Genomic DNA, 72,089 nt, shown 5'->3' with positions numbered 1-72,089 from the left:
GATCTTGCCATAAGGTAGTCACTACACCATACCCTTCCGAGCACTTCCACATCCTTCACGACGCCATGGTTGTCGCATAATTTGAAGTCTATATTATTTTTATTCTACCCATACGGGCTCCTCCACGTCCACTTCAGGCTCTCCCGTTTGCAGAAGAAGGTATTATTAGGTGGTCTTGTAACAGTATTCATTATGCGTAGGTTATTCCGTTCTGCGACCTCGACTAGTAGGTCCCCCCTGCTATTTCTACAGCCCAGACCATAGTTCCCAACTGCCTTGACTCCAGCCTGATGCTTCCCTACCTTAGCATTGAAGTCTCCCATAACTACGGTATACTGTGTTTTTACTTTAGCCATTGCCAATTCCACATCTCCATAGAAGCAGACAACTAGCTGGTCGTCGTGGCTGGATGTAGGGACGCAGCCCTGTACCACCTTGACTTTGTACCTGTTATTAAGCCTAATTACAAGACCAGCTACCCTTTAGTTATTATGCTCATGTTGCCAGCTATGCTTTTATTGACTAGAACTCCCACTCCCAGTTCTCTTCTGTCCACTGGACCACGGTAACAAAGGACGTGTGCATTTTTCAGCACCGCAGGGGCCTCACCTGTCCTCCTAACCTCACTAAGCCTTATTACATCACATTTATGCCCTCTAGCTCCTCGAACAACACCTCTAGATTCGATTCCCTAGATTAATATCGCGCGCTAAACGTTGCCAGGTTCAGGTTCCAACAGCGGCCCGTACGGCTCGAGGGATTCTTAGCACTCTGCTGCGTCACAGGTCTGACCACCGCCGTGGTCAGTTGCTTCACAGCCACTGCAGACTAAGGGGCGTGGGTTAATTGGCGTATTCATCGGAGGTGTTCTATCCTTTCCTTATTAATTACAGTTGAATTTATAGTTGGTGTGTTCTCTCTGATGCCCTACCTCAATTTCTAGCCGTCCACTTGTTATCTTTTTAAATTCCCGTTTTTATACACTTTTTTCCCTAAACGAGTACTTTAGCAATCAGTATGTTTCTTTTATTCCAAGCCCAGTTTATGTTTCGCTCAGCGCACAATTCCCAGCCAATTCCCGGGAGTGGGTACCAGTCATTCTCTTGGCACCAACAAACCAATCTAACTTCCTTCTTCGACTCCCTCCTATAACGCACACTATTGTTTTTTGCTCCAAGGCACGTGAAACAGGTACGTTTGGCTTGGATCCCTGGCCATGCGGATATCTGAGGCAACGACTAGCGGACCATTTAGATAATTTAGCTGTCACAGCGCCCCTTCAGGTCGGCGTACCTAATCTAGATCTTTTTTCATCTTCAAGATTAACACCATTTCGGCATTTAGACGCTGCACGTTCTGTTGCACTGCTATGCTTTGAAGAGTATCAACATTTAAATTTAGGTTGGAATGTTCAGTTTTGTGGTTCTCGGCAATGCGAAGTTGCCTTCACCGAGCTGCGCTGCAGAATTCTGAGGATAACTTTCTATCTGTATAGAACAGGGCTTTCACCTATGGAACTATGTGTGCGGTGCCAGATCCCTGAAACAATCGAACATCTCGCCTGGCACCACTTCTCGGCCGCAAGACAACTGCTTTCGAAGGACCCTATTGAGCGCTTGGGGTTGACTCTATCTGTTCCAGTCATATTATCTATTCTAGCAACAAATTTGCGGAACGCAAAAAGGGATACATATAGTTGCATTCAAGCTTTTCTTTTTGCTTCAGGTCGATTGCATTGCTGAAGAATCCTAATTATTGCGTCATTAAGGTTTTAATCATGAAGAACTTTCATTTTACGACCTTTGTATTTCCAGAGATGAAGTAGAGCTTCATGAATTACAGTAATATTTAGCGCTGACCAATCCCTACTGGAGGGAACGTGCCAAAAACATTAAGGGCAATATTATCATCATCATCATAGTCGTCGTCATCGTCGCGGGAGCTGAACTCCTGGGATGTCTCGTCCTGCGGGGCCCCGTACGGCGGCCCCGCCTTTATACGCCCTGCCACCCCAAAATCCCCATGGCCAAGCCTGCGGAAGCGTCGTACCTCCGGCGACAACTTCCCGGCGGCCCTCAGGCGACGCTTTCGCTTCGGCCGCAGATCTTCCAGGGCCTTCACGCGGCGCTGAGGCTGCACGCATGGCACAGCAGGCCCCCTCGCTCGGGCCTCCGGCACCCCAACGCACCGCATCGAGGCGGGACGTGGCGGGAGCAGCGGGATCCAGACGCGGCAGCCACCCTGACGTCGCTCCCATGGCCAGGCCTCGTGTAGGAAGCCGGCGTGAAAAACACCAGCACAGCAGGAGGCCTTCCAACCTGCCTATTCTGAGACTGCCGGAGGTACGACGTGTATTTAACGTGGTACTTCTGCATGCGACACAGAAAATACGCGCAGTAATAAACAAAAGAAGGGACGAGGACAGCACAAGGGCAGGACAGGACGAGGACAAACGATACGAGGACAACAACAACTGAAATTGAAAACAGTGCTGTGTGTCGTCGTTTCTTGTTCCGTCTTGGTGCGCTGTTTTGAATTTCAGCTGTTGTTCAGTTGTTTTAGCCACCGCTCTAACGCCGTTTATGACAAAAACAACCGGCGAGAACAAGTCCTCGCCTCGACCTCTGCTTATTACTGCGCGTGTTTTCAGTGTAGCTATAAACTGACACGTCCAAACCATTTCCCTTCCTGTTTGACTGCGGAACACGCAACAGCTTCTGGCCACTTTTAACGGCATGTTTTCTGAACACACGTTTTGCGCACACGTGCGATGTCTTGTATTGAGGAGATCTTTACTCTATTCTCTTTGTCCTAATTTTGATAGCCGGGCCTTGAGACTGGCACTGATACAGAGGGGGAGGCCCAGGAAGAGGACAACTGCTCCTCTCTCTGCCTCAATGACTCTTCCGCAAACACGCAGAATGGCATCATCGGTGTACGCGCTTGCGTTGGAGTTGCTTACAGCTTCTAGCTCCGTTTTCTATGGGGCTAGTTCAAGGGCAAGATCGGGCAAAATATCTTCTAGTGTGCTCACCGCAAGTGGTAGTTCTGTACTCATCGCCTGTTTTGTGAGGTAGAGAAAGCGATGTTTCTGTAGAAATAAACATTTTCCGGAGCAAGCTTGTGTTCTGAAAAGAATTTAATGACAATACAAGCGGCAAAGAGGCTTCCCACGAAAGAACGTGCACATATGAGATCCGCGAACGCCACGCCGCTGTGTCTGCTTTCAGCCACGTTTCTCGTTTCTAGAAACATCGGATTAGGTCGAGCTCAAGAACACCGTGGCTATAAATACAAAAAACGCAGTCCATGAAAGCGACCGAAAAGCTTCACCCATTTTTGTTCAGGCTTCGCAATACAGCACGGGAAAGAGCTAGGATACGCGCACTTCGTATGATACATAAGATAAAGTAACCGAGCGCGGCCACGTGCTTTTAATTAGGTTAAGCATGCAAATAAGAAGGCAGGCCAGTAATATTCTCACACGTTGGTCTGTATTTTCCAGTTCATGAAATGGTCGCCGCTACGGATCATCGGTCTGCTGCGCCCGAAAGCGTCGCACGCCCGCAAAGAACCTTCGCTGCGGGAGCTCCTGCTCGAGATCCGAAAGCGAGAGCAGGAACAACTGGTTGGCAACTTTGCGCTTTTGTATATTTCGTATGTGCACAGAAATCTGTATTCGAGGCAGTTGCAGGAATGATCGTGTCTTCGTGCATAAAGGCCGTGAAAAAGAGAGATGTATGCCTGCTAGTTTAAAGGGACTCCGGACACTTCCAATAAACGCTTTCACTTTTCCTTCGCGCATGTAAGCACCCCGAAATCTATCATTTCAGCAGCTTGGACCGTCACTACGTGATTTGTCCTTCCTAGCAGATACGCCTTCCGTTTTTGCTTTCCCATAGAGGTTCTTAGTAAGTACTTTGGAGGGGAAACTGCTTTTGGAATCCATGTCGTCGGGAGGTAGAAGGGGTATGGGAAGACCATGGCTTCTGGCTTGAGCTTGGCATGATAATTAGATGCTTAAGTAAGTTTAGGCCCTTGCTTTCTTCGCTATGCATTAATACGTATACGAGCTACAAATTAGCCTTAAAGGGACATTGAAGTGATTTGTAAACAGTGCGGGATTACTAGCGCAAATTGTAGTCCGGAGTCCATAGGCCATCTCTCGACCACTATGAAGGCATTCACGCGAATTTATTTATATATAAAAAATCAATTCGAAAATGCTGTCCTTCTCTCCGCATCCTCGCCCATTTTCTGTGGCGTTTTCGTGTGACGTCAGGAGGTAATGACTGGGCTTGATTGCGCCACGGCACGCCTCGCCGACCTTCCAGCAGAGTCAGTCGGTCCAGCGTTTAGTCCGCCGGCCCCCGACGGGTCGTCGCAATTCGTACGTTCAGTTGAAACGAAGCCATGACACATTTGTGAACGGAATAATGAGCGTTTCGTTAGTTTGTTAGTTTGTACACAGTATCAAGGCCCAAGACACTGTCGCTCCACGCAAGCGCTGCACAAGCGCACATGCGACCCTTCGCTGACTGGTACGCAAGTATGAAAATCTAAGGCCACTTCAAGGCGGGAGAAGAGTCCGCGAAGTCAATATAATTACTAATAAAATAAAGTCAATTGAAACTTTTACCGTACAGCGTAAAACTAGGGAGCAGGAAGCAGGTTTTTGCGCTGGGTGAACACGCACAGCGGTCAGCAGCACGACCAAACATCTGCGAACACTTTTCCGTCTCAGAAATGCTATTGCGAGACGTGAGATATTGTGGAGGTTTGGGAGACGCTTACTGCAGGAGCGCTTTACAACAAATAGTCACCTAAGCTGCTTGAAATGCTAGAACTAAATAAAAGTGTAAATTGGTTATACACCTATATATTGCGAACGACCACAGGCGTCACCTTGTGGCCTTGGCAGCTGTGAAACAATGCAGTTCGCTTACCCATTCATCCCAACAATGCAGGTTAGTAAGCACAGCAGTATCTAGGCGAAAAAATCACGTGATTACTTTCTAGTGCAGCTGCCAGGCCCGCCGTGTCTTGTCGCTATCATTGCCGAGTGTTCCCATGCTGTTTACTCTGTACTACTGTTGTTATCCGGCGATTATGAAACTAACCTTGGTCCGGAAATGGACGAAATCCTCGCAGAACTCGGAAAAATTAGCGCTGGACAAAACAAACTGATATCTGATTTTGAAGAAGTAAAGAACGAGCTCCTAACAACCGACAAAACATTGTCGGATCTGGGGAAGCGAATAACTGAACATTACCAGAATATTTTGCCCCTACGAGCTGATATCGCCGCAATTCAAGCCGACGCTACCACAACCACTCATTTTGTTTCTGAACTTACAAAACGGCTGGATGACGCAGAAAACCGGTCACGCCGCAATAACCTAATTTTCTATAATTTTTCAGATACTAACGCCACAGATACAAATATTGAAACAGAAGAACTTAATATTGTCCACTGTCTTGAACATCTCAAAATAAAAATAGACCCCAAAGAAATAGACAGAGCGCACCGCCTCGGACGCCACACAAATGGTCGCTCCCGCCCGATAATTGTCATGTTTACGTTGTACAAAACCAAAGAAAACGCCATTGCAAATGCCCAAAAGTTGGAGGGAACAGATTTTAGAAGTGGTGAAGATTATTCCCTTTCGGCTCGCACTGCCCGACATTATCTGGTTGCTTTCACCATGCATAAATCAGAAGAGTTCCAGATACACTTCTAAGCTTTGCACATGGTCTACGAACGGTACATTTTTGACCATGCATCACAATCAGTCATAGAAATCGTATAGCGATCACCTCGCCCGCAGACTAAACCGCACCACCGCCAAATCCAATCGCGAAAAGAATTTTCTTTTTCTGTTACCTTTACTAATATTCCTAGCCTCTTACCTAAGCGTGAGCTCGTGCCTAACGTAGTGGCGTCTTCCAACAGCAATATTTTGGTACTAATAGAAACTTGGTGAGCGATGAAGTTACTGACGCCGAAGTGCTCTCAGATTTACCAGATTTTCAGTTATTCCACACCGACCGCAAACGGGGCCGTGGAGGTGGTGTACCAATGGCTGTTGGCCCAGAAATACCCTGCTCTGTTGTCGACGTTAAATCTGACCTTGAAATTTTATGGCTGGCTGATTTACCACGCTTCCCCTCAAACATTCCTACTCGGGTAATCTAAAGGCCACCGAACACCAATACAGATTTTTTACAGTATTTAAAGTATATGATTAGCACACTCAAGACCGCCTACCCTAACGCTCACATGTTACTTCTTGGTGACTTTAATTATCCAAAAATAGATTGGCATAACCCAACAGTCTCGTCGGCATACAATGTTGAAACGAGATGTTTTATAGACGCTTGTTTGAATTTTAACTTAGCTCATCTAGTGTCAAAGCCAACGCGCATAGCAGGCGGTTGTGCTAACATCCTAGATTTAATACTATCCGACCATCCGGATTCCCTATCGTCAATTTCATACCTAGCCGAAATTAGTGCCCACAAAGTAATACATGCAGATTTTTCCTTCCCTCTTGAGCGACGCGACAAAATCAAGAAAACAATTACGTTATACGATAGAGGTAATTATGAAACCATAAACAACGAGCTCGAAAACTTATTTCCAGTGTTCAAAAAAAGCTTTAATACCCGGTCTCTGCATAATAACTGGGAGATTTTTAAAGGTAAGATGAAGGAATTAACTGGTGAATTGGTCCCCACAGTATCATTGCGTAGTACACCGCAGAAATCACGGTTTACAAACAAAGTAAAGAGATTAGCGAACAGAAAAAAAAAACGCCATTTTCGCGAAGCGAAAGCAAAAGAAAGACCTGAAGCTTGGGCGAAATACCAGACAACCAAGGAGCAAGAATTATTGATGAGGCGCAACAGTGCTTGCTCCGGTGGCGCGATAAAGTCTCGGCGCCGGGGACGGCACCGCCGCTCCGTCTGTCGCGAGGCGCCAAAGGAAAAAGGCACGCCGGTTCAAGGTCAGTCAGATTCAGTGCATAGCCGGCTGCCGCCGTGGGCAGACGACGCCGACGAATCTCTCACACGACTGGACTTTCATTGGAGTTCAGTCGCGGCGGAAGAAATCATCGCGCTTCAAAGATTTCTCGCGGAACGAAGGGGCTTTGACGTTTTGAGAACGCGAAACCTACAATAAAAAAAACATGTGGTTGAGAATCTACGTATGATTAGTTCAAGTGAATGATGGTTCTTATCCTCTGTGCCATTAGTTCATATTATCTACAGTTCTAACTTCGCCGCTCTGCCTGTGCAACACCAAAAGCACACGAAAATCTCAGAAGCCGCCCGCGAGAGGCGAGAGCGGCGAGAGTGAACCAACCACTCCTGGCGGGAAGGCGGCGTCGGCATACGTCTGCTCCGGGATTCCTTCAGTGCTTCGTTTCAAGCGCGGTACGGCTTGTAACTAGGGCAGTTTTATTATTAACTGCCGTCAAAATGTCCAGCACGTATATTTATTTCTTTTACAGAATAAAGTTTGGCAATTTTCACAATATACTCGATGATTTTACGATTTTTGCGCGTCGCGACCGTAGAAGAACATGTAAACTCTGGCAACGCGCTTGACGCGCCATCTTTTGTGCTGCTCCGAAAGCTGCATTTCCTCCTCGAAAGACAGTGACATTAACGCGGAGAACCGCCCGCGCTGTCTCAGCCCAGCATGTTCCCCTCCTCTAACAATTCTTTCTCCGTGAGCACAGCTGAAAAAGAATATACCACCGCTATTTGTAAAGCGAAATACACGTTTTTGATTAAGTATCTGCAGGCATGCTAACCGGTAGCACTCTCGAAAATTCTGGCAAATCCTTAACCCTCGCTTTACCAGTGCCATCCACCTTACTAATTAATCCGGTCACGTGCTTTTAGATAATGTGCCGATGATTTTAACTCCCTGTTCTAATCGGTATTTACTAACGAATCTGGCGTACCTTCCCATCCTCCCGCGTTCTGTTGTCATCCAGTATGTGTTCAATTGATTTTTTTTCGGAGACGATAAAAAATGTGCTATTCAAAATAAGAAATTCTACTCGTCAGGTGGCGTCGATGATAATAAGTCAAAAGTGTTAAAAACTTCCATGACCCCATCGCTCCATTTCTGTGCTCGGTGTATTCGCAGTCATCTCTACAGGCATTCTTCCGGATGACTGGAAAAGGGGCAAGGTCGCTTCAATTTAGAAATCAGGTGACAAAAATTGTCCATTCAACTACCGTCCCATTTCTTTAACAAGCGTCCCGTGCAAAATCATGGAACCGGTCATCTACACTCAGATTGGTAACTTCCTAGATATAACAACTTTAACCCCAGCCAGCATGGTTTTAGGAAAGGACTCTCCTGCGAAAAACAACTAGCAATATTTCTTCATGACTTGCGTGCTAACCTTGAAAATAGCTTACAAACTGACGGAATCTTTCTAGATTACGCAAAGGCATGCGACACAGTACCCCACCAAATACTAATGCTAAAATTATTCCAGTTAAACTTAGATCCAAATGTACTCAATTGGATCGAACTATTTCTAACTAACCATTCTTAATTCCTGCATGTCAATAACAAACCTTCCGAGTATCTCAAAGTAATATCAGGTGTACCTCAAGGATCAGTGCCTGGCCCCCTCGTATTTCTAATATATAATAATGAATTACCCCTCAGCGTATCCTGCAAAATAACCATCTTTGCAGATGACTGTGTAATCTATCGAACAGTTACTAACAATCATGACCAAACTCTTCCCCAGAAATACCTTAACCACATTCGAGAATGGTGAGATAATTGGCTTTTGTCTCTTCACCCTAACAAATGCCAACTTGTTTTATTTACCCGCCGCAAAATCCTTTCGTTTCTCCATATCATATCGGGAACTTGCCTGTACAGTCACAATCATCCTTCAATTATCTAGGTGTCACATTGTCTTGCGATCTTACTTGGAATGCTCATATCAATAACGTCATTTCATTTGCAAATAAAACACTGGGCTTCTTGAAACGTCACCCCGTCATGCACCCCAACATGTAAAGTCGCTGGCATCTCTGTCCCTCATCAGATCGAAGTGCCCATATACCTCACCCATGAACCCGTCCCAAACATGTCTCAATAACGACCTCGAATATGTCCAAAATCGCGCCGTTCGATTCATTCACTCCCTGTACTCGTATGACATCAGTGTTTTATCTTTGAAAGCACAATCTGCTTTATCACCACTCTCTGTTTGTCACCGTACCGCCACCCTTTCCGTCTTTTATAAAATTTTTCATTATTCTCTCAATGCAGCTCCGTACATCCCCCTGAGATACATTCACACCGCACAAGTCATGCACTTCAGAAAATAAAAGTTTGGCATCAACCTGAATGCAGCCGTACGGCTACAAAGGAAATCTATACAGCTTCCTCTGAAACTTCGCAGTTGAAGAAAAATTTGCCCTGGTCCAGGATTCGAACCCTGACCACCGCTTAACCAGAGCCCACTCTAAGAAAAAAGGGTAGAAAAAGGAAGCAACTCTCACTGTTCGTCCCTTGAGCCGCGCAGTTCCTCCCTCCGACTAACTGGTTAGTCCCTCAGCCGCGCGAGTATCGGGCGAGGAGCAACGTTTCTCCTCCACGAACCCTCCCTTTCACCCTCCGCGGCGAGAAACATGTCTGCTCAGCGATGCCGAACAAGAGGCAGCCAGAGGCATCAACCACTCGCCACCGCTCGCCACCGTATTTTGATTTGCGCAAACTAAGTGCAACATGCATGAAATAGCGGAATTTTCTGCGTAAATATTTCACCACAGACTGCTGCACGCACCCCTAATAGCAGCGGTGATCGCATATCGCCCGCTATACTAAGCCTATTCTGACCAGTGATTCAAAACAACCGCCACCGGCGCAGCGTGACGTACGATCTTACCTCTGGCAGAAACACGTCAATCACCTGAGGCAGCCACCGCGCGCCGCGCGCGCCGATCTTCGCCCACTTGTAGTAACCAGTTCCAGTTTTCTCTACACTTTGGTTACAGTTTGTAACTGTCATGTAAGCAAGAAGATATGTGCAATCGCTAACGCCCTAATGTTGACCGTTATTGTATTTTAGAAATATTAATGCACAGTTTCGTAAACATGCAAAGAGTGGCAATCCTCACCCCGGCGCACGCATTTGACAAACGACGGCCATATATACATCAAGTGTAGTCTATGCGAATGACGAAATCTAGTGCCCCGTACGTTTCCGTTTCTGTCGTTTGTGCTCTGGTGTGTTCCTGACGTTGGGGTTATGGCGTATCGTTGCATAGAGTGTGGGGCGTGTAAATGCAAGCCTGTGTGAATTACATATGTGTCCGAAAAGGCTCTTCGGGCGGACTTGTGCTTTTTTTTCCCAAGACTCTTTTAGGGCAAAACTATTGGACCTTCAATTACGCTGTGGTGTTTAAGAATCAATTACGAGGACAATCTACGAATTATTATTTTTTAAAATAAACAAATGCTTTCAGCGGGCTTAACTGTTCCCGTTGTGATCGTCGTGGTGCTCGAAAATGCCCCTCAAGGTTTCAAACATGCTCATAGCAGCATGGTCGAACGCCTTAGGTAGTGCTTACTATGCGCGTAGCCTGCTGGCGATGAGACATTCATAACCAGAAGCAAAAACGAGCGGCACACTGAGCGGGCTCTTTACCGGCGGCCATTTTGGTTGAAGGGAGCAACGTTTCTCCCTCCGCTAAAGGCGCAAAGTTGCTCCTTTTTGGGGACAAAGATATGATACATGGCAGTTGGTTCTTTTAGGGAGCAACTACCACCCCCTTTTTTCTTAGAGTGCACTCGCTCTACCAACTGAGCTAACCAGGAGGCTAGTCGTTTGTAGCACGAGAGCGAATTCATCAACAACTCGAAGTGAAGGACAGGTGTTAATCAACCTGATTTCGGGGAAATTCCCAAGGCGGAGTAAGTTTCAGCAAAGGAAAGTTTGGCATACACATGAATGCAGGCGTACGGTTTGAAGGGAAAGCTATACAGCTTCCTCACAAATTTCGCAGTTGAAGAAAATTGCTCAGAAATCCATATACCTTTCCTTTGTAGCCGTACGGCTGCATTCAGGTGGATGCCACACTTTCCTTTGCTGAAACTTACTCCACCTTGGGGAATTCCCCTAAATTTGGCCGATTAACACCTGTCCTTCACTTCTCAGTTGTTGATCAATTCGCTCTCGGGCTACAAACGACTAGCCTCCTGTGGCCGAATTCTCTTAAACGACGGGGCGTCGCTTTGAAACGATGGTGCAGCGCCATGCAAATGCATGTGTTCTGAGGTTTGGGCCGTTGCTTTGGGGTGTTTTGCGAAGGGACTAAGCCGCAGAAAATAGGTGTGGCAAGGGCGCGAAGGTACAAGCGAAACGACGGGGGTAAGTGGGTGTCACTTCGCGCCCGTGCACACTGCTTTTCTGCGGCTTAGTCCCTTCGCAAAACACCCCAAAGCGACGGCCCCAACCTCAGAACACAAGCATTTGCATGGCGCTATGCCGTCGTTTCAAGGCGACAGCCGTTTTTTAGAGAATTTGGCCCTAGGTTAGCTCAGTTGGTAGAGAGACTGCTCCAGCTAAGCGGTGGTCCCGGGTTCGAATTTTGGACCAGGATGAATTTTTCTTACACTGCGAAGTTTCTTAGGAAGCTGTATAGCTTTTCTTTGTAGCGGTACGGCTGCATTCAGGGGGACGCCAAACTTTCCGTTGCTGAACTTACTGCACCTTGGGGATTATCGCTAAATTTCGTCGATTAAGTCATCTACTTAGTGTCGCGTTACCGCAACAGAACTGTCACTTTTTCCGCCTCTTTTTTTCTCCGCGTAGCCAAGGATTAGAACCACTTTCCATCTTGCATTGTTTTAACTACCTGCCAATCATTCTTCATAGCAAATGTTACAAATCAGTTGTGTTCCGAAAATTAATGTGTTCAAATGCTTTCTTCTCCTGAGTATCCACCCGTTATGTAATACCCCCCCCCCCCCCGTGGGGTCCTTAAACGGAAGTGAACCGAATTTCTTAAGCTCGTGCTTTTGCTTGCACTGCGTAGACCGGCTCAAAGTAACACACTTTTCATCGTTTATCCGGTTGATAAGTCGCTAATTATTTTAGAAAGCGCGAAAGCAAAACTACCATGCGCGGTCTGCGGTGGCCGCACCAACTAAAGCTGTGGCGACGGGAGCAGATCCACCATGATTGGACGATGTCCAAGATTAGCAGTCAAACAAAGTTTCGGTTTCGGTTCTGTAAAAAACATTCTTGACATCCGACGGCATGGTTGGAGGCGCTTCCTCGATATCTCAGTAATCGCCGTAACACCCTTCTGCCATGTTGTCGGCTGTAAAAGGCCTAAGATAAGCCACCCAGGACGGCTTGGAATCGTAGCAATCTCTACCCGAGGTCTCCGCAGTGGAGGACTGCCCCCCGCGTCCCCGCAGACACTCAAATGCCATGCGCTTTTCCCCCATATTTGGAGCTTGCTTCACTCATTCCTGTATCCTAAAAAACGTGTTCACACCAGGCCAAGGGTCTTCTGATTCTGGCCTGTGCCCACTGCCGGCAAGCAGTAGGTGCTTATTGCAACAGCACGCCAACGAGAACTCGTAATCGCGTCAGTGTCAGCCTGCGTGCGTTCTGCGACCTCGCTCGTGGAGCACTGAACTTTACAGCCAAAATGGCGAACTCAGTATAGAAAATATTGGCCAAAAACGAAAAAGACAGCTTACAAAAAAAAGTTCGTACCCCCAGGGATTCGAACTTGCGACTTGAAAAACAAAACACAGCGCTCAACCCCACTCGGCCACAGGCAAGTGTTGCCGAGGTTGAAAATATGAGGTATATAATGTATGACCAGTTATCTATATAACATGGCAGAAGCGTGGTATGGCTATTACTGAGATATCGAGAATGCCCATCGGATAACATCGCATCTCAAGCACGTTGTTTTACAGAAGCAAAACCGAAACTTGTTTGAATGCTAATCTTGGGCATCGTCCAATCACGGTGAACCTCCTCCCGGCGTCACAGCGTTTAGTTGGTGCTGCCGCCGGAAACCGCGCATGGTAGTTTTTCTTCTTTCGCGCTTTATAAAATATTTACCGACTTATCAACCGGATAAACGATGAAAATTGTGTTAATTTGAGCCAGTCCACGCAGCGCAAGCAAAAACTAGAGCTTGACAAATTCACTTCAGTGTCCCTTTTATCGTGCCTGTTGTGTGCTAACTGTGAGCCCTGGCAACTGCGTGTTCCATGCAAAAGCAGGCGGTGCGTGATCCTGCCTAACACTGGTCATTCTGAAGTCGAAGGAACGTATGACTGGGCGGGAAATATGCCCCCACGAAAGTTGTAACTGACAAAGAAAAAACAAGCGCATTTCGACGAAGAGAAGATACGACAGATACGGGCGCCTGTATCCAACTTGTCTTGTGATTGTCCACGAGTGTTAAACACCACGTTTTCTTTTTAAGGCAAAGCTTTTTACCTCTACCCCCCAAGGTTCTTCGCGACCGTTGGTGTCAACAGAAAACTCCAGCGAACTAATAAATGAATTAGCTGGCACCACCGGGAATCGATCCTGGAACTTATAGAGTAACAAAGCCAGATCCCGCTGTCTTACCGATGTATATACAGCCCTTTTTTACTTCTTTATTGCCTGTCCATGGCATACATGTCACAAAACCAATAAAAAAGTATTACACATCATGAAAGGCACCAGCACAACACTTGCTAGTGTGTCATTGTTAAAAAGGCCGAAGCCTTGCCACACTTTCCAACTCTTTTAACCAATCAGGTGGGCAAGGTTATCTACTATGTCGCGTACACTTTGTCCGAACAACTCTCGGCTCGGCTTTCGATCAACGTCATTGTGGCGGACTGCCATTCGAGCCTTCCATATGCTATAGAGGGCCAGCAACATCAACAGCTCATAGGGAACTCCTCCACCTTCGTTTTCAGCGGTTAAGAACATTATGCCATGGCTATTCAGTGGGAAATCCTTTTTCAGTGTTCTCTGCAAAACGTCCCATAGGAACACCCCATCCCAACAATCTATACATGCGTGCTCTATGGTCTCTAGTTTCATACAGAGTAAACAGCCAGGACCCCAAGGAACGAATAAACCCTTTTCTATAATCCAGGTCTTAACGGGTAGTACTCCTGCGTGTATCTTGAAGATAAAGGACTTAACATAAGGTGGTACTGCCATTCTTTTTACACGCTGACATACATCCTGCCCTGCTCCTGCATTGTACATGGACCTATACAACGGTATTGGTCACGCCGAGTCCAGAAGGTCTCTATACAGCTTCGTGCGGGAAACGTTCGCTAAGTACTCCAACGAAAAACGTGAAAACAAAAGTCTTGCCCCAAGAACAACCTCAAGATTTAACTACGAGCCCACGCGGAGACGGGCAAGACAAGTGGTGCACTCACTAAGCAGATCTACGGGTTTAGCCACTGCATTCTCGCTGAATGCCACGCGATAGCGAAGAAAGGAAGCTCACACCAACCCGTGGCAGCTCACTCCTAGTACGCCAATGTGTAAAAGCCTGTGCCTTCCAGTGTTCACATAAAAATCGCAGCTCCTTGTCGTCCGCCCTCACGCCAAACGACACCTCAAGGAACTCAATCAAATACTCCTTGATGGCCAGGCCATCACTCCAGCCCCAGCATCAAGATCCTGGGCATACATCTTCAGGCCAACACTAAGAGTGACGTATCCTTGCAGCGCCTCAAACACAGCATCAATAAAATCATACACATGATCAGGCGAGTTGCCACCAAGAAACGTGGCGTCGAGGAAGCCGATACCTTTCGATTTGTTCAAGCTGTTGCCCTCCCGAGAATCTCTTGTCAAACCCCTGTCTTCTTCTCGGCAAGGATGACATAAAGATGCTTTATACAATGATTAGAAAGGTGGTTGAGCAACCCATTGGTCTTCCCATGAGTGCGTGCACAGAGAGGCTGCTTAGCACGTGGCTCTATAACACGGTGAACGAGCTCATAGAGGGCCATATTTCTATCCTGAAGCTCCGAATGAGCAGAACTGCAGCGGGTCACCGCGTCCTTCACCAGATCGGCTAGGAAGCGCAGAATGTCACTTCGTTTTATGTACTCCTGGAAAGTTGGCGACAAGAACCAAAGAACATGCTCCCTGTGCTTAAATACATGAAACTTTCACATGACGAGCGCCGCCGAGAAGCACGGGCTCAAGCGTTCTACACCACCCTCAGTGGGGATCATACAGTTATCGGCGCAGAAGCATCCCAACATCGCGGGCAGCAGTACGCCATCATCGTGGCCATCTCCAGAACCAACCTCCTTGCGTGTACCTCACTGAAGAGCCAAGACATGACGGCAGCAGAAGAGGCAGCCATCGTCTTGGCTCTCACTCCCAACAAGTCTACCGGAATAACCAGTCGGGCATTGCATGTGCTAAAACCCCACTCCCCAAACGGTTCCATTCAGTTCATCTGGAAACCCGGTCAAGCTTCCGTGGAGGGCAAAGTACACGCCCACCAACAAGCCTGCGATTTTAACCGCCGTGCTATGGAGCTGCACAAGGACAGTCACCCGCTTGTCACGTTCAGGGAGATAACCCAGGATTATCGCCTTCAGAGACAGACCATATCTTCACCTTACCTTGAACTTTCCAGATAACTACCCCAACGGCTACGGCTCATACAATCAGGCTCCTTCCCACACCCCACGCGTCTTCACTTAATGCTCCCGAATCGCTAGGACGCTGAATGTAAACTTTGCTCAGTTGGAACACACCGCCACATAATCTGGGTGTGCGACTTTAGCCCTGAGCTACTTCTCTTTTTCTGTCAACTACCCAGAAAGAGCAATGGGAGATGCTGCTGTACAGCCCCTCTCTGTCTCTGCCTACCCAGCTTCAGCTGGTGCACAGAGCACAGGTGGCGCGGACGTCATACGGGCTCCACTAAAGAAGGAACCACGCCCCTGGGCCGCAGTGTGGGCCGTTCGGAAATCTGAATAGCATTTCTTCATTCCCCTCCCTCTCCATCTCCTTCTGCTCCTCCTTCGTCTCGGCCGCCGATTTGGTCACCTCTATTCGCAACGGCAGAGACGGAGAAGTGAGACCTTCTAACACCAGGTTTGAGCTTTATTTTATAAAAAAGAGTTTCCACTCATGTGCTACACCACTAAAACTCAACCAACCACCGTTCATGCATCATCATTAGTTTAACCTTGCAAAGAATATCTCTTTGAAGTAACAGAGGGTGCGGTTTCACTTCTTTCTAGCTTCACTACGCGAGTGAATTTTTGTGACGTCGCAAGGGTAATCGTTGTGACTGCCGTTTACAGCTTTGCTTTCCAACCCATTCACATGGTGGATTGGCGCTATTTTTTTAAGTACGAACCAACTAGCTCAGCAACAAGTTTTGTTAAACTGTTGCTGGCGGTCGGCGCACCTGCTCAAGACGAAGACAACGCTTTCACAGACACGCTGTCAGTAGGGCCCGAGCAGGCCCAGAGCATATGTGCCAGATCCGCCTTGGCTTCTTTACACCATTTACTATGTGCATCGTACATTCCGAGGTAGCACCGGTTGTATAACGCCGGATTTGCATACCTGTTCGCCTGAAGGAGTCGCCATGCCACCGCCTGCCCCCTTTCTAGTATTTTTTCTGCCGGTGCGTATTTGAGCAGGGAGCTTCTGTAATGATCCAATATTTCCCTATACGTTACCAATCGACCGCTCGCGGAAGGCCAGGGGTTCTAGGGCATATTGACTCCGCCGTCAGCCTGTCCGGTTCCCTCCGACCCAGTCGGCGTCGAAGGCTCCTCTGTTCTGCCGTCTCCGTGTGCACCGATACACGCGAACTCACAGACGCGAGCTCGGATCGTTAAAGAGGCCCTGAAAGGCATTTTGAGCACACTAAATGAACTAGCGCAACCGTTAGATTGGGTCATCAACGTCCTCTGTGCCAAGTATTACTCTTTTACGCGCAGCGGAAAGCTCACACTTTTGTTGCAAAGTTTGTCGTTTTTTTCTCACCCTTTCCTTCGTGTTTTTGGACGCCGCCATCTTCACATGTCTACATCATCGATTCCCAGATGTTCGTCATGAGCTAGACACCCTGCTATTGGGCGGCTTTTTCACGCACTTCCGGCAAAGAGATGAGTCGTCTGCTCAGCGTCGGCTCACCGGCTTATCTGCCAGCGGAGTGCCGGAGTGCTTGGGCATTTTACGACAAACGAAACAAGTGTAAAACAAACGCTTAACCGTTTGTATTGAATGCAACACGGCCATAACACGACATTGATATTCTGTTACCTGAGTACGTTCCATAAAGAAAGCGTTGAAGCCCCGTGGCACTTTCGTGCAATCGCAGAGAACGCCCTGAGCCGAATGCCCGGGTTTGACGCATACATTTTATTCAACTTCAAAACAATCCAGAGATGCGTTTCTAACGAACACAACGTCACAACATGCGTTGAAAGTCTAAACCACGATTTACAGAGGATGGGTTGCCTCCTGCCCGTCGTAAATTCGGTACTCACCTCGCGCGCGCTTTGCGGGGACGAACAGCAAGTCACTTAACTCTGGCGCACAAGCCGATGGCTTTTAGCCACGCACACTGCACATACCCCATGCGAGGTTGAGTCGTACGTCGCTCGAGAAAGTTAATCCAGACCATGGGAAGCACTATCCACCCGCAGAAGCACAGCGGCGCATTTCATCGCGATACAAAGGCGTCCACAACACACACACCATCGCCTCCTGTAATGCCAAACGCATCTCGCACTTCCCAATGGGAATGAATGATACGCCTGCAGTGCCCACGTGTCACGAGGTGGGGCCCCGAGCTGAACCGGGATCACGGAACCGTAACTGACTTCTAAGCGGTTTGTGCCTTGTTGCCAAGGCAACCGATGTTTGAGATTGTCAAAGAAATGGCGCTCGCTCCAGCGCTAGAAAGCTCAGATACAGTGTACTAGAACAGAGCCGCGGCGGAGAATGTTTTGCCAACGTTGCCGCTCTCCACCACGCGTCGCCCCAAGCTGAACTGGTCACATGATTGAAGCGTTTTGTGCAGGGGTTCTGTATCGGTTTAATACGACTTTTTCACATGCCGCCGGCAGGAATTACCACCGCCGCAAAATAAGACCCGGCACCAGCGGGGCCACATCTGATACGGCGCTTTTTGGATAAACAGTGCGCGGTGAATCAAGGGAACGAGCGCACTAAAGTCCCTCGATAAACGCCGATCGAGGGACTTTAGAGCGCACGACCCTCCCCGTGCGGCTGCGAGTTCGCCGCCGATAAAAAGTCATGTGCCGCCAGCAACGTACACCGCGAAAGGGCAAGGCGAGGCCGCCGCATACATGCGGCCAGATTTTTCGTTCGCTTTTCCAGCCTTGAGCGGCGGAGTGCGTTATTCATGGTGGCGACAAAGCTTGCCCGTAGCAGACGAGTCTGATCAGCGCAATAGCGGAAGTACGTCACCGCTGCGGAGCGCAGCATGATGGGAGGCAAGGCTGGCGCGCCGTCAACAGCGGAGAGAAGTCGAAAGGAGGAGGAAACGCGAAGCGACGATAATGCGCGGTTTTTGATTTACGATTTCTCAGCTAATACTCATCGCTTTAACAAAATTCTTGCTGGAGGAGATTGCAAATACATTGCTTTATTTGGGTAGATGTACATCCATGCATCGGCGGAAGGTATTTCAGGACCCCTTTAATGCTCGAGCTGCTTCGTGAGCGCGTTCGTTGCCCGGGAGGCCGGACTGTTCCGGCGCCCATAGCAAAGTAATGGGATTCTTGTTCAGTCTATTGATTGTGCTCTCCGATAGAGAGACGAGTACCTTTGTAGCCTCAACCGACTCGCGGCCTTTGGCGAAGTTCCTAATCGCCGCTTTCGAGTCACTGACAATCACGACCCTGTCAATGCGAGCTGTGACAGCCTTTTCCCCTATTGACCATGCTGGAGCATTGGTGGTGGCCGTCTCGAGGGTGAGTTGCAGCGGTGTATCGTCCTCGAGATGCCCGTCGGCAACTGCAGCTCTGATTGTCAGGGCGACTGCCACCTCCTTCCTCACCTCAGGGCTTGTCGTCCAGACCGAGCCGGAAGCGACCAGGTTACCCTAATGATCCGCCACCGCAGCAGCCATTGCGCCGTATCTGCTCTGCGATCTTCACGTAATTTGATAGTCCGCAATGTCCACGTAGTAAATTCTGTTTGCATTTGTCTTGCCCGCGTTGGGCTCGAGCTGCCTCTTAAGAGCTGCTGCTCTGGCCCGTCTTCTCGCCACGTCCCTCTGCGGGTGCATTTTTGCCGGGAGAGGGGGAATCTTCAGCACCCCTCTCGTAGCAATCGGGAGAGAGTCTTTCTCTCCAAACTGCGACTCGTAGCGGATACCGAGAGAAGCTAAAATGTGTCTGCCCGTCCGGATCCTCGAGAGTCTCTCCGCTTGCGCTATGCGTTGCGCTTCTATCAATTCGTCAACCGAGTTGTGCAGCCCCATGGCCGCAAACGTTTCGGTCGATGTCGTGATTGGTATGCCCAAGGCCTGTTAGTAGCCTCTCCTCATCAGCCTATCTACTTTCTCTTTCTCACTTGTGAGCATATTAAGGCCCCACGTACACCACGTGACTCACGACGAAGGCTTGTACGAGCCTAAGGAGATTCTCCTCCCTCATTCCCCGATGACGATTGGCTATGCGAGAGATTAGTCGGGTTGTCTGGTGCACGCTACCCTCCAGCGCTTTGATAGCCTCCATGTTTTGTGCCCGTTCGCTTGGATCCTGAGCCCCAGAACCCTGATGCCGTGTACCACGGGAATCCTTAGTCCCTCGGCCCAGAGCTCAATCGTAGGACTTCGGTTAGCTGCTTCCATCGCGCTCTTTGTTTGCCTTCTAGGATTATATAATAGAAGTTCGGACTTCTGCGGCGAGCAACGCAGACCCTTCGAGGCAGTGTATTCTACCACCGCGTCCGCGATTCTCTGTAGTCGCTCCTGGATCTCTCCATCGATACCGCCTCCAGACGGCCAGATGGTAATGTCCTCTGCATACAGGCTGTTTTCCAGCCCCTCTATGGAATCTAAAATTCTCGGGAGCCCGATCATAACTACATTCAAAAGAAACGGGGACAGGACGGAGCCCTGAGGTGCCCCTCTGCTCCCTATCTCTATGACATCCGATTCTGCTCCGCCCACGACCAGGCGTGCCGTTCTCTTGGACAGAAAGTCCCTAACGTAGTTGTAGTCCTGGTGCCGATCCCCAGGCCCTCTACACTCTCATAATTGTCTCGTGCTTGATAGTCAAGCTATCAAATGCCTTCGTCAGGTCCAGGCCAAGAATGGCTCTGGTGTCTAACGGCGAGCACCCTTCTCCGTCGAGGATTTTATGCTTCAGCCTCAACATCACGTCTTGAGTGGACAAGCCCGGTTTAAACCCGATCATGGTATGGGGGAAAAGATATCTTTCGTCCATGAGCGCGTGAAGTCTGTTTAGGACTACGTGTTCTACAATTTGCCCATACACGACGTTAGCGAAATGGGTCTTAGATTCTCTAGGTGAAGTTTTTTTCCAGGCTTCGGAATCATTACAATCTTTGCGTCTTTCCACTGTGCGGGTATCTCGCCGCGTTCCCAACACCAGTTCAAGTACCGAGTAAGGGCTTCTATCGAGTCCTCGTCCAGGTTCCGGAGCATCTTGTTTGTCACTCCATCGGGACCCGGAGCAGACTTTGTACGCAGCGCCTGAATGGCTCCCCGCACCTCGGTGAGCGTTATGGGTTCATCTAACTTAGGGTTCGAAGGTCCCTCGTAATCCCTGAGTTTCACGCGGGGGTCTATGCCCACGTATCTGTTTCGGATATCTCTTACGGGCTCCTCGTCGGAGCCTTCGAATTTTTGAATGATTTTGCTTAGATTCTGCTTCTGAGTTGTTTTGCTCTTTTGGGGGTCTATCAGATACCTGAGTGTGTTCCAGGTCTTTGCTATCCCCATTTGCCTGTCCATCTCGTCACATCTGTTGTGCCACGTCTGTTGTGCCAAGTGATTAGCGCAGTCTTCAATTTCTTTGTTGAGTCTGGCTAGCCGCCTGCGGAGGTTGCGATTGTATGTTTGCTTGACCAGTCGTCTTTGCAGACCCTCTTTTTACATATATTATACTGTTTGAGGCAGGAGCCTGCTGCTGCTGCACCTCACTCAGAAAACATTTACGTGAACGTACGAGTAACAGCTTCATGTTAAATTCGCTTCTACCGCATAAAATAGAATAAACAGATTTTCGGATGGGCACCTGCGCTTTTCCAGTGATGGAGCATCGGGCGCGTATAGTGAACGCTGCTGTTCACAAATAGGCGTGTTTATAAGACGCGCTATCTGGTGGCTACAGCTGCTAACAGTATGAGGCGGGGAAGCAATGTTTGATAAAATGAATTTCCAGCCTTTACGACGATTTTATGATGAGCCTTGACGAAATTTTCCACGAACGAAATGCACTTATGCAACAAAACATATTCCCAAAAAGAAAGCGATTATTTGATTGATTTTGGCGTTTAACTCGGCGACACTACGCAGGCGATAACGCGCGCCGCAGTGAGGGCTCCGGATTAATTTTGACCGCGCAAAAAGACCAAAAACTGGCGGTCATAGAAACAAAATTACTGGTCGAATCACGCAGTTGGTTCTTGAGGCAAAATGTTAGTCTACAACCACCAAGACAGAAAGTTCGACATGGATACAGCATTGTACTATACATTAGGGGATTGCATGTGTAATTATTGTAGTGGTCGACGAGCGCATATGAACAGAGAGTTCAATCCATTACAAAAGATAGTGCTTTTCTTTTAAATCTGCACTGAAGGCAGTGGTGGTCACCCGCCATTGTAATGAGCATGTAAGTACAGAGCGTTGACTTATGCCTCGCTCGGTACGACCTATCTAAATAGATTTATCTCAAAAAACTTCACAAGTGTCATTTAACTGGTATTGCCTCCCTTGACAATTTCGCAGTAAGGCTGGCTGACAAGACACAGTTTGAAATCTGTGGCGAGGTATTAGGGGCACCGTGTGGCCAGTTTAAGGTAAGAGACCTGAAAGTGAGAATCAGAGCGTGAATCTGAAAGAGCACCGGGAGGCGGTTGCGTCTGAAGTGGTAGCGTTATTATTTCAGCAGTATTTATAATGCCCTCTAGATTCACCATTGGATAGAGCGCACGTTTTCAGTCATACTTCGTTTTTGATACAAATGAAATCAGACTTTGCTATACCGTTCGGGCGAGAATAATTGGCCTTCCTTCTATCGTTCACATCTAACTTGACATAAGTCTCCACAACAAGCCATTCTCTCAGGTCTCTTTCCATACTTCCAGCATGATACACCACAGTTCGCTTTTGTGGAGGACTTGCCACATAACACGTTTTTGTGGGGAAAGATGTGAAGTGGGGTTTGCTGATGCGCGTAACCACCTGATCGTATCTCACGCAGAACAAAGACACCAAGGAACGTCAACGGCAGCTCACCGCGGTGGTGGTGGTGGCACTGCTGTTTACATTTTACCTGGCGGTAACCTGCGCCTATCTGTACGAGTGGGACGCACCGGCCCCAGTCACACCCGGAACAGAGAAGGTCATGCTGGAGCTGCTTCAAAGCTCCGTGAATGGATCAAATGAACTGGATGTCCCTACCGACGAGCCCTAAAAGCCCTATGAACAGCCGGCTCGTAACTTGTGGAAGAGAAAAGCTTGAATACTTTCAACCATTTCATATCATCTCCGCTTCATGCTAATAATTATCAATGCACGCCCCTTTGTAAATCATGCGATTTCAATAAAAAAGTATGTTTGTAAATTGATTTCAGAACTGGCTGCTTTTCCAGATTACACAGCGGAAAAAAAGTCGCGAAATTAGGGTGTATTTTGCCTACTGCACAGGAACACACACATATAGAAAGCGCGTGCCACCTGAAGCGCGTGGCACCTATAAGGGAAGAGTGTCCGATTGTTCTAAAACTTCTTTACCTCACAGAAAGATTTGTAGGCCATAACAAATGTTATGGCCTACAAAAGTGACCAAATTCAAAAGTGACCAAAGTATGCTCACGGCAGGCATGAAGATCTTAAACATTTGCACGGCACCAAAACAAGATCAATGACGACGGGCAGTTTTCATTGACTACCTAAATGAATGCCTAGAAGCAGCTTGATGGGACCTGCGGCTGAACGTGAATTCCGGTCGGAACCAAAATTGATTATCATTGTTGCCTGCCTAGGAAGCTCAGAGAAATCTGAGAAACCAAAACGTGAGACTGTTATGAGCTGTAAATTGGCTCTCAATACGCGAAAAATAAATTTAATTTTAGTGAATCATCCAGGATGTAGTTTTTAGCACAAGAGCGCCTTCATCAATGTCGGCTCTATAACAAGATCAGAGGTTTTTCTTTCAATTTTCCCTTTTCGAGCTTTAACACCCACGCCTGACTTTTATTGTCTTTGTAAATTGCCCCCCCCCCTAATATTTGCAAACGTAACCGCGTTCTTAGTTGGGTGGCATGTCGTGAAAGATAATAGAAGAATGAAACATTGTAATGCAGGCTTTTTTTTTTTTGCTGCAGCTAAAGCCAGCCTATATAATTTTAGTATTGGAGTACTGATTCCCGGGCTGTAGGGCGTAAGCAATAAAACCTGGTATGAGCGACGAATAAATTCCTTTACACGTCGTTTCTTGCATTTCCGCAAAACTTAACTGTATGGTAGGCATCGTACGTATGTATATGGAATACTTGTCTAGAAGTGACATCCTCCGTTGACCATTTTTCAAAGCGTTGATTACCTTCTCTCATACCAAGGGACTTAGTGTCGTCTTAGGTAATTGGAACAATTATTTTCGAATATCACAAACTACTTGTCTTACTGGCTTTGTTACAGCCACTACGGGTGTATATGAAGACTTTTATATTAAGGAGGATTGATTTAAACGTACACCAATGCAGACAGGCAGAGCGCGGAAGAGGAAATTTCTGTAAATGTAAGAGACTATGGTACAGTTGCTTTTGACGGCAGCTATACAAGACAACCGGCGTTGGGCCGAGCAATGCTTCTAAAAATGAGCGCCGCTGCATCCAAAGAAAACACACTTGCCAACCGATGCTACATAGTCGTGTGGGTGCCGAGAAAAGGATCACAACTTTGTTTGTGCTACAGTTACTTCAACGTATTTGTATGGAAGTACTAAAGTAGAAGTCGGGGGCACGATGAATAGACAGGATACTGGTAAACGTTCCCAGGAGACGACGATCTAACTGGGAAACTGCCAACAACGACAATCTCCGCCTCAGCTGACAGAATAGAACTAGCGGAGCTTACGAAGTTATTCAATAAGCGTAAGACAGGTAAAGTCAAGCAAGGCAATGTCATCACAAATAGGGATAAAATATTCATAGTAGCCGAAGTGTTCTATAGAGATCTGTACAGTAGCCAGGACATCTAGGATAATGCCCAACGAGAATGTAGTTCAGAGGAGATAGAAATCCCACCAGTGACGACAGAAGAAGTAAGAAAGGCTTTGAAAGAAATGAAAGGGGGCAAAGCACCTAGGCAGGATCAGATAACAGGAGACCTCTTGAAGCGTTGCGGAAAAATTGTACTAGTAATACTGGCAAGCCTGTACACGCAATGCCTAATGAGCGCGAGTGTACCGGAATCTTGGACGGACGCAAACATAATCCTAACTCATAAAAAGGTGATATGAAGGACTTGAAAAACAACAGGCCGATCACCTTACTGTAAGTCGACTACAAGGTATTAACCAAGGCCATCGCTAACAGAATTTCTGCCACCTTAGATTTAGGTAAACCTAAAGAGAAAGCAGGGTTTCTTAAAAGCTATTCCACAATTGACCATATTCATACGATCAATCAGGCGATAGACAAGTGAGCGGAGTATACTGAACCCAGTATACCACCACCACCACCACCACCACCCACAACCGCCACCATCCGCCCCCACCACCACCACCCAGTATACTGAACTGAGACAATATGAGAAAGCATTTGACTCGCTCGAAAACTCTGAAGTCATTCAGGCATTACAGAACCCGGGTGTAGACGATCATTATGTAAGAATACTAGAGGATATTTACAATGGGTCTAAAGCTACCATCATCCTCCATAAATAGAGCAGTAAAATACCTATAAGGAAGGGTGTCAGACAAAGAGACACAATCTCTCCAATGTTATTCACAGCTTGTTTACCAGAAGTATTCAGAACATTGGATTGGGAACACGTAGAAGTAAGGGTTAATAGAGAATACCTCAGTAACCGGATATTTGCTGATTACGTTGCCTTGCTAAGTAATTCGGGGGACGAATTACAAAGCATGCTTACCGCAGTGGACAAACAGAGTAGAACAGTGGGCCTGAAAAATTTTATGCAGAAAACTAAAGTAATGATCAATAACCTCGGTACAGCACAGCGGCTCGAGATAGGGCCCAGGCAGTGGAAGTGGTAAGCGAATAAATTGACTTAGGCCAAGTTGTCACTTTGGATCCCAACCATGAGGCAGAAATAATTAGAAGGATGTGTATGGGGTAGATTGCAGTCGGCAGGCATTATCATATAATGAATGGCAGACTGTCATTCTCCCTGAAGAAGAAAGTATATGACAGCTGCATTTTACCGGTACTCACCTACGGGACAGAAACTTGGAGGCTCACTAAGAGGGCTCAACTTAAACTGAGGACGCCTCAGAGAGCAATAGAACGGAAGATGATAGGTGTAACGTTAAGGGACAAGAGGAGAGCAGAGTGGGTCAGTGAACAAACGCGTGTTATGGACATATTAGTAGAAATTAAGAAGAAATGGCGTGGGCAACGCATGCAATGCGAAGGCAAGATAACCGTTGGTCACTAAGGGTAACAGAGTGGATCCTTACAGAAGGAAAACTTGTGGGGGTGACAGAAAGTTAGATGGAGAGATGAGATCGATAGGTTTGCAGGGATAACTTGGTATAGGATCGGGATAATTGGAGATTAATGGGAGATGCATTCCCCTTCACTGGGCGTAGATAGTCTGGTGTTGATGATGACGATGATGATTACTAAAGCAATGGATGCCTTCTCACGTCTGCTGACCGAGGCATGAACGTGCCGGACGGCCACGGCCGGTTTAGGAGCCCCCGTTGTTCTTTAGCAACAAGTCCAACAACTTTACAGCAAGTGGATGCCCAGCAACAGATCATCCTGCACCAACAGCGCAACTTCAGGAACACCAGAGCTGCATCCGAAATGCGGCGCACTTGCCCGACGATTCCGCGCGGTCTTGATAGGAACACGCCTCTTATTAAGGCCCGCTGAAGCTGTCGCCCTACAACACCGGTACTGCTACATACGCGATTGCATGAATTGCGGCGTTTGCGTCAAACGCGTTAGGTCAGATTAACTCTACGAATAGTTCGCGTAAGTCGACGCAGAATTTTTCTGGCCCGAATCAGGACTGGGCCCGCTAGGATTCCGTCATCGGTCATCTCGGCTCCTTATACACGAATTAACTCTGCGACAAACTCGCACGTTCCGCGGTTGACGACCGTTACCTGCACAAAAAGGCCGAATTATCTGTTTCCACTCAATTTAAAAAAAAACCAGAAAGTGCGCCACCTGCTCCAATTCAGAAAGTAGGTGACAGCAAGCCATTGAGCTTCTTACTCAATACGCATGCCCTCACGGGTGACACTTGCTTCGACGACGTAATCCGTAATCCGTAATCCAGAGCACGTTGCTTATCGCCTACTTTAACAAGTACAGGCCATCCTGCAGGTTGTCTTTACTACACCGCTAGGACAGCTCGATCGCAGAACGCGTCGTCTAAGTCCCTTGCTATCACTTCCAAACACCGTCCACACTGTCGGCGCCCGTGCACATCACACCCCAAAGCACGTGCGTCGTATCGACATCACATACCGACAGAACTCGATTAAAATGCTCCCATATCAACGCCCGCAGTCGGGTCCCCGCAACCGGTCTCAAAGCCACGACCGCAACGGTGACTCATAGCGTCATAACAACAAATGTCAATGCTAGTACCATTTTCCTTTCGGACAGGGCCCATGCACATCACCACCTGGTTCAGGCTAACGGCAGGAAAACGCCAAGGGCAGCTGGTAGGGACAGTCGCGAGATGCCAACGTGGAGGTATTCCTATTTGTGCCACCTACAAAGCATGTCGACTGAGGTTCCTCACCAACCGCGTTTATGGTGCCTGGTGCTGTACACAAGCCTTTCTGGACGACAAACGGCCTTGTACGTCCTTCGATGTCAGTGCGGCGCCAGCTTTAAGACATACTTCTCTGTCTGTCTTAACAACCATCACCACAAAAAGCAACGCCGCAGGTTTTCATGAATGTCGTCATCGCCGACATATTCGAGCTAAACATCGCCTCCGACTTCATGCAGTACTGCCACCTGCTGCCGGACTGTCGGCACGACCGCCTTGTTGACGCCACAACAGACTTCATCTCCCCGGGAAAGCGTACGATCACCCAACACTCGAAAATAATGTGCTTGCAGTTGAAATCCAATCTGTGCACCCTGCCTTCATTCAATTCCCCGGACATCACCTTGCGGCCTTCCTCGGGAGGTGTGGCACAGAACCGTGTACTAATACCACTCCCGCGCTTTCGGGTTCATTCCGTGTCCGTCGCCCTACTCAGAACTTCTGCGCATTGTACAAGCTCAATTTGTAGCCGCGATTCATGAAGACATCGTCCACCACTTTATCTGCAGACAAAGAAGACCAATGGCTGCGGACCATTCTTGTGTTCCTTTCGATCTATCTTTGAGGCGTACTTCCGTGCTCGTCTCTGTATTGCAGCTGCAGCTGAGAAAGACGCTTCAGTTAATGGCAGTATAGCAGTATAGCTACCACAGGTACGTTCGTTGTACGTTCGTTGTAACCATTTTCACAGTCACTTTCTCTTTACGTATTTTTGTTCTCTGGATTCATTCTTAGTGGTGGTGGTGGTGGTAGTCGAGCCAGAATAATGATACATACCTACTCAGAGGGACTGCCTATAAAAAGGGAACTAGGTGAGAAAAAGAAAGTATGCATGAGACTCAGAAACTATGCTGGCGAATTAAAGTATAGCTGGAGAATTAGAGTGTAAGCGCTTTTCCGAGTGTTTCCTTCCCCTTTGTCCTTTCATTTGTGCGCTGCGAAAATGAATCTGTACCAACTAGCCCGGTTCACTACGCAATTAAAGTAACCTATAAAAAGAACGCATAAAATTAGGTGTCGTTTTCTTCTTCTTTTTCTCTTCTTCAGGGTTTTAGACAATGCCAACGGAAGAAAACTGTTTTCTTATTATTCTTTATTTCTTCGTTGTCCTTGCAAGCCTTTATATTCTGACACTTTATACTTTCCAGCCCTTCGTAAGCCATACTTTCTGCCGTCGTACTGTTTTGCGGCTGCCCATTTTTTGAGCATGTTACGTGGCGTCATTATGGGATGGCGCATTATAGCCTAATGGTGAATTATTTTCTGTTTCATTATTGAACAGTAGTCTTAAGATCTGTTTTTTCTATGCTGCTGTGAAAGGAGAATGGTAATTACACTTTATATAAACACGACAATCCCCAAAGAGGCGAGAGCGCAGATTTCGTGCCATGGGTGATGAGCTTGAGAGCAGGAAACAAAGCAGAAAAAAAAACTCCAAAAGAGCTTTGATTGCACGCGCAGCCTGACTGGGACGCGACCATGGACCCAAAACAGCCCTCAGCTCAAGTCCCGCACCAAGCTGCCTGCACAGAACTGGACAGAGTTTTGTGATTGAAAATTTTGGCGGCATCAAATGACATCATTTGGTTTTCCCATTTTTTTTCTCTCTTTTTTTCGTTTTGTTTTTCTTGTCTCATCTAGGGTAGCATGCCAGCCCGACGGCTCGGCTAACATCGCTGGTTTTCATTAAAGTTATTCTCTCTCTCTCTCCAAAGCAGAAAACACCGCCGGACGGTTCTGGGGGTAGGGGGGAGGAACAAACTACTTCACCCCCAAAATTATTCTGATGTTCCCAGTTTTTTGCCGCCCCCATTTCTGACGCTTTCGCAACATGCATTCTGGCGGAGTGGTAGTACTGTTCTTTCGTCGGCTTTCATACACCGTGGATAGGGTCCCGCTGTCTACTCTCGTGGCTTGACTGCGTGGCGCCATCTATTAGTTCCTCACGTAACATCCTTCCTTCTTTGAAAGAACTGTCCACTTTATCCGACGGAGAAGTCTTCAAACATCTTTGGGAACATCCTGGTTCTTTGTGGTCGGACTCGAGTGCCTCCCTGGTCAGCTGTTGTTCCGTTTGAGCTGATAGGTCCGTTGACTTGTGTCGGCAAGGTGTTGGGTGATGCTCGGCTTGTCGATGCTTCGTTGTTCGACGTACTCGCAGGCAGGTCAGGTGTGGTGCAGTGTAGCAAGCTAGGCGCCTGGGCCAGGCTAACCTCACCAGTATTATTAAAGACTATTCTCTCTCTCTCCCTCCCTCCCGGCTGGCTCTCATCAGAAGGCTTGGGTGTACTCCTAATGAAGACCTCATTTCTCCGCCGGATGCTGCTTCCAAATTTCATTTTCTATGAGCTGTCATTCACCCGTTCAGTCACAGTTGTTTTCTCCCATGTTTTGGCTTTCTGTGGTGGAACTGTCACGCTTTCTCCCTCCTTCAGGATTGGCAGATCCTTGGCTTATTTGTCATGATGACAAATCATCTTTCTTCTTGTCTCTTTCATCTTGTCCGTTAAATCTACTATCCTTGGTTGCAGCAGTTGTGCTTTTGTCGGTAGAGTTGTTCTTGTACGACGGCCCATCAGCAGTTGCGCTGGGCTTGCATTCAGGTCTTGCAAAGAAGTGTTTCTGAAGTCCGCAATTGCCATCTGCAAGTCTGATTTGCTTTGTTCAGCTTTCTTTATAAGCATTTTTGCCGTTTTCACTGCTGATTCGGCCTTGCCGTTGGAATGTGGATAGGCTGGATACGAAGTTTTGTGTTCAAAGCTTGAGCACCTGGTAATGTTCTGGAATTCTAGACATGAAAACTGCGGTCCATTATTCGTGATGAGTACTTGCGGAAGTCCGTGTCTGCGAAGTGAGCTTTCAATTTCAGAGTCACTTAGCTTGAACTCAAAGATTTCGGTTGATCTACTTCCCATAGATTGCTGTAATAGTCCACGGTGACTAAAAAGTTCTTATTCTTGTACTCAAAGATGTCGCATCTCACTGGTTCCCATGGATATCTTGGTTCCGGGTGCATAATCACAGTTTCTAGCTAATGAGAGATAGCATGCTTTTGGCATATCTCACATCTTCACATCAAGTCTTCTAGTTCTGCATTGAGTCCTGGCCAGAAGACGGTCTGGAGCACGTCGCAAGCAGCTTTCTATTCCCATGTGTGACGCATGGAGCTTGTGTTGGATTTTGGCTCGCAGCGACGTTGGGATGACTAATCCCATTCCCTTGAAAATCATGTCATCTACGATGGTGTGCTCATCTCTGAAGGTAAAGTACATCCATATGTCTTGAAGTGCTTGGTCTGTTTCCTCCGGCCATCCTGATTGGATTATTGCTTTAAGTCTTCGCATTTAGTCGTCGTCTCTTGTTGCATTTCGGATGTTTTCCTGCGTTCCTTTACGCACGGACCGGTGACTCACGACGTGGATGTTCTCAAGTTCTTCCTCACAGCTGTCGTTCGGCAGAAATGCACGACACATCGTGTCGACCAAATTAGATTCTTTGCCTGGTTGGTACTCGATGCTTACGTCGTACTCTCGGGTTTGAAGAACATTCCTTGCAGTCGCCGCGGTACTTGATCGAGTTGTTTCTTGAGAATCGACTGAAGTGGCTTGTGATCAGTGATGATCGTTGTGGCTCTTCCCAAAGAGTACTGATGAAATTTCTTCAGTGCGAAGACGATTGCCAGCATCTCCTTCTCAATCTACGCACAACGAATTTCTGTTGATATCAACGCATGGCTTGCAAATGACACTGGCTGTCCGTTCCGGAGAAGAGCCGCTCCTAGTTCCGTCTCACTTGCATCACACTGAATTTCCAGTGGCTTGGGCACGTCATAGTGCGCAAGTACTGGTGCTTTGGTCACTTCTTCATCAGTAGTTCGAAATTCTTGTTCTTGTGGTTTTCCCAGTACCATGGTTCTTTGATTGTGAGCTTTTGTAGTGGTTCCATCACACGCGATATTCTCTACAGAAATCTGGCGAGGTAGTTGACCACTCCGCAGAAGCGCTGTAGTGCTTGTTCATCTGTTGGTATGGGCATTTCTTGAATTGCTTTGACTTTCTCTGGGTCGACTTTCAGTCCTTTCGTTAACAAGTGTCCCAGGAACCCTGTTGTCGACGTCTTCAAATGCGTCTTTTCTTCGTTGAGGCGTATTACTATTTGCCGGCATCTTTGGAGTAGTCTTTCCAAATTTTCGGTCATGGCCTTCGCAGCCTCTCTGTCTGTTTCGCCAACCCCGAACACCAGGATGTCGTCTGCGACACATATAACTCCACTGAGCCGTTCAAGTGCTAGCTGAAGTCTCTTCTGAAAACTTTTGCTGTTCACGGCAAGGAAAAATGGTAGGCGAAGACATCGATAACGTCCTTGAGGTATTTGAAATGTGTCATGAAGACTGATTCTTCATCGAGCGAACGTTGCCAGAAGCCCTCTCGCAAGTCGAGTTTTGAGAAAACTTTTGCTCTTGCCAGTTCAGGTAGCCCATCGTCAAAATTGGCAGTGTGTGACGTTCCCTTTCCAGAGCCTCATTTATTGCCTGTGGGTCGATGCAAATCCTTATTTAGCCGGTCTTCTTTGTTGCTATGACCATTCTGCTCACCCATTGTGTTGGTTCCGAAACTTTCCTTATTACTTTCCTCTGCTCCAAGTTCGCCAAGGCTGTGTTCAGTTGCAGTAGTATGTTCACAGGAGCTCTGCTGCTTCTTATTGCTTTGGCCACCTTGGTCACCAAGTGAACCTTTCCCGGAAGTTTTCCTAGAGTCTCCAAAAACATCTGGGTATTTCTCCACAATGTGATGTGTGAAGGTTTCTTCTGAGACCTCATCGATCCCGGCCACAAAGTTGTAGCCTATTGTTATGAGGCCCATCTTCTCTGCTGTCTTTCTGCCAATCTGCTGTGTGAGGTCCTTCTTAACAACTACAAATTTCACCTTGTGCTTGGTCCAATCCTTCGCTGTCTTTTCGAGTTTCGCTATTCCGATTGCTTTAACAGCGCCGCCATTCCCTGTTCGCATAGTTGTTGCGTATGGTTCAAGTTGCTCTCATGCGACATGCCTGCTCCTGATGACATCGATAGCTACTCCGCTGTCTACTTGGAAGGTCACTGGTTCTCCGTTAACTTCCAGAGAAGTGGAGCATGCGCTCATTTTCTTGCTGTCGACAAGACGACAAGAATATGCTCTTGTTGGTCGCTTTCTATCTCTAACCCAGCTACTACTTTGCGACTTTTGCATAGGACCGCAAAATGGTTCTCCTTTCTGCATTTGCTGTATACTTGCTTCCATGCAGGGCAGGCTTCTTTTTTGCGTTCATGGCTGCCGCCGCAATGCTTGCATTTCTGAACAGTAGGCTACTGTGGGTTTCTTGCTTTAGTGGTGTACTGGCTGCGCTTGCCAGTTGCTCGATGGGTATTCGTTTTTACTGCATGCACTCGACTATCACTCGTCGCTCCCTCTTTAAATGCTCTCAGTTGGAATTTTGTTGCTGCAGGAGCAAGGCACACCTTGAAAACCATCTTTCGAATTGTTTCCTCGAGCTCTGGTATGTCCGCATTCGAATTTTCTTCATGTACCCCACATGCGATTTGGTCGTGGATCAAGCTGTCTCTTTGGGCCCCAAATCTGCAATCGCCACTTTCGGCTTCAACACCGTCAGGAAACTGTCGAATTATTCGTCTGGCTGGTGCATGCCGGAACGGAAAACGTAGCGCAAATACAGTTCATTGTGCTCCAGTATGAAGTACACCAAAGTCCAAAGTGTTGTATACGTCAAGCAATGCTGGTCCTCCGATGGTCAAGAGAAGAGGTTCTTGCTGTTCTGCCGAGGCGCCGGCTGTGTCCGTTGCTTTCACGTACAGCGTGAAGGTTTCTTTGAAGACGCGCCATTGTTCCTCTGTTTTGCCCTCCCAGTCGAATTTCGGTGGTGCTGGAAGCTTATCCATTTCTTCGCTTGTGGTACAGCTCGTTCACACTTCTGACACCATGTTCTGTTGTGTGTTCTGATACAGAACACTGGTCTTCAGGTATATTGGGTAATATTGGGTAACCCGGTTTATTATAAAGTAGGAAAAGAAAGTGTATACAAGCGACTACATGGCTGCAGCACAGAAGAGAAAGTGAAGTGGCGGACAGGGCGCGCGTGTAACTCGATACCGTCGTCTGCTCAAGGTTGACCGCGCTCCGCCGTTGGGAGGTAGGGAGGAATCAAACTCGTGGGGCATCGTGTTGGGGGCTGTTCTCACTGGCGGCGTTGATATAGCGTGGGTTGGGTCCCGCCATCTACGCTCCAGGCTTGACTGCGTGGCGCCATCTGTTAGTTCGTCGCGTAACAATTAAGGCCGACACAAATCTGTCTGTAGCAGCTAATAACGCCGACGCCTTATGAAAAAAAACGTTGTTAGGCAGGTCCCGGGAACCTGACCTCGGCCTTTTACGCCGTGAAACCAGCAATTCAACCACTGGGCCACCCCAAAGGCCTGAGGAGTACGGGTTAGCAGTGGTGGGTAACTATAACATGTACAGCCAATTGGAAAGAAATAAAAACTCTTCCTGTGCTCTGAATCGAACCTTGGTCCCCCGCGTTATGAAACCGGCATCTATTCGATTGAGCTATCATCGCATTCCCGGAGCGCAGCATTTCCTTTGCGTTTGTAGCGCGGGCGTTGGCTTTGGAGTTGCTGCGAGTTCTAACGTGCACTAACGAGGTCACTTTTGAGACACTTGAAAGCCTGCGGACGAAGCGATCCGAGACAGCGATGACGTATGGAGCGGATACTTGGTGCCTTACGAAATGACTTAAAAGCAAACTTAGGTCGGCTCAGCGGGCCGTGCAACGAATAATGATCAGTGTAACACGTAGACAGAAAACAAGCTTCCTGGCTCAGAAAATAAACTGTAGTAGAAGATATCCTAGTCCAAATAAAGAAAAACCAATTTATTTTGGTATTCCACGTAGTTATGCGAAATGGCAATCGGTGGATTACCAGGATGGTAGAGGGAGTACCGAGAGACGGTTATAGAAAAAGAGGAAGGTCAATTACTGGATGCAGAGACAAAATAGGGAAATTCGGAGGCAAAGAATGCACTGGAGGGCGTGAAATAGGAACTGTTCGCGGTCGATGGCAGAGGCCTTCACCCTGCAGTGGGCCCAGTGGGCTGCTGCTGCTGCTGATGATGATGATGGTGATGATGCAACAGCCGTGTCTCCGACGAAGAGTTAGGGGCCGCCAGCTCTGTGCTTCTCCAGCCTTCCACAACTGGTGCATGCTGCGCCAATTTTAGAGCGAAGCTGTAATCGTCTCGCTAGTAGGAGAATTTGATTTCGCGAAACACAAACCCACTCAGGACCCGCCAGTTTTCGCCCCAGATGCGTCGGGTTAAGCTGGCCTCCTCCACAGAGCACAGTATTCGTATAAATAAAAAAAACACAAATGAAGCACTGATACCACATGATGCTGATAAGGCGGCGGTGAACAAGACCCCCCCCCTCTTCCCTTGGGTTCCCGTAAACATTAGGTTTGCAGCTGCCCCCGAAAGAGGAGGGGGGCTGACGTCATTAGAGGGCCAGCGTGTGCGTCAGGCTAGGCAGCACCAAGCAGGTTTCGCCAAAAATGACGGGCGCATGCGCAGGACTGAGCATTTGCAACCAGAGAAGCTCAGTGCAAGCGAGAAGCGAGAAGCCCACCGAGTAAACGAGCAACATTTCACACCCGCCCCCACAAGCACGTGTAGTGGCTTACAACGGTTGCGCTGGACATCCACTTTTGGAGGGCGGGATGGGGTTCATTTTTTTATTTATGCATACACCTATGCACAATGGGGCGTGTTACCAACGCTCGCGGACGTATGCAGATGGTTTTGTGGTGCAAGCTTGTTTACTTTTCCGTCGGAGCTGCCGGTATACGCGGTGTCGAAACGCGCAGGTGTTTCTCATTAAAGCCTGTCCCGCCGCAGTTTGGCTTTGCTGCCTTAGAGCACGCGAAGGTGGCTTATAGCGGATTACGCAACCCCAACGCGCGTGCTCTTTCCTCAGAGTGGAAACTCTCTCTTCCGAGCTGATTGACAGCCGAGCGTGTGTGGTATGTATCTCACTATCTCCACAACTGCGCGCTTGCAGTAAAAGCGCTGCCCATGCGTCGTCGCGAACATTAGTTCGTGCGCTTTCGGATGACTTCTGTCATTGCCTGGCACAGAGAGGGTTGAATGTGTATAAACAGAATTTAGAGTGGAGGGAAACGGCGTCTGCGCGTATACCTGTCACGGGAAAGTAGCCGAAATATAAACATATTCACGTTCAGGACAAAATGCTGCTTTCCGTGAACAAAAAAGAAAATCAGCGACCTTCACAATTGAGATGCTAAAACTGAGCTGGTGTTCTTCACCTATTTTAACTTAACTTTTTTTCTCAGCACTGAATATATAGGCATAACGCATTTTTCTTTTGTTTCCTTCGTGAGGGTTTCAAAATATCGGTGGCCGCTCTACCGGTACGTTATCAGAAAAGGCCGAAGACCATGCAGCGGCCTATATTTTAATGCGTTGGATTCCCGTAAATCCAGACATTCAGGTGTACATTTACGAGGATAATATTGCTTTTTTCCCTTCAGCCAGCGATATTCAAATGCATCTGTGTTTGCAGGCCTATTTAAGCCCCTTAGAGGTTAGGCTGGATGGCTTCCGCTTGAACCTAAATTTTGAGTAAATGTGCTCTACTTCCAGTCCCAGTGAGACGCCCAGTCTTCATCTTCTCAGTTACCGTCAACAGGCTATTCTTCAGGTCAGTTCCTTAAAATATCTGGGGATTTTATACGATAATACCCTCAATTAGCGTCCACAACATAGATTACAATACTACTAAAGGGGCTCGGGCAATGTCATTCTTGAGAGGGCTAACTCACAAAAGATTGCGCATGCGCCTTGACAAACCACTAATGATTGAAAAATTTACGTCGGGCCAATTCCAGACTTTGGATGTGTGCTGTTCTCTGGAAGTCTCCAATACAAACTTCGCCCATTGATAATGCTCGAAAAACAAGCTATAAGGTTATATCTCGGTCTTCCTCGTTATGTGCCACTTAAAGTTTCGAACGACAATGCTCGAAGGACAATCTATAATGTTATATCTGGGTCTTTCTGGTTATGTGCCACCTAACGTTTCACACATGGAAGCCCGAATTCCTCAATTAGCCTAATGTATGCATGACCTCACCGTAGATCCGCATTTACGAGTTATGGAGTCGCCCATAGCCATGCCGCAAACAGCCTTCGTTACATGGCCTTCGTTGTTCTTCGGTAGTCCATGGCAGTGGTTCAAACAACCACAGGCGGTCTTCGAACCATCTCTGGTTGACCCATTAAATGTGGCCTTCTTGTCGGCTTTCGTACTTGACAGAGTGTCGCGATTAGATTACTCGCGCGAAATTGCTCCCACTGAACCTTTTACCAGGCCTCATAGAGGATCATCTGAACGTTTTCCCTTTCCACGCCATTATTGCAACCGATGCTTTTGTCCGGAAAGAGAAGGCATGTGTGAGTATTTTTTCTCCAGGTATACATTGGGCCCTTTCCATCCGGCTGCCTAAATTTACTACAGCTTTCCACGCAGAATTTCTCGCAGTATTCTTGGCCCATCGTAAGCCTGGTTCCTCGAAACGACAGGCAATAATTCTAATTCCTTCTCTATTTGCTCTGCCCTTACTTTCTCGACCTCACCCTCCCTAACGTCGAGCCCTTCCTTCTTTATCGCCTTCCTCCCTTCGTGAACTTCATTTGGTCTGGGTAACTGGACATGCCGGTATCTCGCTCAATGAATTGGCGAATGCTCTGGCGGGAATGACATTGGGCGGTCCAGTAGGGGAGGTTCTGCTACCCATTACACTCATCACTTCGGCTAGCTTTCGTAGGCTGTGCTTACTTCAAAGTACGCCTGATTCTTCTTACGAAGACTGGGAGCTCGAGCACCACCGGTACTCATGGAAGTGCAGCATAAGTCAGTCGCGAGCTTGCGAAGTCACCCTCACCAGCTTTCGCTGTCACGTGCCGAATTTAAAATATTACTTGAACCCCTCAAATCTGGCCCCGTCGACATTATGCGCTTTCTGCAATAAAACAGAAACGATAGACCATTTATCATTATCCTGGCGACGGTTCTCCTCTATAAGAGGGAGATAATTAGAAAGCACATGCAGCCGGCTAAACCTCCCGCTGTCGGCTGCACTGATTAAGTCCTTCGGAATGAAGTAATTGGCATTCTGTCACGGGGATTTCTTCCATGCGTTGCACTCATTCATGTTGGAATCAGGCCCTCTGCCGTGGTAGATATCATTTGGCCCTCCTAGATTCTTCTGTCTAGTATAGGCGCGCCTAGCTCACTGCTTCGTCTTTACCACAATCTTTCCTCGTGGTTCGTACTGCCACTTTCCATTCAATGGTGTTCATTTTTACCTTTTTTTAATTCTTTCTATAATCTTCTTACCTTCATTTCTGTAATCATCTACTGCTAATCCATTCTATATATTTAAATATTTTTCTTTCCCTACAAAAATTATGTAATTTCTTTCGGTAAGGCGCCCACTCCCTGGCCGATCCCCATGAGTGGGTACAAGCCATTTCACTGGTACCACCACCACCGCCACATGATCATCATCGCCAGAGCTCAACCGCTGTGATGTCTCGTCCAACGTCGCCCAGTACGGCGGCCCCGCCTTTATACGCCCTACCACCCCACAATCCCCATGGCCAGGCCTCCGGAAGCGTCGTACCTCCGGCGACAAGTTCCCGGCGGCCCTCAGGCGACGCTTTCGCTTCGGCCGCAGATCTTCCAGGGCCTTTACGCGGCGCTGAGGCTGCCCGCATGGCGCAGCAGGCCCTCTCGCTCGGACCTCTGGCACCCCAACGCACCGCCTTGAGGTCGGACGTGGCGGGAGCAGCGGGATCCAGACGCGGAAGCCACCCTGACGTCGCTGCCATGGCCAGGCCTCGTGCAGGAAGCCGGCGTCAAAAACACCAGCGCAGCAGGCGCCCTTCCAATCTGCCTCTGCTGAGCCTTCCGAAGGTACGAAGTGTATTTCACGCTGAGCGCCTGAATGCGACACAGAAAACACGCGCAGTAATAAACAGAAGCCGGGGCGTGGACAGGACATGGGCAGGACAGGACGAGGACAAACGATGCGAGGACAAGAACAAGTGGCGAGGACAAGTCCCCGCCTCGTCCGCTGCTAATTGCTGCGCTTGTTTTCTGTGCGGCTAATAACCAATACCTCGAAACCTTTTTCTTTCCCGTTTGAATGCGAGAAAGCTCAAAAGCTTCAGGCCACTTTTACGGACTTGTTTTGTGAACACATGTTTTGCGTGCACGTGCATTGTCTTGTATTGAGCAGGTCTTTACTATCTTCTTCTGGTCTTAATTGTCATAGCCGGGCCTTGGTACTGCGACTGCTACAGAGGGGGGCGGGGTCCAAGTGGAGAACTGATCCGTTTGCTGCCGCAATGGCCCTTCCACCAACACGTAAAATGGCTTTATTTGTGTACGCACTTCCGTTGGAGTTGGCGACAACCAGTAGATCCATTTTCCCTGGGGTAGTTCGACGCCTACATCGGGTAAAATACCCTCGAGTGTAATCATCGCAACTGGTAGTTCTGTGCTAATCGCCTGTTTTGTGAGGTTGAGAAAGCGACGTTTTCCTAGGAATAAACATTTTTTAGAGCAAACTTGTGTTCTGCATAGAATTTAACCATAGAAGCGGTGAGGAAGCAGCCTACAGAGTGAGGTGCACATACGAGATCGGCAAACCCAACGCCGCTGCGTCTGCTTTCCAGACCGTGTCTTGTTTCTGGAAACATCGCAGTAGTTCGAGAACACTGTTGCTAAGAACAAAAACAAAACGGTCTTAGAACGAAACGAAAACCTTCACCCTTTTCCTTTCAGGCTTCGCAGCACAGCATGCGAAAGAACAAGATACGCGCACTTCGAATGGTACATAGGTTGAAGTAGCCTGGAGCGGCCACGTGCGGTTATCTAGCTCAAATATGGAAATAAGAAGTCAGGCCGGTAATCTCACACGTTGGTGTCTCTTTTGCAGTTCTTGAAATGGGCACCGCTACGGATCATCGGCCTGCTGCGCCCGAAAGCCTCGCAAGCCCGCGAAGAACCTTCGCTGCGGGAGCTCCTCCTCGAGACGCAACGGCGAGAGCAGGAACAACTGGTGGGAAACTTTGCGCTTTGGGGTATTTCCCATCGACACCGCAATCTTTATTCGAGGAAGCTGCAGCAATGCGCGAGGCCTGATTCATAAAGGCAGTGCAAAAGGGAGAGGCACTTCTACTAGCCTTAAAGGGACTCAGCAACACTTCCGATAAACGTTTTCACTTTTTCCTTCGCATCTGGAAGCACTTCAAAAGAGCTATAGCTTTCGCAGCTGGGAGCGACACTGCGTGATTTGCCCTTCGCAGCAGATACGCGTTCCGTGTTTTCTTTTCCATATTGTTTCTGGCTAAGAATACTAGAGAAAAAACTTCACCTTTGAATCCATGTCTTGGTGGGGGGTTACCGGCAGACCAAAACTTATGGTTCGGGCTTGGAATGACAATTGAATTCTTAAGTGGTTTTGGGGATTTATTTTTTTCACTGTGCATTAACACGTGTACGAATTACGAAGTAGCCGAAATCCTTCCTGTCACTGGTAGCTGTGAGCTCTGGCAACTTTGTGTTCGGTGAAAAAGCCGACGGTGCGTGATCCTTCCTAGCGCTGGTCATGCCGGAGTCGAAGGAACGTATGATTGGGCGGGAAATATGCCCCCGAGAAAGTTGTAGCAGACGAAAAGAAAGAAACCAAACGTGCTTCTATTGAAGACAAGATACGACAGATAAGGGCGCCTGTATCTGACCTGTCTTGTATTCGTCCGCGACTGCTTAACGCCACGTCTTCCTTTTCCATCAAGTGTGATTGATTGATTGATTGATTGATTGATTGATTGATTGATTGTAGGGTTTAACGTGCCGACTCATCGCAGGCGATGAGGCGCGCCGTAGTGCAGGGCTCCGGATTAATTTTGAACGCCTGGGGATCTTTATCCTGCGCCGAAATGTCGTATACACGGGCGTATTTGCTTTTAGCCTCCATAAGAAAAGCGGCCCCCGTGGACGGGAATCGAACCAGCGACCTCGTGCTCATCAGCGCAACGCCTCAACCACTGAGCCACCGCGGCGGGTTTTCATCAAGTGTGAACCAACTCGCTCTGCAACATGTTTTGTTAAACTGTAGCTGATGATCGGTGCACCGGTTCACCATGAAGGCGACGTTTTCATAGGCAGGCTTAACAACTTATCCAAACCCTTCAAACGACTTAATATTTCATACAATGGTAAAATTTATAAAATAATAGTTGCGAACAAGTTTACCCCAAAACGGTAACATTGTCGTTAACTATCAGCTTGGCCCGCAGAACAGTAGCAGAGTCCTTCAAAGCTTTACCGGTCACGAAACTTCGGCGCTCGTTTCATATAGGGACTGCGTGCGCCACTACTGGCGCCATCACCACATGAAGTGCATCCAGTCGCAGCGCGTGCGGCATATTTGCCAGCTCTTTACCTGTAAACGCTCGCTGCTCTTGGTCTCTGCGCGCTGATTGTTTTTTTAAATGCGGAGCATTTCTTAGGCTCGCGATGTCACTCGTCAATGTTGTCGGCGCCGTCCACACGCTCACTGCGCATGCGCGTCGCGTCGAGGCGCAGGTGCGCGTCTCTCCCCCGTACACTCCTCGCTCTCAACAACAGGTGCGGCGGTGCGGGAGGAGCGCGTGTACCCCGTGCGCTCCGTCGCTTTCAACAACAGCTGCGGCAGTGCGGGGGGAGCGCGTCTGTGCGCGCATGCGTCGTAGTTACCCGTGCGCTGCGTCGCGCTCAACAGTAACGGCGGCAGGGTGTGTACACATGATAACGGCGTGGTGGGTGCGTGGAAAGTTGGCGCGCTTGTGTACGGAAGTGTGCGCATGCGCGTCTCTCCCCCGTACTCCTCTCCCTCGAACGCGGGCGGTGTGTATATAAGCGGCGGAGCGCGCGTTCGGAATTCAGTCAAGGGCGTCTTTGCTTGGCTTTCGCTTGACTTGACGCTTTGCTTGACGGCACCATGCAATCAAGATAGACTTTAACTTTACACTCCTTACCTTCGCTTCTTCATTCAATAAATAAGAATAATAAAGACGAAATAACAATTAAGCATTCCCAAACCATACCCACTTACGCAACATTCACGCGACACCCCCACCACTATGCGACGCATTTACACGAGTTCTCCCCGTGGGAAGATGCGGGCGGGTTTTTTGCACTGGTCAGCCATGAATCCTTCAATCATTGTGTACACCACCTGCCTTCAATGTTGTTTTATTGTTCCAAAGAAATTGCCTTAGACTTCGGTCTTGAACGGCAACTGCTCCTGTGTACTCGGGCATAAGTGCTGTGCTGTCGTTTTGCGGATTGGTAAATCTCTATTGCTTCTTTTCTTTAAGCAAAACTTGTAAGCGCTATACATACGGTAGCTCCGTAGTCATGGAGTGCTGTGGGCCTATCGATAATACTGTAAAAAAACTGAAAGGAACCAAGTACGCGTTGTTTAGCATACGCTAGTAATGAATGTGTTGATTGCTCTGTAATGCCAGAACGCCCAAAGAGATAGGCCAATAATATTGTCGTTTGGATGAGTTGGTACATACCTAAGAACACTTAAAAACGCTGCAGAAACGCAAGGAATCGAAACACAAAAATACATATGTTGCACTGTGTGTCTTTACGCTACCGTGCTTTTCAATCCTTGCAAAAAAGGAAGCGCAAAATGAACAAAACTAATTTTATCACACGCTCCAGAAACTTTCAATATTACATAGGGAGACAAAAGAGCATGGTCTAGCGTAAAAAATGATTTTTTGCGCTGTGGTGTGCAGCCCATGGAGGAAACAGAATATTGCCACGTAGCCAAGAATGAGACAAAGTTCTACTGAACGAAGTTTATTAAAGCAACTTCCTGCTCAACAAGACTAGACTGAAACACAAAATTCGAAAAAGCATCCCGCAGCGTGACACGCACTGATGAACGCCGATAAAGTGAGTTGCACGGCGTTTTCAATGCATGCATTATTCTCGGAATGTTATTAATTCTAGATCCATGAAAATACGATCGACAACATGGTCGAACAAACAACAAATCAAGTTACTGACAAGGTGACACCCTTTCCATATCAACAATGTTTCCCGACGAGACGTACGACAAAAATAGCTAACCGAGGGTTCGGTTGAAACACGAGATAAGAAAACCGGAAGCGGCCACGCGCGCTTACAAAACAAAGAAAGCGAATCTGAAGAGATAGTTCGTGGAAATATGAGAAGTAAAACCACAAGGACATCACAAAGCTTTTTTACATGCGATGCTGAGCGCAAGGTAATAGAAGTTTTCAAACCGGTAATGAATCACAGCTATCGCCTGACTGATCTGACAAAATTCCGGCTGTGTGTTAACCTTGACAATTATAGGTGCAGGAGGCTCTCGACAGAGCACATTGCTTTTTTTTCATTCCAACACACATTGCATTCTCCCACGCACTCATAAACTCCCACTCCCACACACTCACACACTCTCACATACTCACACTCACACACACTCCCACGCACTCACACATACACTCAGTCACACTCGCAAACACATACACACTCACACTCACAGTCGAAGCTTAAATCTCCGGCTTCTTGCCTTGGAATGACGCGCTTCCATTTCTCACGCCGATCCCCGCGGTCGGTAAACAGAACAAGGAAACTTTTTCGTTTACTGGCTTGTACCCGGAAGGGCATTCCGGGATACAAGTGTTGGCAATGCCGTTTGACTAAAGTCGCACCACCATAGCGCGAGATGCACGTTACATTTCTTTACTACACAAAACACAACTCGCCGCGCCTCCGTCGGTCTAGCAGGTGCAACGCCGCCCGAGGAGTTACCTCACTGAGTGACCACGCAGTGGCGCCACCGCGCCGCGGCAAAATGCAGACTATGAAGCTCTCCTATTGAGTTACGGTAGAGTTCCGTGACCAGTAAAGCATTGATGGACTTTGATAGTAGGCACAAGCGTTCCGGCAACTTCCTTTTACATTAGTTTTAAAACAGCCTGTTTCATTTTCCACTTATAGAATAACGCACTATTCTTTGCGTTTTGGGGGCTGAACGTTGTGGCCACTACAACGTTTTAATACAACCTAATGAGAAAACTAAGGAGAGGGCACGGTATAATGGCGGCCCGTCGTAACGAAGACCGCCTTGATATGAGCCGAATAGCCTCTTCTTTGTCTAGTGTATGTAGAAAGAACCTCTATGTGCTTTCCTTTCGTGGCGTTCTTTTTAAAAAGGAAATCGAATGCGTTCCTTGCTGCATCTTGCTGCAGAGACGGCGGCCTGTAGCCCCTACACCGCTGTAATGACCAAATTCGAACAGTCGAAGAGCGCCAAGACCGGGAAGACGACAAAAATGTTTTGAGCAAGATTTTGAGTTATCGGATGGACATAGAGCACTAACGTTTTGGCTGAGGTACTTTGCGACCCTCTACTCTAAGTACTGGTGTAGAAACTTTGTAATCATCATCGCGGCACCGATGCGAATATCATCATCGGGGCCCGTAATCTCTCGTGAGCAGCTCTCGCTCGACCTGCTGCTTCTTTCTCCATCCGCCATCTTGTTAATAGAACCACGATCGCACCACCGGGACGTCTCGGACCTTGGTCTCTCCTCTTATTTTTATAACTGGATGCGTTGGCTTGCTATGCTCTGCAAGCATTTAAGAATTCCAAAAATGTCGTAAAACGTCCTGCATGGTTTCTTTAAAGGTAACTCGCTAATGCGATATTTAAAGGCATCTGCGGAAAATATTTCCCTGTCTTTTGATGGTTATCAAGTTTACTCGACGTGTAGAACCTACAGCCATCTCCCTAGGTAAAACGCGAAGGTTGATAATAAAGACTGTCAAAAACTATGACAATCGTCCGGAGAATAATTACGAAGTAACAGAAAGAGCACACAAAACAAAAAATCCCCGAGAGGTAATTAAGGTAACAGAAGGGCCCAAGCCAATCTCGTCGAGTTTACGCTGAATATATTCTACTCTTTACCTGCGGTGCCTGCTGCTGGCCCCTCACTCATGCGAGCATTTATGCAAATGTACGTGTAAAAACTGCATGTGAAATTCACTTCTGGAAGCATAAAATAATTCAAACACATTTTCAGGTGGGCATTCGAGCTTTTTGGCTAAGCGATGGAGATTGGCTCGATGGAGCGTGCAGGCTGCTGTTCATATGTACCCGTATTTACAACATGCGCTATCCGGTGATTACAGCTGTTAACAATATGGGGCGGGGAAGCACTGTTAGATAAAATTACATTTCTACCCCTGGCGATGATTTCATGAGGAGCCTTGACGAAATTAACATAAACAAATTTCCCCCATCCGACAAAAAATATTCGCAAAGAAGAAGGTGATTGCTTGATTGATTATATGCTTTAACGCGCCAACGATACACAGGCGATGAGGCGCGCGTGAATGGAGGGCTCCGGATTAATTTTAACCACGCAAGAAAGAAGAACAAGACTGTCATAGAAGTAACAATTACTGGCCCAATCGCACATTTCGTTCTTGAGGCAAAATGTTATTCTTCAACCACCAAGACAGGAAGTTCGAAAGTGATACCATACTTGCAAAGATTAGAGATTTCACGCGTAATTATTGTAGCGGCCGACGACCGCATTTGAACGAAGAGTTAAATAGACAAGGTGGTATTTTTCTTTTAGATCTACACTGAATAAAGTTGTGATCACCGGCTATTGTATGAGCATGTACCTAAGTAGAGAGAAAATTGACGTATTCGTTACTCTGCACGACATACCAAAATTGAGCTATGGAAAAAACTTCCAGAAGCGCCGTTGTCAGAATCACAGCATGCATCTGAGATAGCATCGGAAATGATAGTCAGCGCTGACGAAAACCGGACAAGAAGAGTAAGGACGACAGAAGCGCTGTCAAGCAACTGAAATTTTATTAGAAAAAACACGTCTTATATCAGCAAAAAGTGGGAGTAAAAAAAGTTCAGGTGACATCTACATTTTGGTCTGAAGATGTAAGACGCGATTGCCTTACTTCGACTCCCAGGGAGCGTTTTCAAACGCGTTTTCTGTATATGCGATCTAAGCTTCACCAGCACTGAAGGTCAACAAAGAGGGAAAGACAAGCATCGAGGGTTTTGAATCTTCGTGACCCTGGGTAGACAAAGGCCCTCTGCGCTTCTGTGTCTTAAGAGATGACCGAGGAAGGTTGCGGCTGCGTATTGTTGGTCCGTTTGAGTGAGAAGCTGTCAATATCAGTGTGTCAAAGTTTTATGATCTTAGGTGCATGCTGCCCTGAACCTTCTCGCTTTTTTGCGAAGAGAGAGAGAGGTAGAGAATATCTCTGCTACAGAAGAAATAGTTTTAGGTTGGGGAAAGGGAGGTAAAGCGACGGTAAGGAGTTCAAAAGGGGAAACTGAAGTCTAGGGCGCCAAATGTAGCAGCTCCTTCCGCTGTCCTATTATCAGTTTCCGCCGATTTTGAGGCTACGAGCTGGTAAAAGCTCCCTTCCAGGTCTCGATAGAAGTGTAATATGTAATGTCTTAGTTGTTCTCCCTTGAGCATACCCTGCACATGGCAAAGTTGCGTGTGAGAGAGTGGATGTTTCCCCGATTTTAGCAGAGTTTTAAGTAACGGCGTGATGTTCCCACCTAACATCTTCGCCCACATAGATTTTTAGATGCTTTTGTTGGTTTACCCTCCACAGAGTTTGCGATTCTTCGGCATTGCGACTCCCTTGAATCAAGGGGGATAATCGTGTTCTTAGGCGTAGGATCAGGCGACGTTCTTGGCGCTTTTCTAAAAGCGGAGTGCGGTAGTCCTTGTCACAAGGAGCGTGGTATGTGGGTTCGCGTGCCTCTTGGTCAGTGCGTCGTTCTTTTCCAGGCCCTTGTGTGCGGGTGTCCACGAGACGGCAACTTTATGAATTCTGGAAGGGAGTGCCTTACCGAAGCGTTTAGGTGTATTCTGCATGCAGAAAACACTGCAGTGCCCTGTGAAAATCTGTATTATGTTTAGCTTCTATTCGATTCTTCCGCTTGACGGATTGCCAAGAACCAGCCTCCTCCCGTTTCATTGTTCCTGTACGTAGAAGGGTCATGTACGTAGAAGGCCTAAGTAGTCAACTGCAATTGCTGCATCTTAATACTTTCGTAGATGCTTGTCAGGCGTCTCACGCAGAAAAGAAATGAGGCTCGGGATGAGGCATTCGACACCCACACAGTATATTTAGAAAACCAAAGCTCAAACAAACGGAATCATAGCAAATGAACAAGCATATCACACTACACAAAAAGATTGTGACCTTCCACTCTGTGAAGGATGACCTGCAAAGTTGTACACAGGCCACGGAGTGCACGAAACAAAACACTTTTATCCTGATTTGCGATAGAGCATACTTCCTAGCCAATTAGCTGAATGAAACTCTGAAGGATCCACGCTTTGTTCTTGCAGATGCACATGAAACTGCCTGCGTCCCTCCTGCGTCGTCAGCATCTTGCTGTTTGTGTAAGGTCGGGGTTAGCCTGTTGCCGCAACTCTCGTAATAACTTTAAAGAATGACCTCATTAGCGTCTCAGCCAGCCCAACTGCGTGCCATGCCATTTTTTACGTCCATAAATCACGATACGGCTTTTGCGTTGGTTGTCTTAAGATAGCATAACACACAAACAAACCCAATCCGCTCCACAACTAAAAACTCCTGACAGGTCCCGTTTGGCCTTCCGCGTTTAAACGTCCGCGTTTGAAGGCTAACTGCACTCAAAATTTTGACCTCTTGAAAACCCTATTTTCGTATATTTTGCATAAAAAGAAAGCCACATACAAAATACAACAGCTGAAATACGCGCGTGGACGCCGCAAGCGGACAGCAAAAATCAGCGATTTTGAAACCGAAACCGAGGAGAGCGTGGCCATTGTAGGGACGCTGCAACCGGGAAATCAGCGGCCGGATGGTCACCAGCTCGGGAAAGTCTGCTCGCAAGCTCTACGCGCGCACGGGGCAGCACATGGGTGAAGTGCACGCAGCAGAGCGCGAGCGGTTCTCCAGCTGCGCGGCTGTCCAGCCGAAAAAGCCCCCGTCGGCTGCAACGTCCCAGGCGTGTCATGGCTGTTTACGTAATCCACCGGCAGATGCAGCATGGTCTGCGGCGGAGCTTTTTTAAACGCTTCTGACTGATGAACGACGTTTCACACGGCTACCACTTGTGTCCCAACTGATTTGGGGGTACTTAATACGCATTAAAAAACCCGCCCGCATCTTCCCACGGAGGGAACTCGAGTAAATACGTCGCAGGGTGGTGGGGGTATCGCGTGAATGTTGCGTAATTGGGTATGGTTTGGGAATGCTTAATTGTTATTTCGTCTTTATTATTCTTATTTATTGAATGAAGGAGAAGCGAAGGCAAGGAGTGTAAATTTAAAGTCTGTCTTTATTGCTTGGTGCCGTCAAGCAAAGCGTCAAGTCAAGCGAAAGCCTTGCAAAGACGCCCTTGACTGAATTCCGAACGCGCGCTCCGCCGCTTATATACACACCGCCCGCTTTCGAGGGAGAGGAGTACGGGGGAGAGACGCGCATGCGCACACTTCTGTACACAAGCGCGCGAACTTTCCACGCACCCCCCACGCCGTTATCACGTGTACACGCCCTGCCGCCATTACTGTTGAGCGCGACGCAGCGCATGGGTAGCTACGACGCATGCGCGCACAGACGCGCTCCCCCCGCACCGCCGCTGCTCGTTGTTGAGAGCGACGGAGCGCACGGGGTACACGCACTCCTCCCTCCCGCACCGCCGCACCTGTTGTTGAGAGCGAGGAGGGTACGGGGGAGAGACGCGCACCTGCGCCTCGACGCGACGCGCATGCGCAGTGAGCGTGTGGACGGCGCCGACAACATCGACGAGTGACATCGCGAGCCTAAGGAATGCTCCGCATTTAAAATAAATTTGGTCGAGGTGAATTTTGAGTGCCGTTGGCCTTTAACCCTCGCACAAGCACAACGACCAAGCCATCCATCATAACGGGGCATGAAACCTATAGCTGCGCCTGCACGCCTTCCCTTTTCCCTTCCACAATTCCACACTAGGAATCTGCACACGCACGTACCGGCAACCGGTCATGTGCGCGTGCTTAGAAGTTACAGGCACCGTCGAAAATATCCCCTGAAAGCCCTAAGAAGTGATATTGGCTCACGCCAGCGTTCCAAGCGGGCAAGTTGCTGTTCATCAGGTAGGGATTTACCGCTACTCGCGAGAACAACTTAAGGCGGTAACGGCGGCGCCAGCACCTTTTCATTGTTTTTGCGCCCATTCGCGCTTGTGTTTGGGCCAACGCCTCAATTCTTGCTCTTCTCCCTCCGAACGAGCGAAATGCTTCCGTCCCATAGCGATTGAAAACATGGAAGCCATCGAGCTCTATTCTCCCGTACAAACATGTGGCCGTCCGTTCTCCTTCCCCCTCGTATGCATTTACTGTTTGTGTAAGATGTCTGCGTAACACACCAACCCACACCCTAACCACTCGAATAAGTAGCACAGCGGACTAACCGATTTGAGCCATGTAATTTGGACATATACATCTCCCACCAGCACAGTGGCATTTCATAGGTAGACGTATGAAGCCTAGCTGCGCGTGGGAGCCCCCGTTTTTCTACCCGCAAACCGTGCACGAATAAACCAACAACCAGTGATGGCGGATACTTAGGCGTGAAAGACAGGGGCGAAAATGTCGCTCCGAAGGCCTTCAAAGCTGAAAAAAATTAGTAGTGGCTTAGCTCTGCTATGCCAGCATATACGTAGCGTGAGCTAAGATTGAGCAATCTAGTCCAATCCAGTCCAGTCCAGTCCAATTCAGTGTAATCCATCCAGTCCAGTCCAGTCCAGTCCAGTCACTGCTCCTCGCGCATGCTCAGCACGGCTCTTCACGAGCCACGAGAAACGGCCATCAAGCGGCTCCGGCACAGCGCCAGACTTGGCTACTGCGGAATTGAGGCGCACACCAGGGCACGCACCGGCGCCAGTGCGTCTGCCGAGGCTATGACGCGACACAATCCAACACAATCCACTTTAATCCAATCCAACTCGACTCCAATCCAATGTCCCTCGTGCATCCGCAGAACGGCCTTCACGGCCATGGAGGAAGAAAAGTTAGGAGACGGCGCCTCAGGAGAAACGTGAAGCCTATACATAAAAAGTAAAATCGAAGTCGGCCCAGGCGTCACTGCACCACGTGACCCCACCGCACCGCCTCTGTATGGGCCGCCGCGCTCTTCAATTTCGTCTGCTCGAAACTGCTCTGCGGCCCGTTGTCGCGAAGCTTGCTATATGTTGGTTTTTTTTCCCACGGCTTTTGTCTTCCGCACGTACGCGGCACTCCTGCCCGCACGCGGGCATGAGATCGCCGAGCAGACAAATGCAGGAAGGACGGCGAACAGCTACCGCCAACGAAACACGAGAGATGCCCGGAGTCGGAGACCGCCGCCGCCGCCGGCCCACCCGACCTTGGAGGTCACGTGCTGGGCCGACTGTGGCGGCTTGAGAAAGGGAAACGGCGGAGGGAGCGGCTTCAACGGACCTGGGCTTGCGAAGGCTAGCTGCGTGACGTCATGCCGTCTCCTAACTTTTTTTTTCCTCCATGTTCACGGCACACGCGAAACTGCTCAGCCTCGGCCAGTGTAGCTTACGCTACAAAAGAAATATGGGCTCAAGCCAGCGTTCCACCTGAGGAAGTTTCTCTTCTACAGGGAGGGATACGCATCTACTTGGGGAAGTGAATTTGAGCCGAAACGTTGACGGCGGGTTTCAGTCATTTTAGGGGGCAGCGCTTTGGCAGCGGTTACCTGTGCTTCTCGGGAACGGCGTCTGTTTATGTCCGCGTAACCAAGTGAACAAACGCAGCAGCGACGAAAGAAAGAAACCAGAGAGGAGCGTCTAGCAAAGGGCATAGGTCGGCAAAACAGAAAGAACTCACTCAAACTCAATCACATTTTTTTTTATTTACGCTGTACTCAATCAAACTCAGACTCAAAAAGTTCGTCTGTTCACAAAATCACTCGTACTCACTCATCAAATACTCATTTGTAATCGTACTCACTTGTACTCAAACTCATTTGTCCTCACGAGTATTCGTACTCAATCTGTACTCATGAGTACTTAATCTGTACTCATGAGTACTCACTCTGTGCTCATGAGTACTCAATAAGTACTACTGCTCATGAGTACTACTCATGAGTACTACTCATTCAGCACTCACGAGTACTACTCATTCTGCACTCGCGAGTACTACTCATTCTGCACTCACGAGTACTACTCATTCTGCACTCATGAGTACTACTCATTCTGCAATCGTGAGTACTCAATCAGTACTCATGAGTACTCAATTTGTATTACTCACGAATAATCAACTTATCTGCACTGTTAGCTAGGTCGTAGCTCGAATGAAAGACTAAGTAGAAAAAATAAATTGTTTTATTGATTAAAAAAACACAGGTTACATATAAATCAGGACAGAGGAAGAAAACGTCTGACGCGGTGCACTGTCGTTGGGCGACTTACTGTGCGAAGGCAAGTACACTGTTGAGAAAGCGAAACGGAACGTAAGCACTCGCGTTGCGCCTGGCATCTCGTCTTGTTCTCAGGCCGGGTCGGGCTCAGGGGAGCTCGGGGCTTGTCGGTGCGGCCGTGGCCATAAACTGCGTTTTTCTGCGTGTCTTCGGGTGGCAGCTTTTGTCGTCCGTTTTCGTTTCCGGGCGCGCTGATACGTATCCTAATCATGCTCTGAATCCGAAATGCGCCTGCCCCCAGGCACAATGAAGCGTTCGCGTAGATTGACGTCCGTTCGTATCCAGATCACTGTCCGCTTGTTCATAGATGCTCGATGCTGGCGTTTGTTTTTTTGTTGTTCCAGATATGTTAAGAGGGTGTTCGTCTCGTTGAGTTGCGGTGAATTTCAAATCTGCTTGATTTTATTGTGTGTGTGCCGTGGGATTCACTTCGTCAGACCTGAACTTGAGAGTGTTTACGGCGTTGCGTTGCTTGCGCCGCTTCCGTCGGCGATTGTGTTCGTGTAGCTCGTCGCGTGCTTGATGCATGTGGGGGCGTAGACGTCTGGTTTGTCCGGTGGCGAGCTGCGCTGTGTAGGGATGGCATAGTTCGGCGCGTTGAGGACGTTGCTTGAATTGACGCGTGCGTTGCGTATGGTGCGGGAGCCGTTTAGCTTTTCGTTTAGTGTGTGGTAGTGGGGCGTTTTCGTAGGGTGGCATGGCTGATCGGTCAAAGTCGTTGCGGCTCCGTGCTCGGAGTCACCGTGGTTGTTTCGGAAGTGAAACCGTTGTGGTGGGGGCTGAAGCGGGCGTAGTTCGTGCCGTCCGTTCGGTCCCACATTCATCGGCGTCGCAAGCGTGGCTTCGTCGTCAGGGCATTCGATGCTTCGTCTGGATCGGATTCATTCGTTGCCGATCTTGCCCTGTCCGTGTCGTCGCTCAAAACCTTGTCTTTTGCCCGTTGTTTCGAGAATACTATAATCGCTATCTCTCCCATACAAGCAGGCTCCGTTTATCGCGAGTCCGCTTGCTCGCGGTTGCGTCCTCTTGTACGAAATGGTGTTTGTCACAGAACAGGGAGGATTTTAGAAAAGCAAAGGTCTAGCTTTGCCTGTAGTGCCAGAAAAAGCGTAGTGGCGGCGTCGTGAACTACCGAGTATGCCCGCTTGATGGCGCTGTAAACACGGCTTTGTAAACATGGCGGATGCTTTTTGCACAGGCTGCTTGAGCTCCTTAATAACATGGCTCCCCTCGCACGGCGGCCGCCGGCTCGCTGCTCCACGGCCGGACTCGACTCTCCTCCTCCCGCGTCGCTTGCACGGTCCTCTGCCGTTTGTTGTCGGAGGCACCCTGAAGTACCGTTGACACATTCGTTCGTTTGGAGAGATGGCGACGTTCTTCGTTGTCCTCTAGAAGACGCAAGATGATGTCGTCCTTACGGCCAGAGCAGGGTAGCCCTCGTAATCGTAGTGCGCTCACGAACTGCTGTTTCTTCGTAGAGCATAGGACGTAGCGTTCCGTTGAAGGCAGCACTGTGTCGACCACCGCTGGCGTGGAGTGCGTCGGTGCCCCATGTCTGCGTGCTGCACTCTCGTAGTCGTGGTGCGGTCTGTCCAGGTTGTTCGTCCGTTCGTCCTCCGCTCCTGTCGACTGCAACATCTTAGCTACGTCGTGGCTCGAATGAAAGGCTAAACAGAAAAAAATAAAATGTTTAACTAATTAGAAATACTGAGATTACATATACATCAGGACAGAGGAGCCCGAGAAGAAAACGTCTTACACGGTGCATTGTCGTAGGGCTTCCCACTGCGCGAAGGCACGTACACGGGAGAGAGCGAAACGGGACGTACACACTCGCGTTTTGAATCGCGGGCTGAATCGCGGGGCAGTTGGCCAGTTGTAGAGAGGGCGCATTATGTACATGAAGCTACTTAACGGCGACCCCAGTAGCTCCCATGTGTACAGCGGGGCGTGATATTAAGTTGCAATAATGAATTATCTTTATGGCGGACACAGAAAGACAGACTGACAGGCCAACATTGTCGCGCTCAAGTGGCCAAAGAAAGACTATCGTCTTTAAAAAACCATCTGGAAAGAGACGCTGCCGCCGCTGTTCCGAATTCTGCGAACATTGCGCAACCGTATCCCTCGCAACCGCCGCCAGTCCGCAAAGTAAGAGATAAACAGAAAGACGAAAACCGGCTAGCGCGCGAAAAGCCAAAGAGGGAGGTCCCGCCGCGAAAAAGGGACAGGACGGGCGCTACGCGTCGTTGTGTCTATTTCCGTTAACAGCTAGGCCAAAACCCACATGGGTCTGATCTTACTCACTAATTTTTCTATGCGTGTGTGTGCGGTTAACCAGAGCGCCCGACACAAATTTGCTGCACCTGGCGACGCGCCGACGGTGGACCCGATTCGCGCCTCGGTCAGCCAGCCCGCGGCAGACGTGCCGCTACTGGCGGCACACGGCGCCGCCGAGTCTACTCTCCTTTTCCCATCGAGACGGCCGCACCAAATCATGCTTGGGACGACCGGCCCGCAAAAGACACGCAGCGACGAGTAGACTCTGGAGACGGCGCCGCTGAGTCGCCTCCCCTTTCCCATTCGTGGCTCGGCTGACGCAATCACTTCGCCTGCATTCGCCGGATTCACTGCGGCCAGTGATAGTCCCGATTGGAAAGATTCGAACTGCACGCGGCTGCGGCGGAACCCCGGGGGTATAAAACCAGCCCTGAAGCAGCGGCTGTGCGGTGGCATTTCATCGGAGGCACTGAGTTGAGAAGTGCCTTTGTGCGAGCCATGTAACGCTCTTGCTACCTTTGTATATATTGTATATGAATGCAGCTTAAAATCCCCGTCTGCTCGACAACTTCATCGCTATCCTCTGCGCCGCGTCGATGGCGGACTGAGCAGGGCAACGTCGCAACATCTATGCATCTGTATTGTTAACCTGTGGCTTTTGTATCTATGTTGTACAACGCGCCCCTTATGTAACACCCCGCTGTGGGGTCTTTAAGGAAATAAAGTGAAGTGAATCGAACAGTGGTGACTGAGCTAGAATGGCCCAGTCCCAACAGTGTGTGTGTGTGTGTTCGGGGGGGGGGGGGGGGGGCATGGAGAGGGTATCGGTCGCAGTCGAGGGCCGCAGGGCACCCAGTTGCTGCCGGTACTTGGCAGCCGTTACAGCAGCGTAGAACTGCTCTGCCGTGCTTTGTGTACTCGAGAACAAAGTTTGTAGACGCGTTTTTCGGAGGCGTGATAGCTTCCACTGACGTCACTGTATTGCCGTGTTGGTGGGTTGGTTGCACAGTGGAAATATGCAGCTCTTATCTCGAGCAACGCGGATGAAGCTGACAGCGATCGATCAAAAAGTGCGGTGACGTCGTTATGTGCAATCCACATGTTTTACGAGACGTTCCAAGATGCGAGCTTAAGCGACAATCCCGGCGTCTGGCGTTGGCGTTCATCAATTCAAAACAATTCCTTCACGAGGCCTCTCACAGTGCAAGCTTAAACTCGGCGGTATAGTTGCTAGCGAGGGGGGGTCGCCCCGCCTGTAAACAGTAGTGAAGGTAGGAGAATAACAACCACCGAAATTCACCATCATCGTCAGCGCCCTCATTACATGGTGGCATAAACGAGAAGCGGCGAATCGGGTTGCCACTCGAAAGTAAAGTCATTCGAAAGCAAAACGCTCCTCCAGGGGTAAGATGATAGAGCTCTTCGACAAAATATGCGAGGCTAAACAAGGCGCCGCACGCGTTGAACTGGGTATTATGATGTCCGATTCACAACTCACAAACGTGCTTAGGTGTACTCGGATATTTTATTTCCATTGCTGGGGCAAATTCCACCGCCGCGCCTGCACGCCGTAGTGCACGGTGGGGCTATATGCTCACTTGTAAATGGCACTACACGAGACCATATTACTAGCGAACCTGAGCAAAATGTTTCAAAACGGGAACCTAATAAAACCATATGGGCGCACGTACATCAGCCAAACTGTCGCTTGAATAAGCACAGCGAACGTTACAAACCACGCAGTCGGTTTGACACGAGTAACGTAAATTAACTGCGACTGTTGAAATGAGCGGTTCGGCTCATGAAACGACTACACAGCGTGACATGCGTCTACGGAAACTTCTGAAGACCGAAAAAGAGGGACTTCAGTACGCCTAGTTCGTGCGTTGTTAGCAGCCTCCACCGCCTCTCCCCTAAAACAATTGGAAGGGAGCAAGCGCAATGAAGCCGCCACGCGTTCACAGGCCGCGTCAACAAAAATAATTGCGGCAGTCATCAAGTCCCATCAGAGAAGAGCAACTGCGGCCGCGTTTCCCGCCGGGCCTTCACCCCCCCCCCCTTTTTCCCTCTTCACTGTGACCCCTTTGCGAGCGACCACCAAAAAACGCTTACAGCGCCAAACAGGGACCGGGAAAGGAGGGAGGTGCAGTTTTCGTTGTCTAATATAACTATCCTTGACAGTTAAGCTGCACAGCGGCACCGCTAAATGTTTGCGACTCGTACACGTGCGTCCGGACTCGAGCTCGTGATAAAACTTGTTTGCACTACTGTACTCAGGAGTGCATATACTCATGAATACACAGTACTCATGAGTACACAGTATTCACGAGTATTGTACTCATGAGTGCTGTATACTCATGAGTACTGTATACTCATGAGTACTGTATACTCATGAGTACAGTGTACTCATGAGTACTGTGTATTCATGAGTACTGTGTACTCATGAGTACTGTGTACTCATGAGTACTCATACTCATTAGTACTCAAACTCGTGAGTACTCATACTCATGAATACTGTACTCATGAGTACTCATACTCATGAGTAGTGTACTCATGAGTACTGTACTCACGAGTAGTGGACTTACCCCTGTACTCACTCGTCATCGTACTCACTGTTTTTTTCTGGGTGTGTGATCACTCATCATCGTACTCACTCGTGAGTTTGAGTACAAATGAGTACAAATGAGTGTACTCACGAGTGAGTACGCCGACCTATGGCAAAGGGTGAAGTGGAGTATGACACGCGCGGCTACAGCGTCATCTTTCTCACGGCCTTTGCCTCACACATGTCACATACATCGCCACCAAGGAGCGCCCTCCCCCTGACACTTTCCCGAGACACTGTTCCATTTTCCGCTAATCCAAAACACGTGACGTTTGCACGGGAGGTTCAAACACGGTATGCAACAAGATGCTCGCTGCTCCCTTGTGCGGAACTAATGCCAGCCTCGTGATATTTGCTCGGGATGTTCAAACACAATTTGCAACATGCTGTCCGGCGGTGGCGCTATAGTATGAGGTAGCAGCTGAGTAGCGCACGCTGCTGCACGTTCGCTGATAGCACGAACACTTCCTGAGACGCAGCGGAAATGCGCCGTAACCGACAAGACTCCCGTTCGTGGTGCGCACAAATTTCATACTAGGGAGTGTAGTAATCGTCAGTGCACTTTTACGCCCATCCGTGCTTCTGTTTATTTTTCGCAATCATCTTATAACCGCACTACCACCGTTGCCTGCCGACTACGCAACTTGCCAAATGGGCATCGGTGGAGGCGAGGGGAAAAATAGTTGTGAAGGACGTGTCAACGGGGGTGACGAGGAGCCCCGGAGCGGCGCAGAGTAAATCGATGACACCGTAATGAAAACTGGGATGGTTAGCCATATACTGCTTTGGAGTAAAAAATCAGCCATATGGCAAGTAGGTTTTCAGGCGAATCAAGTGGACGATTTCGGGTGCCGTGCGTCGTCGTGATATTCCGGAACCACCGTCGGAGATCACCTCGTAGGCAAGTGGGCCAACACGTCGTAGAATCCGGTGCGGTCCAAAATACCGCTGGAGAAGCTCCGAACTGAGTCTGCGTCATCCTATGGGAGTCCAAATCTACACACGATCCCCTGGGTGGTACTTGGCGTCTCGGAGTCGGAGATTGTAGTGTCGGCATCCACTAGCTGCTGGTCCGTTGTACGAGCGTACTGGCGGGCCTCATCTGCACGCAGAAGGTATCCTTGGACTTCTGCGTTGAGGTAGTCTTCTCCGTGTGGAAGCATGGCGTCAAGCATCGTAGTCGGTCGTCTTCCGTAGACAAGCTCGAACGGTGTAATTCGCGTAGTTTCTTGGATAGTCTTGTTGTACGCAAACGTGACGAGTTCAAATTCTTGGACAAGTTGGTGTAGCGATTTTGACAAATTCATAGCGCAAAGAACGAGGACAAGAAAGAGGACACACAACACAGCGCTATCTTCCTTCTTTGCGCTATGAATTCGTTAAAATCGGCGAACGTGACATACGGGAGCACTTCGTCCCAGGTCTTATGTTCAACGTAGATGTATAGACAGCATATCCGCATTCGTCTTGTTCAAACGTTCCGTTAGTCCGTTCGTTTGGGGTGGTATACTGTCATTCTTCGGTGATCCGTGTTGCTGTAGCGTAAGATTCCTAGCATGAGCTCCGCAGTAAACGCCGTTCCGCGGTCCGTGATTACAACTTCGGGAGCTCCATGTCGCCGTACAACTTGGGTTATGAAGAACCTCGCGACTTCCTGCGCAGTCCCCCTCGGAAGAGCAGCGGTCTCTACTTATCCTGTCATGTAGTCTGTCGCTACGACAATCCACTTGTTCTCGGATCGTGACGTAGGGAACGGGCCCAAGGAGTCCATTCTCGTCTAGTGAAATGGCCTCGATGGGACGGCGATCGGCTGCAGAGGTTCGGCGGGTCTTGTCGGCGGCATTTTTCGTCGCTGGAAGTCACGACAGCTCCGGACGTAGTGGTACAGTTGTACGTCGACTTGGTCCTTCGAGGTAGTCGATCATGACGCGTAACTCGGGGTCGGCACGCTGCTGTGCGGCTAGGTCGCTCTCTGCTAGGATTCCGAAGAACGCGCTGTCTGCGTCGGAGTCTTGTCGTGGCGGGTCGACGGTGGCGCGAACCGACAGTCGGCGTCTTAGTGTTTCCTGCCGGGTTTATAGACAATTTTAACATCAAATTGTTGTAGGCGGAAGCTCCACCTACCGAGACGGAGAGAGGGGTCCTTCAAATTGGCCAGCGAACACGGTGCATGCTGGTCTGTCACAACCTCGAACGGTCTACCGTACACGTACGGGCGAAATTTCGAAATGGCCCATATGACAGCCACACACTCTTTCGCGGGGGCAGAGTAGTTTTTCTCCTCCTTCGACACACCACGGCTGGCATAGGTGATTACCTATTCGCAACGGCTTTGCTTTTGGACGAGGACGGCACCCAAGCCTATATCACTGGCGTCCGTGTGCATTTCCGTTTCGGCGTTTTCGTCGAAATGAGCGAGCACGGGCGGGCTTTGCAGGCGCTGTTGCAGCTCGCAAAATGCTTCCTCTTCGGCACTTTCCCAGCTGAAAGGGGTGCTATCTTTGGTCAAGCGCGTGAGTGGCTCCGCAATGCGTGCGAAGTTTGCGACGAAGCGCCGGTAGTATGCACACAGTCCGAGACACCTCCGCAAGCCCTTCTTGTTTTTCGCTCTTTGGAAGTTCGCTAGGGCTGAAGTTTTCGCCGGGTCAGGCAGGACTCCCATGGCGCTGACGACGTGGCCCAAAAATGTGAGCTCCTCGTACGCGTTCACAACACGTTTCACGCTATTCAGAGAATCTACCCAATGGAAACGCCAATTGAACCCCCCCCTCCCCCCCCGTTGCGTCGCATCACATCAGGGTTCCCTCGCGGGAAGGTGGGGGTAATTTTGTGTAATTGGGCCACTAATCATATATTTCAGCTCGCTCTCCACTGCCCATAAGAAGGCGAGTTGCAAGTTCTCTAACAGAAATCCTATTTTTTTTATTTTAAAATGAGGATACACTTACACATCGTACTGCACACCTATCAACATCTTGCAAAAGAGGGCCGTGCGCATAATAGCATCAGCAGCAAGAACTGCAAAATCTTCGCTAATTTTTAAGGAGCTGAACATCATGCACTTCAATAAAGCACGAGATTACAAAACAGCAATACTAATCAAGAGGGTCATAAGAACTAATACTCCGTATCACTTATCTATCATAAGCTTTCCTAGTAGAAATACTAGGCATGCTAACAATAATAACCTGAACCTACCGAAGATATCAAATGTATACGGGTGTCGAAGCCTTCCTTTTATTGGCACAAAAATATGGAATAGCCTCCCACCAACAATAAAATGTATGACACAAAACGTTCAGTCAATAAAAACATACATCATGTCTGACATATATATTTCACCCAGTTGAAAGTCTGGTCTGCAGCACATAATACGTATTTTCCCTGATACCTTGTATTGTTCCCAAGTGTATGTACCGTTATTCTTGTTGAAAGTTTGGCGTTTATTTTTGTAATGTATCAACAGATCTTCCTTGTCACATGTATTTAACCCCTGATATGTTCCCTGTTCTTGACTTGGATGAAAAAAAAAAACAATGTGAACTTTTTGTATGGATCCAAAACTAGCCTTGGGGCAATAGATCCAGGTGCTAATCGCAGCACTTGTATATATGAAAATTTCTGAAAACTAAACCTTCTTCTTCTTCTTCTACTTAAAAATTATTGAAAGGCATACCCATATAAATTGTCTGTTCGTTCTGCGCGTGGCATTCGTAAAAATGGCACCTCGGGTTCACATTGAATGCCGTAGAATTATTCGCTACTTTAGAGGAACCGTTTATACTTCGCTACTTTTGAGGAACCGGCGTACTAATAGGACAAGAGATGCTGTTACCCGAGGAATTCATGCCTACGGGGATGAATTGGTCCAATTCCGGAGCAATCTTCAAGGTCGGCTTTGATTGATTATGAGGTTTTAACGCGCCGACACTACAGAGGCGATAAGGCGCACTGAAGTCGAAAGCTCTGGATTAATTTTGATTACCTGGGGTTGTTTAACATGTGCCTAAATTCCGAACACACTTGACCATTTTCGCTTTTCGCCGCCATCACAAAAGGGCCAACTTGCAGATGCCAACAAAGCCAACAATGAAACAAACGGACAAGCTGATTGTTTTTCAGTGATTGAGCACCCTTTCATTAGACACAAGAACATTCGGAAGACCCATTACGGCGAAAACTAGCGAATAAAGTTATGGCGTTCATCGATGGGAACCCGAGGTGCCATTTTTACGAATGCGACGCGCAGAACGAACAGAAAATTTACATGGGTATGTCTTTCAATCATTTTTAAAGAAGGACGTAGATTTTAAAATAAACAAATGATTTCTTTTAGAGAGCTTGCAACTCGCCTTCTTTATAAGCAGTGGAGAGCGAGCTCAAACATATGTTTAGTGGCCAAATTACAAAATAAACAAGGTGAATGAAGGTTCCCTATTCATATTCATATAGCTGGCATTTCGTTGTCGCTGGCGCGGCGCCACGTGATTGTGCTTCTTACAGGCTTCATTCGGGGACGGCGTGGAAGCCGCCAGTCTCATCGTCTCTAAATAATAAAACACAAAAAAAGCAAAACATTCCTTGCAAGTGTTTATCAGGACGCGAGGAGCACTTGCTCCAAACTCTGCGCAATCGTCATATTAGGCCCCAAATGTGCCATCGGGATGAAATGAATGCTACAAAGGCGTCGCTCTGTGGTGCTTGAGTGACCAACGCAGCCCCGCTGCAGGAAGCGAGAAATTGGGCGTGCCTGCCAGTAAAGCAGGACGCGCATGTGCGTCGCGCCGGTCTCGACAACAGGCGCCGGGCCTCCAGAGTGCGCATCGGTGCCGTTTGCCACGCGCTCGCCTGGTCTGGAAAATTAAGATGCCGCCTGTACATATGGCCTAGAGTACAAACTCCAACCTTACAAGGTGTTTGTCGAAAGTCCAGGAGAATACCACAACGACGTCGAGGTATACGAGGCAAGTGTGCCACTTCAGGCCAGCTAGCACAGTGCCCATGACTCTTTGAAACGTTGCTGGCGCCGTGCATAGCCCAAACGGCATTACCTTCAACTCGTATAGGCCGTCCGATGTTATTAATGCAGTTTTCTCTCGGTCTCTCTCGTCCACTTCAATTTGCCAGTAGCCTGTCTTCAGATCCATTGATGAGAATTACTTTGCGTGGCAGAGCTGGTTGAGGGCGTCCTCGGTGTGTGGCAAGGGGTAAACGTCCTTTTTGGTGATTTTGTTCTGCCGCCAGTAGTCAACGCAGAATCCCAATGTGCCGTCTTTTTTCTTTACGAGTACGACCGGAGCAGCCCGGGGGCTTTTCGATGGCTGTATAATGTCGTCGCTGAGCATGTCTTCGACTTGTATCCAGATGGCTGCCCGCTCGTGTGAAGACACGCGGTGCTGGGTAGGGTTACGGAGAACGGTGGAAGCGCGCTGGACCTCGGTTGGTGTTGTACAGGTAAACTTTGATTTCGATTTCAGTAGAGGGCTGGCCGGGCTGGGAGCGTGGTGCTTCGACGGAGAACCCTCAAAAACGGAGCCTCTTGTAGGGGCAGCAACGCTAGATGTGGTCGGCCTCTCCGCAGTGGTAGCACAGCGGACGATTATCTGGCATTCGCCACGCATCGGTATTCCTTGGGGCGGAGGGTTGCACCGCTGGTGGTCGGACAGGCGACAGGGGACGTCGGTATGGAGCCTCGAAACGATAGGGTGCTGGTGGGCGAGATCAACGGAGAGCAGCCGCGTAGGCCATGGCTTGCGGCTCGCGGGGTGCGTCTGTCGTCGTTGAACTTCCAGCGCTTGCTGCACTTCCTCCCTAATAACGTCGGAAAGGGAAGCGGCTTGGGGTTGCGGCGGCGTAGGGAAAACTTTCCGCAGCTCGTCTTTAATGCCGGAATCCCTATGCTGTCGACGTAGTTCGCAATGGCCGCGCCAACAAAGTTGCGGTCATACTGCTTAGCACACATTTCGAGGGTCTTCTCAATTATGCTGGCTTCGGCCACAAATTCGGCTACGGTTTTGGCCGAAATGCGGACACGTCCAGCCAACAGTTCCTCCTTGACACCGGGCATCAAGAAACGTAAATTCTTTTCTTCCGCCATGCAAGGGTCAGCACGCCTGAGACGCCTCTCCATCTCCTCGAGGAACACAACAATGCTTCCTTTATGCTGTTGTGTCCGCGTCTGCAGTAATACATCGACCCGCACTTTGCGCACAACTGTGGTGAACATTTTTAAAAAGTGCGCTCTGAAATCGTTCAAAGACTCGAGGGAGCTCTCGTGGTTTTCGAACCACATCCGTGCTGAGTTCTCAAGGTAGAAGAACACTTGCCTCAGTGTCTCGGCGTCGTCCCATCAGTTGAACACCCTGACCCGTTCGACTTGCCCCAACCAGTCTTCGGGGTCCTCTGAAGGTGACAAATATAATGATGGTGGCTCCCTGGTTTGCTGAAGACCGAGGGCAGGACTAGAAGCGCTGGTCATTGTGCCTGTGGTGATCATGGTACTTTTGACGACGTCTTCTTTCTTGACTTTATCCGGCAGCAGTCAAAACTCTGGCTGCAGACCTTGCTGTCGGCGGCTGACACGAGTTGGGCTTGATTGTCGGCTTGAAGAGGGCTTAGGGTGCATGTACCCCCCACCTCAACCAGATGTCACGAAGCAAAAGACGACGAAGTTGTCTTCAAGAAAAACAAGTTTATTGGAGCGAACTTGTGCTCCCCTAATCACTCAAAGAACACGCAGGTGGCGAAGCAGCAGTCACCAAAGTAACCTAGGCGAGCGCCGGCGAGTCGAATACCGCGTTATCTGATCTGCGGGCGTTGATATTTCGATGCGATGGTTTCTAGAGCCACCGAATTACATCCAGAACACTGTATGTTGGAACTTTCGAAGGCGACGAAGACGATGCAGGCACGTAGCTCTACAGACATCTAGGAAAAAGACGAAGACGACCAGGCGCGGCTACAAGATGGACGCTTTATAGACCGGTTCTCTGTACATAGTGTAAATATATCTGCTTTCTATCGACGACGGCCTCCACCCTTGCCTCCCTGGACGTTTTCCACATGGTGCCGAAACCCGGGACGTCAAGCGACACGACGAGGTGAGCCATGCAGCGGAATTCAGTTCTTCGACCGCCATGCTCACCCCGAAGCGAAGAGGAGGCGTCGAAACAGCGGAACCGGCTCCGGATCGCCCAGAACAGCCTTCTCGAATTCAATCGGAAGCCTATTGCCGAGATAACGCCTACTCTAGAGCACAACAAAGACGTGGAGGCCGCACTTTCGATAGCAAGGCTCCAGCACAGTGCCGACCGACTTGCTGCAATCAGCGAGAAGCTGGATGCCCTTGCACGCGGAACCAGTGTTGATGGCCAACACGACGACGCTCTAGATTCGGCCAAAGAATCATACAGAATTATTTGTTACCTCGAACAGAGACTTTACGGACGAGAAGCCCTCACCCCTCAGGAGCCACATCTCGCAAAAGAGGGCAGAAGGCGACAGCTTCGACAGTATGAGTCGATTCATACAAGCGGGTGTAATGAGCCTGGGGAGGAGACCGAAACTCGCGTGAAGCCCACGACTTCAACGACATTGATGGAGGTTCGGGTAATAGTTTATCAAACCCAAGAACCTTCAAGCTTGCCTACATCCCCAAGTCCAACGACGACATGCGCCTCTGTGAATGACCAGTCGGCTGAAACGGCGCTTGAAATACGACAGACAAATGCGCATTTCTTGATCAGAACTGAAGGCGCCGTTACACTGGAAACTTCACACCAGCAGCGAGAGGTAACTGAGCAAGAACCACCGCAATATATGCCAGCTCCATCAGCAACAGAAGAAAACACCCTGCAACAGGGGATAGCTTCAGAAGGTGACATCGTCAACGTATGTAAAACTGAGGTGCTCGAACCCTCCTATGCGTATGCAGTCATGACATGTCCGGATGACCGTACGCAAAACGACTTTTACAAGAGCCGAAGTGTAAGTCTGGATGACGGTGAAACACGGAGGAAAGTAAGGACAACTGTGCCAGTCAATACACAGCCGTCCTTAAAAGACAAGTCTGATTGTGTTTCCGGCATGTGTGACCATGACGAGACCGCGCACGACATATCAAGTCAACACAGAATACTCACCGATGCAAGCAACAACTCGTCTATGCTATTGAAGAAAGCTGTTCTCACGCCCCAAGATGTGCTGTCAGCCATGACAGAGACAACAAAAGTGAAGCCGCTACCCCACTACAAGAACAGGGCCACACAAAGCAGAGTACCTAAATGTACTGCCCACAAAACATCGGACCACACAACCGCGACACGGCAGCGTCACATCAAGCTTGTGACAACTGCACATCGCCTCCTAGAAAGAGAGCAACGAGTGATACCCCTGTCAGCATAAGGACATCGAGTATCAACCAAACCTCCAGAGGTGTTTGGAAATCAAAGAAGAGGGGAGGAGTAAGTGCACCCACCGAATGCCACAGAGCCCAGAACGTGAATAGTCAACATTTAAACCGAGAGGTCAAGCGCAAACACAGGACCTCCATGAAGCGACTATCTCCGAAATCGGTCTGCACACAAAACTATGCGGGAATACATGCTGTTGACTCGTCCCCTAACATAGTCGTGGTGCAGAAAAACAGATCGAAAGTCCGGAGAAAAGCAAAATCTAGAAGAAAACGAAGGCCGAAGATCAGAAAAAAGATCACATCAGACACCGGCTAGATACGAAGGACAGACTGACCAGTATCTTCGCCCAGGACTTGGTTAAGCAACATTAACGTTTATTGATGGTACCAGCACCGGTTTTCTTTTTCTCGCTCGCACGCACTGCTGTCGGGCGGGAGAATGTTGGAACTTTCGAAGGCGACGAAGACGATGCAGGCACGTAGCTCTACAGACATCTAGGAAAAAGACGAAGACGACCAGGCGCGGCTACAAGATGGACGCTTTATAGACCGGTTCTCTGTACATAGTGTAAATATATCTGCTTTCTATCGACGACGGCCTCCTCCCTTGCCTCCCTGGACGTTTTTCACACTGTAGATTAAAGAAGATTATCCTATACTGTTGACGTTAGTTCGAAACGCTCTTTCTATCAAACGAGATAACACGTGCGGAATAAAAATAGAGAATGTAACACGTGGTTCGCTTGGGAACCATAATACAGCCGGGCGCCGCCGGGCGGTAAAAGCACACCATAAACACACAATCCCAACGCAAGGTTCGCGGCAATATACTTGCAGCAGAATTGAGTACACGACTCTAGAAACGCAGTTCGTGAAACGTTTTTCGTGCTTCATGGTGCGCTTTTCACCACCACTAGCTGATCATCCTTCCTGCAACCTTCTATCAATACCGGCACACACACTCGCCATCTTCTTGCGTCCACGAAAGACGACATTAAAGTCGTACTGGCTGGCAATTTTTTTCATACTGTACGAAACCGAATGCATATACGGAATAACAGCGATTTTTCTTCGCCTATCTGGGAGCGTTGCCGCTGCATCCTCGCCAGAGATTTGTTTTTGCTTCCGTCGATTCAGCAATAGTTGCGACACGGAAGCGACAGCCAAGCGCAGAAACCAATCTGGCCATTTGGTGCGATAAACGTTCGTGCACAACATGAGCCAAGGACTTTCTTAGCGCTCAGCCGAGACAGGAAGTGGCCAACCCGTTTTTGACAATCTTGGAATGTGCAGAATGAAACTTTAACACGGGTTTTACAGATAGGGGGGAATATAACCAGCAAACATGATCCTTCTGCAACTGCAGTGACAACTCTAGAAATTGTAGCACATCATTTCGTGGAACTTCAGACGTGAAAGCCAGGCTTGTGCCCCTTTGTTTTGAACATTTTCAAAACCGTGATCTTAGCCCGTGTGAAATGCACATGGGCCACAAACACCAAACAGTCATACACATATCTAAAGGCATGTCGTGCGAGCCCTTCAAAGTCCAGTTCTAAGGCTCTATGAACGTTTGCCAACACTTAGTAACAAATTTTTGGAAAACGTTGACAGCCTTAAAACATATATTTCGAAGGGCTCGCACGATACGTCTTTAGATATGTGGATGACTATTTGGTGTTTGTGGACCGTCTGCAGTTTGCCGTGACTATGATCGTGGTTTTGAAAATGTTCCCAGGGGCAAAAACCTGACTTTCACGTCTGAAGTTCCACGAAATAATGTGCTACAATTCCTAGACCTGTCTCTGCAGTTTCAAAAGGATCATGCTTTTGCTGGTCATATTCCTCCCGATCTGTAAAACCCTTGCTAAATTTTCATTCTGCACATTCCAAGGTTGTCGAAAACGGGTTGGGCACTTCGTGTCTCGACTCAACTTTAAAGTCCTGTGCCCATGTTGTGCACGAAAATATTTATAGTAAAATTGCCAGATTGGAAGCGGCAGGTTTCCCGCGCTTGGCTCTTCCTTTCCTGTCGCAACGAGTTCTCCATCGACGGAAGCAAGAACAAATCTCTGGCCAGGATGCAGCGGCAACGCTCTCAGATAGGCGAAGAGAAATCGCTGTTATTCCGCATCTACATTCTGTTTCGCGCCACATGAAAAAAACTATCAGCTAGTATGACGTTAATGTAGTCTTTCGTGCAGGCAAGAATCTGGCGACTGTGTGTGCCCGTTATTTATAGAAGGTTGCAGGAAGGAAGAGCAGCTAGTGGTGGTGAAAAGTGCGCCATAAGGCACGGAAGACGTTTCACCCAACGTCCTTAGAAGTAGTCTAAGAACGTTGGTTTCACAAGCCGCGTTTCTGGACTCGTGTACTCTATTCCACTGCTTCTCTACGGTGGAAGTATATCAGCCAGACGGGACGATGCCTAAACGTCCGCTTAAGAGGACATGCCGCGTCACTGAAGCGCGTGCCTTCCTCACACTTGTACCGCCTCTGCAAGGAGTGCGGCTGCGCTCCGCAGTTCAATCGGACAGTCGTAATGACGAGAAAGAAAACCCAGCGCACCCAAGAAATAGCCAAAGCTTATAATATTACAATGAACGGAGACATCAATGAGCCGTTCGTCAATTTCGCTCGTAGATGATGAGGTTGTCTTCCTAGACAAGCCGGGGGTTTGAGTAGTTGCGTGACATAAGTTTTTTTAGCCGTCTGTTGTTTTTAACTCCCACCTTTTTGCTCATATAACAAATACTTTTTCCAATAAACGTTCACTTGCTAGACAGCGCTTGTGTCGTACGTACTATTCTTTGCCGGTTTTCGTCTGCGCGGACGATCATGAACGCACTCCAACTCGCCCAATTCACTATCTTATTATAGCATCGGACGGCTGTTGCGTGTGAAGTGGTTGCGTTATTATATCCGCAGTAATTATAATGCCCTGTCGATTCAGCATTTGAAAGAGCGAACGTTTGCAGAGACACTTCTTTTTTAAAACAAGTCAAATAAGACATTGCTAGACAATTCTGCAATGAATAATTGGCTTTACTTCTATCATTTTTATGTGAATTTACATAGGTCTGCGCAAAGATAGGCTTCGGCCGTTGTAGCTAGGAATTCATTCTGTCTAGCCTCTTGTGATCATTCCTCCATGATAGACTATAGGGCGGGTTTGTGGAGGACTTGGCACATAACACTTTTTTGTTCGAGAAGATTTGCAGTGACAACTGCTGATGTGCGTAACCACCGGCTCGTATTTCGCGCAGGACAAAGACACCAAGGAACGTCAACGGCAGCTCACCATGGTGGTTGTGGTGGCACTGCTGTTTACATGTTACTTGATGCTAACCTGCGTCTACCTGTACAACGAGTGGGACGGACCGACTCCAGTCACGCCCGGAACGGAGACGGTCCCGCTCGAGCTGCTCCGAAGCTCCGTGAATGGATCAAACGAACTGGATATCCCGACGGAGGAGCCCTAGAAGCCCCATGCCCAGCCGGCTAGTCGCACCTGGAGGAGAAAAGCTTGAATACGTTCAACCACTCGATATCATGTCGACTTCATCCTAATAATTTTAAACGCGGGCCCCTTTGGTGAATGATAGCATTGCTATAAAAACCGTATGTCTGTAAATTGCTTGCAGAGCTGACTGCTTTTGCTTGATTACACAGCAAAAACGAAGTCGCCGAAAATACGCCGTTTTTGCGTGCTGCTAAGCGACACATTTTATTTCATTTCATTTGTTACCCCATTAAAGGCCCGAAGGCATTACATAAGGGGGGGGGGGTCATGAAGCAGTGTTTACAGCGATACAAATGAACCTAAATATTGTTGAAAACAAAAACAATACATGAAAAAACACAAAAGCACTAGAGCACCAGAGTTCGAAACATTGGCTAAGGTAGCAATATCGAAAAACAAGTGTTACATAATTTTACATAGTTAACAATAGGTCAAAGCAGCGCACAATGATTAGGTTGAACAATACATCTTGCACAAAATATGTGTTGCAGCAGTCGAGCTTGAAGGTTAATCTTGAGTGAGAATATTTGTTTCTAGTTTATCTATAACTAAAACGTTTATTATCATTGCATGTGGCGATGTCGTCGGGTAACGCGTTCCATAGCGTTACAGCGTTAGGAAAAAAGGATGAGCTAAATGCTGATGTACTGCCGGTAATGGGGGCTATTGGACGACTCTGATTTAAACGGGATGAAATTTTGTGCGGAGGCCTCAGTAAAGAGTGCCTGGATTGTGGCCAGTGAAAGAATTTGTGGATGAGGCATAAGCGGGAAATGATGCGGCGAGAATGAAGAGTCGGGTGGAAGAGGGATAGCTTGAGCGGGGTGACACTGATATGGTTGGAATATTGCGAGGTGATAAAACGTGCGGCGCGGTCTTGAATGGCTTCAATTTCGAGGGTTACATATGTTTGCGATGGACGCCAGATGGCTGAGGTGTATTCCAGTTGCGGTCGCACGAAGGTTAAGTAAGCAAATTTTTAAATACCATAGTCTTTCTTGGGCTACTTAAACCCAGAAATTTTGGTCTGTCTGTATGTCTGTCTGTCCGTTTGTCTGTCAGTGACTCGATTCAGCCACCCGGCCAAAGCAAAACAATGCCTGCGCAATAGTCTTATATAGTCACAGCTAAATCTACCCGTCTATGTCCGGTGTAAGGTTCATACTTGTCAACATTGTTGGAGAAGAAAAAGACATTACGCAAATATGAGACAACAAATCAATACAGAAGTGATATTTGCTGTGTTCTTTTATAAAAAAATCAAACATGCTTGATTTTTGCGAAATAAATACTTCATCAACTGCAGAAAAAGAATTCACTGCGCCGTCGCCTGCTGTCACCCGCGCCACTATAGCTTCTGGCGCCATTTTAAGAAATCAACCGGCAACAGTTACGCAAGGTTCGACTAGATAGGTTCCACGTTCTGCTTGCAACGCACGTGGAGTAGGGAAACGCGGTTCCGTAAACGTTGAAGTAGGGCGCCTAGATTAACGCGCGTCTTTGCCGTACGGCAGCGTTCGCATCGAGACATCCGATTTGGAGCAGTGGAACGCGGGAAATTTAAAATTATTTAAGCAAACCTTGGGCGTCTTTACCTTGAGAGGAGCACGGCGCAAGAGGAACAACATGACAGGTGAGCGGGAAAGCGAAGGGAGGCATTTACTTCGCAAAAGCCGATAAAGACTATCGTCTTTTGACGACATTTGCAAAGAAAGGAGCAGATACGCGGCCATTTTTTTAATTTCAGGAGAAGCAAGTTTTAGATTGCGCCGAAGGTGCCCGAGCGTGCGAGAGGCTTCGAAGCAAATGGTATCGATATGCGTCGCGTCGCCCAAGTTAGAAATGAGGTCAGGAGCACGCCGAGGTATTTCTATGAAGCGGCTGAGCTGATTGGAACAGAGTTGATATGATAGGTGTGCTGAGATGTGACATGTTTCCGTGTGAATGACAGTGATATACTGTTCGTTAAGTTTAATGGCATGTGCCATTTGTTACACCAGAGGGACATGTTGTCGAAATCATTTTGCAGGGTGTTATCATCGTTAGTGGAAGGTGGCGACGATCAAGTAAAATCGTACCCAAGCTCACTTTGGGAACTTTGCAAGATATCCTTCAAAGTTGTGAAAAAATAACAAGAAAAAACGGCAAAGAAAAATGCTAGTCCAAATTATTTAATTCCCACCAAACAAAGCATCGCTGGCTGTCAAAGAGAAGCCGAGGGAGGGGGGGGGAAGATTAGGACACTTGACGTTTCAGTTATTCAACAGTAGTTACATAAAAGGTATTCACCTTTTACCAGGCACCTAAGCTCCTCCGGTTGCCTTTTAATACCTGAATGTATCAAAATTGTGTAAAACATTTTGCGCTGGGATCCTCGGAGCAAACAGCCTTCTACCCTACCAGGCCATCCCCCCCGTCATATCGCCTTATCTTACCAACATATTTGAAAGCTATAAAGTGACGTCTTTTTAGCACACGTTTGCCATAGTTCTCATGGCCGCTATAGACAGCGAGTACAAGGATGTCTTCATTGATAGAAGCGCTGGCGGTGTCCTCAAAAACTCGGACTTAGGTCAAGCCCTCCATGAAGAGAAGTCCGGCATTCCTTTTTTGGGGCAGCTGCCTTATGCAGCCACTGCACCCTACGTGTGTGTTGGAGACAAAGCGTTCCAACTGAGAAGAGATTTCATGCGCCCATTCCCGGGCAACCCCTTGCAGTTACGAGACGAGAGACGGATCTTTAATTATCTCCTCAGCCGCGCACGGTGTGGCACCCAAGAACTGACAAACAGCCACACGCTCCTCCTCCCCTCCCTGTGATACGATCAAATCTAAATAATCTTGGGGCTTCATGCGCTCAAGATACACCCAGTCTACGACGTGCGCCAAAGTGGCTATTGCAGGTTCAATTTTACCCGCCTGGGGACCTGTAACATGCGCGTACATCTCTGCACATAGGCGTTTCAGCTTTTCACCCCCATCAGAAAAACAGCCAGCACAGCCAAGGTTGAACCACTATACTTAAGTGTAGCAGCCCAACGCTTCTGCACACTGTGCCACCACGGCAGGTGCCAAAGCAAGTTATCCTCTTGCTCCATTTCGTGGCGGAAGGAAAGGAACTTGCTTAACTCTTTCGTGACCGCGTGAACATTGACCGATTTGAGGGGTCCAAAAAACATTTTTTCGGCTAAAAAAATTGGTTAGTCACTAAAACAGAAACATAAAATGCAGAATAATTAACGGTGTTTCAAGCAAAACTAGTTTTTTAAATGTTTTTATACATCACAGTTGCAAAAAAAAAAATCAAAATCAAAGTTATTGTAAAGTTGAACAAAACGATAAAAAGGGAGTTGTGTATAACAACCCACCGCTAATAGAAAGAATTAGTATATGCATTTAGTAGGGAAACATTTCAAAAACACGCCCTTGAAAAAATGTAGACCTGCGCAGAGCACTTTGTCAGCTAAAAAAAATGTTAGCTCGCGGAGCGCTCACGCCATTCAGTCAAACCCAACATCCATACCAAAATGTGAAATTTCGGGTAATTCCCTGGAAGAAATCTGCCGATTTGACATTATTAGAGGCACTAATTTGTCCCACATAACGTAAAAACATCTTGTCAATACTGACTTTACATTTACGGCGAGCACAGCATTTGGGACAAGCACACGATGCGGAAAAACATGCATGAAGTTCAAAACGGAATTCCGTGGTTGATGCTTGTTTACGTCCACTGTCCGTTATCTCTGAAAACATAAAGGCGCGCTTTATTACCATTTGCTGGCTCACTAATGTAGCCTTGCTTTCAGGAATGAGTTGCGGTGCGCTAGAATTGTGCCCTGCGAACGTTGGCTGAGTAGCTGTTGCGCAATAAAAAAGATCAGCACTGCGAGCCAAGGTGATGCAAACGCGTGTCAAAAATCACATTTTTGTTGCAAACGTGAAAACAAAACTCATTTTGAAAGAACATTTTTTTGAGCTAATTCCAAGTAGCTTTACGTGTTCCAGGAACACCTGGAACGCTACAAAAAGGGGCTCCCACGGTATTGTTAAAATTGAACGATTTTTAACAGCCGTGGTCACAAAAGAGTTAAAGGGGCCATGCAGACAGAACATAAGTCTGGTTCATTCGAAAGATTGCCTCGTTAGAATCACTCTGACACCACTTTTAACGAACACTTCGCCTAAATAACCTATGTAATTAGGGAAAAAGGGAATGGCCGTGCGACACTAGCTCATTTCCCGACACAGACCTTTTCATGTCAGTGAGTACGGACAACCACTGGGGGCACTGAAAAGCA

General features: G+C 48.4%; 1 protein-coding gene across 1 annotated transcript; it reads left to right on the top strand.

The window, feature by feature from the left end:
- The first annotated feature begins 38,130 nt into the window (after positions 1–38,130).
- Positions 38,131–67,747, top strand: LOC144168001 (uncharacterized). The gene is made up of 3 exons (XM_077697102.1): positions 38,131–38,331; positions 39,359–39,481; positions 67,532–67,747. The coding sequence occupies exons 1-3, from the start codon at positions 38,131–38,133 to the stop codon at positions 67,745–67,747; spliced, it is 540 nt and encodes a 179-aa protein (XP_077553228.1).
- Positions 67,748–72,089: the final 4,342 nt, after the last annotated feature.

Source organism: Haemaphysalis longicornis, unplaced genomic scaffold, assembly GCF_048455015.1.
Source record: "Haemaphysalis longicornis isolate Haplotype H1 unplaced genomic scaffold, Haemaphysalis longicornis Haplotype H1 scaffold_2, whole genome shotgun sequence".
In the NCBI taxonomy this organism is placed as follows: domain Eukaryota; kingdom Metazoa; phylum Arthropoda; class Arachnida; order Ixodida; family Ixodidae; genus Haemaphysalis; species Haemaphysalis longicornis.
Note: the sequence above shows the minus strand (reverse complement) of the source record. Positions and strands in the feature narration are given on the sequence as shown.

What these genes read in the sequence shown, in the direction of transcription:
- LOC144168001 (XM_077697102.1), top strand. Translation starts at nt 38,131, where the DNA reads ATGGCGCAGCAGGCCCTCTCGCTCGGACCTCTGGCACCCCAACGCACC. An exon ending in CTCTGCTGAGCCTTCCGAAG is followed by an intron (nt 38,332 to 39,358) that starts GTACGAAGTGTA and finishes TCTCTTTTGCAG; the next exon opens with TTCTTGAAATGGGCACCGCT. An exon ending in GGCGAGAGCAGGAACAACTG is followed by an intron (nt 39,482 to 67,531) that starts GTGGGAAACTTT and finishes TATTTCGCGCAG; the next exon opens with GACAAAGACACCAAGGAACG.